The sequence below is a fragment of the Leptodactylus fuscus genome, chromosome 4 (genome assembly GCF_031893055.1).
Source record: "Leptodactylus fuscus isolate aLepFus1 chromosome 4, aLepFus1.hap2, whole genome shotgun sequence".
Taxonomy (NCBI): Eukaryota; Metazoa; Chordata; class Amphibia; order Anura; family Leptodactylidae; genus Leptodactylus; species Leptodactylus fuscus.
This window is the reverse complement of record NC_134268.1, coordinates 20,256,172-20,328,260: the sequence shown is the minus strand read 5'-3', so window position 1 is coordinate 20,328,260 and position 72,089 is coordinate 20,256,172.

Genomic DNA, 72,089 nt, shown 5'->3' with positions numbered 1-72,089 from the left:
ACACTATGGGACATAATACTGTGTGCAGGAGCCACTATGGGGCATAATACTGTTTGCAGGGGCCACTATGGGGCATAATACTGTGTGCAGGGGCCACTATGGGGCATAATACTGTATGCAGGGGCCACTATGGGGTATAATACTGTGTGCAGGGGCCACTATGGGGTATAATACTGTGTGCAGGGGACACTATGGGGTAAAATACTGTGTGCAGGGGACACTATGGGACATAATACTGTGTGCAGGGGACACTATGGGGTAAAATACTGTGTGCAGGGGCCACTATGGGACATAATACTGTGTGCAGGGGCCACTATGGGGCATAATAGTGTGTGCAGGGGCCACTATGGGGTATAATACTGTGTGCAGGGGACACTATGGGACATAATACTGTGTGCAGGGGCCACTATGGGGCATAATACTGTGTGCAGGGGCCACTATGGGACATAATACTGTGTTCAGGGGCCACTATTGGTCATAATACTGTGTGCAGGAATGCGTAGGAGGGACTCGGTCGAGATCTTCGGTGTTGGGGGGGCCCCATGTCAAAAGTTCGCCACGGGGGCCCGCCATTCCTAGTTACGCTACTGAATAGATAGATAGATAGATGATAGATAGATGATAGATAGATAGATAGATAGATGATAGATAGATAGATAGATAGATAGATGATAGATAGATAGATAGATAGATAGATAGATAGATAGATGATAGATAGATAGATAGATAGATAGATAGATAGATAGATGATAGATAGATAGATAGATAGATAGATAGATAGATAGATAGGAGATAGATAGATAGATAGATAGATAGATAGATAGGAGATAGATAGATAGATGATAGATAGATAGATAGATAGATAGATAGATAGATAGATAGATAGATAGATAGATAGGAGATAGATAGATAGATAGATAGATAGATAGATGATAGATAGATAGATAGATAGATAGATAGATAGATAGATAGGAGATAGATATTTTCCTTTAGTGGAGCTAAACAAAACAATTGGTGCAATCTGGCCATACATGAGGTTCCATCTCACTCACTGCAGTTCACAGCAGAGGGTTTCTCTCCATGTCAGCTGCAGAATATCCCCCATGTACCCTCCTAGACTGGCCATTACATAGAGGATGTGTTACTTATGTAGATTTCTTCTCTGGCGCTTATAGCAGCGTTCTATCTTGTACCAGTTCCATGCCGGTACCATCTGTATACTGTATACGGCCTCCATATGAACCGTGTTGCAGAATCGGACTTTTATGTCGCTGCACATCTGGTTCACTGTTTGACTGCCTTGTAAACATGGCGAATGAAAATCTGAAATATCTCTCCCCCTGCAGTCATCTGGCCTGAATTTCACTACCATTTGAAGTCGTATATAGCGGAGTCCTCTGTGACCCCTCCCCCCCCCCAGTCCTCGGGGTGACCATCCTCAGTATATCGAGGTATCAGAATAGAAACAGATGAGAGGAAATGTCTTTCAATTTCCTCAATTTGACTTTAGTTCACTTGTAATGTTTCCAGTTACTGTATATGTATATTAGTGACTCAGAACGGACGTGGACGTGGCCTGTAAGAAATGACTTCTTTCCCGCCACATTGTCTTGTCTATACTTGGGGGGAGGTCGCCATTTTGAAAGGGAAATTTTACATTCCCCACATGTTACAGTTCTAGAGTATACAGATGTGTCCTCTCTTTCCTTCCCGCTTGGCTCACTTTATCTCTGAGTGTCATATGTTCATTCTGTGATACTTTGTCACAAGACGTCTATCATATATACTGTATGTCTATGTGTCATCACCCAGTGGTTGTGTTAGGTATTACAACAAGAGATGGCCAAACATCCCAAGATTCATTTCAGGTTCGGACAGTGGCGTAATTAGGAATGGCGGGGCCCCGTGACGAGCTTTTGACATGCCCACGACTGGTCCCAAAGACTTCGACCAAATGCCCCTTCCCCCGCATCTCTATTATGCCCCATAGTGGCCCTTGCACACAGTATCAAGGCCCATAGTGTCCCCTGCACACAGTATTATACCCCATAGTGGCCCCTGCACACAGTATTATCCCCCATAGCGGCCCCTGCACACAGTATTAAGCCCCATAGTGGCCCCTGCACACAGTATTATCCCCCATAGTGGCCCCTGCACACAGTATTAAGCCCCATAGTGGCCCCTGCACACAGTATTATCCCCCATAGTGGCCCCTCCACACAGTATAATGTCCCATAGTGGCCCCTGCACACAGTATTATCCCCCATAGTGGCCCCTGCACACAGTATTATCCCCCATAGCGGCCCCTGCACACAGTATTAAGCCCCATAGTGGCCCCTGCACATAGGATTATCCCCCATAGTGGCCCCTGAACACAGTATTATGTCCCATAGTGGCCCCTACACACAGTATTATCCCCCATAGTGGCCCCTGCACACAGTATTATCCCCATAGTGGCCCCTGCACACAGTATTATTCCGCATAGTGGCCCCTGCACACAGTATTATGTCCCATAGTGGCCCCTGCACACAGTATTATCCCCCATAGTGGCCCCTGCACACAGTATTATCCCCCATAGTGGCCCCTGCACACAGTATTATTCCCCATAGTGGCCCCTGCACACAGTATTATACCCCCATAGTGGCCCCTGCACACAGTATTAAGCCCCATAGTGGCCCCTGCACACAGTATTATCCCCCATAATGGCCCCTGCACACAGTATTAAGCCCCATAGTGGCCCCTGCACACAGGATTATCCCCCATAGTGGCCCCTGCACACAGGATTATCCCCCATAGTGGCCCCTGCACACAGTATTATGTTCCATAGTGGCCCCTGCACACAGTATTATGTCCCATAGTGGGGCATTCCAAATCAGCTATATGTCACGATATGAGTGGATACGCAGGAGGCCAGTGGTCCAGTTTCAGTCCTTTATTGCAAATCTGACACAGGATAGACAAGCAGACAGTGAGGGCCGGCTGAGAGCGGGAAGGCGGTGCGTAACCAGGCAGAGGTCAAATGGAGGTCAGGGCAGATAGAGTCTGTCGGTGGACGGGAATCCCGGAGAGCGGACCAGGTGGACGAATAGGCACCGGGGTCTTCAGTGACAGCAGGCGCAGACCTTTCGCACTTCCGTGCGGGCAGCGGAGTCGCTAGGTGCAGCAGCTAATCTGAAGGACGTGTAGTCAGGTGACTGAGTCGGGGAGCCCAGCAGGGGTACAGCAGTAAGCAGAGATGATCCTGAGGTGGACTGCAAGACCCAGCAGGATTGGGGAACCAGCGGGATAAAGCCAGCTCCAGGAGCTTGAGGTCAGCCAGAGGAAACTCCAACGGAATACACAAGCAATGTGCAGAAGATACCACGCCCCTTAAAAGGCATGTGACCAGAGGCATGTGACCAGGAGTCCAGCCCAGCTGCAGGAAACAGGAAACTTAGTTCAGCGAAGCCCTTCCCGCCATCTTGCTTCAGGGCACCTGATTCCAGTACACACGGTACACAAGGCAGAATCCTAACAGTACTCCCACCCTAAGGACGGCCTCTGGACGGCCCAGGACCTGGCTTCCTAGGGTACCTCTGATGGAACTGAGCGATCAGACGAGGGGCGTTGATGTTGGCTGGTGGCTCCCAGGAGTTGTCTTCAGACGGGTATCCTTGCCACTTGATCAAATACTGCAGCCTGTTCCGAAATATTCTGGAATCCACGATCTTCTCTACCAGAAAGTGCTCCTGGCCCTCCACTTCGACCAGACCCAGTGGAGCAGGTGTACGTCCAGGAAAAGGATTCGGAACTACGGTCTTCAGTAAGGAAACATGGAATACCGGATGAATCTTCATGGTTTTCGGTAGCCGTAATCGACAAGCCTCCGCACCCACTAGAGCCACGACCCTGTAGGGACCCATGAATTTTTGAGCCAACTTCCTCGATGGGACCTTGAGTTTTAAGTTCTTGGTGGAAAGCCAGACCGCATCGCCCACCTTGAACGTCGGGGCCGGTCGCTGGTGTCGATCTGCTGCTCTCTTGTAACGTTCCTGGGCTGCAAACAGTGTTTGTTTCAGGACCTCCAGCTCCTGCTGCAATGTAGCCACCCTCTCCAAAACAGTGGGAACTGGACCATCCACAGTCAGTCTCGGCACGACCTTTGGATGATATCCCAAGTTCGCATAAAATGGCGACATCTTCGTGGAAGAACTCTGTGTATTGTTATAACAGAACTCTGCTAAAGGTAGTAGCTGGACCCAGTCATCTTGCAGCTGTGAAATATAACAACGTAAGTACTGCTCCAACATCTGGTTCGTCCGTTCTGTCTGTCCGTTGGTCTGCGGGTGGAAGGCAGAAGATAGTTGTACCTGAATTCCAAGAGCTGCACAGAAAGCCCGCCAGAACCTTGCAGTGAACTGGACCCCCCGATCAGAAATTATGTCGTCCGGGACTCCATGCAGGCGAAACACGTTTTCTACAACTAAATCCGCTGTCTCTTTGGCTGATGGTAGCGCTGTGCAAGGAATGAAATGTGCCGCCTTCGTCAGACGGTCCACCACCACGAGGATCGTGTTCCTCCCCTTGGAAACTGGAAGCTCCACAATGAAGTCCATAGATATAGACCCCCAAGGACGTGAAGGGACCAGCAGGGGTTGTAGCAGGCCCGTAGGTGCGGATCGTGGCACCTTGTTCCTGGCACACACTTCACAGGATTGGACATACTTCTTAACGTCCCCTAGGAGTTCCGGCCACCAGAAAAATCGCCCGACCAGCTCTTACGTCTTCTGAGTTCCCGTATGCCCGGCCAACCTGGAATCATGAAGAAATTTCAAGACCTTCAAGCGTGCCCCTTCTGGAACATACAGGCGCTGCCCCACCATCCATACGTGGTTCTTGAACCTTAATGACACGTCCGTAGATGGCTGAGCAAGGAAGGGGTCCGTCTCGTATGCCTCCTTAATGTTGTTCAACAGGTCCCGATCATGCAACACCGCCACGAAATTAGAATCTGGAACAATCATCCTCGTCGGGACCTCTGCTGTGGCTCCCTCTGCAAACATACGGGACAAGGCATCCGCCTTCCCGTTCCGCGAGCCTGGCCTGTAAGAAATCAAGAAATTAAAACAAGTCAAAAATAAGCTCCACCGCGCCTGCCGGGGAGACAAACACCTGGCGGACCGCACAAATTCTAAATTCCGGTGGTCTGTTAACACAATAATCTGCTGAGAGGTCCCTTGCAGAAGGTGCCTCCACTCCTTAAAGGCCGAAATGATAGCTAACAGTTCTTTATTTCCGATATCATAATTCTGTTCTGCCGCAGAAAGTTGCCGGGAGTAGAAAGCACAGGGATGCAACAACTCCTTCTCCCCGACCCTCTGGGACAGTATGGCTCCGACAGCTGAATCGGAGGCATCCACCTCGACTATGAAAGGGCGAGCCGGGTCAGGGTGTACCAATACTGGTGCCGATGTGAACTTGTCCTTAAGTCTGTCAAAGGCCTCCTGGGCTTGTGGAGTCCAGCTAAAAGATGCTGCTTTTCTTGTCAGTTTAGTGATAGGGGCCACAATTTCCGAAAAGTTCTTAATAAAGCATCTATAGAAATTGGCAAAGCCAATGAACCGCTGAATCTCCTTGATGGATTTGGGAACCGGCCAGTTGAGCACAGCTTGGACCTTGCTATCGTCCATGCTAATACCTTGAGGTGAAAGGATATAGCCCAGGAATTGAATTTTAGTTGTGTGGAAGTCACATTTCTCCAATTTAATATACAACTTGTTCTCCCGGAGGCGCCTCAAGACCGTCTTGACATGCTCCTGATGATCGGCAATGGAATCGGAAAAAATCAGGATATCGTCCAGGTAGATGATGACGAAACGGTCCAGTAAGTCTCGAAAAATGTCATTGGCCAAATGCTGAAATGTGGCCGGCACGTTACATAGTCCGAATGGCATCACTAAATACTCAAAGTGCCCATAGCGGGAGCGAAATGCGGTCTTCCATTCATCCCCCGGTCGGATGCGTAGCAAATTGTAAGCCCCCCGGAGGTCTAGTTTGGTAAAGATCTTGGCATGCCGGACCCTCTCTAGAAGTTCGGGAATCAGGGGTAACGGATATCGGTTACGTACCGTCACCTTATTAAGGTCTCTGTAATCAATGCACGGTCTTAAGGACCCGTCCTTTTTCTTGACAAAAAATATCGGGGCCCCAGCCGGGGATGAGGAAGGACGGATGAATCCCTTGCCCAAATTCTCCTCGATGTAGACTTTCAAGGACTCTAATTCCGGCCCCAAATGGAATAGCCGCTCCAGGTAGCAACTCAATGGGGCAGTCATACGGCCGATGTGGAGGCAGAGAGTCTGCCCTGGTCTTATCACAGACATCTGCGAAGTCCGCATACTCCGGGGGGAGAACACCAGCAGTATTTAACTCGGCAGCCGGTACCTCAGTAGCTGCTGCATTCACTAGGGGCAGCGTTGGAAAGGTCACCTGCCCTGTTCCCCAGTTAATTGAGGGATTATGCGCCTGAAGCCAGGGGAGCCCAAAAATGATGGGGAAGTGAGGAGATGTAATCAACATGAAGGACAGCGTCTCCTTATGTTCCGGTGGGATGTAGATCTGTAAAGGTTCTGTTTCTAGATCCACTGGACCCGAAGCTAGGGGGGAACCGTCTACCGTCTCCATTAATACAGGAGCCTGTCTTTTCTTGATCCCGATCTTATTCTGAGCGGCAAATGTGGAGTCCATGAAATTTCCACTGGCCCCGGAATCAATCATGGCCGATGTCTCCAACCAGTCAGATCCCTTCTTGCGTTCTCTTGTTCCCGAGCCGAGGAGGAGGCAGCATATAGGAAACAGTCTGAATAATTGCGTTTAATGGTAGATTCTGATCTGAACTGACAGACTCCTCATCTGATAACTTGTGATCATCTACCGCGGCTACCATTTTAGGAGGTCGTATGGAACAGTTCAATAACATGTGACTGGGATCACCGCAGTACAGACAAAGTTTCTCCCGCAGCCGGTGCTCTCGGCGGTCATTCCTCTCGCGATGCTGCAAGGAGTCGACCAGCATGGGTTCGGCCTCCGGCCGCTGGGAAGGCTTGCTAGTAACCTCCCTTGGGAAACCCCATGAGGATGGGTCACTACTGCGATTTAGAGACTTCCATCTCTCCAGCCGGCGCTCCGACATCCGGGCGTCAATCCGGACACAATGATTAATGAAGTCATCCAAATTGTCGGGAGCCTCGGCCCGGGCCAATTCATCTTTCATAGCTCCTGATAAGCCCTTACGGAACAACGGAAGTTGGGCATTGGCTTCCCACGTGGTATCCACCGCCCATCTCCGGAACTCCATGACATAATCGATAACCGGACGTCTACCCTGTTTGAGCACCAATAAGGTGGTTTCTGCCGTAGCCCTCCGGTGGGGGTCGTCAAACATCTGTGTCATGGCGGCTACAAACTGATCAAAGTTGTTGAGTCGATCGTCGTCTGTCTCAATAAGGGGGTTAGCCCAAGCGATGGCCTTGTGGGTTAGTAACATTATTATGCACAGCACCTTAGAGCGATCTGTGGGAAATTGTGCTTCATGAGTGCCGAAATATAAATGGCATTGATTGATGAAGCCCCTGAACTTGTCCCGATCGCCGCTAAAGCAAAACGGGGGCAACTTAGGCAAAATTGGTGTTGGAGGCGTAGTGGGGCCACTGGAAACGTGATGTTCCAACGCCTGAGTACGAGCGCTTAAGTCCTGTAAAGCAGTTCCAATCTGCTGCGCATTTTGGTTGACCTGTACCTCCAGGAGAGCCAGGCGCTTCTTGATGTCCTGGACCTCCGTAGCCAGCGTCTGCGTGAGACTGCTCACCTGTTTCAGGCGAGCGTCTAGGGACTGAAGTGTGATGACCTCCATGATGGCTTGTGTATCCTGTCACGATATGAGTGGATACGCAGGAGGCCAGTGGTCCAGTTTCAGTCCTTTATTGCAAATCTGACACAGGATAGACAAGCAGACAGTGAGGGCCGGCTGAGAGCGGGAAGGCGGTGCGTAACCAGGCAGAAGTCAAATGGATGTCAGGGCAGATAGAGTCTGTCGGTGGACGGGAATCCCGGAGAGCGGACCAGGTGGACGAATAGGCACCGGGGTCTTCAGCGACAGCAGGCACAGACCTTTCGCACTTCCGTGCGGGCAGCGGAGTCGCCAGGTGCAGCAGCTAATCTGAAGGACGTGTAGTCAGGTGACTGAGTCGGGGAGCCCAGCAGGGGTACAGCAGTAAGCAGAGATGATCCTGAGGTGGACTGCAAGACCCAGCAGGATTGGGGAACCAGCGGGATAAAGCCAGCTCCAGGAGCTTGAGGTCAGCCAGAGGAAACTCCAACGGAATACACAAGCAATGTGCAGAAGATACCACGCCCCTTAAAAGGCATGTGACCAGAGGCATGTGACCAGGAGTCCAGCCCAGCTGCAGGAAACAGGAAACTTAGTTCAGCGAAGCCCTTCCCGACATCTTGCTTCAGGGCACCTGATTCCAGTACACACGGTACACAAGGCAGAATCCTAACACTATATAAGAAACAAATCCAAGAAAAACTTTTGTCGTACTCCCAAGTGAGCCCTACAGACCCAAGCTGAGGTTTTGCACTAGGATCCTTGAGCCTCTAGTTACGCCCCCAGTGGCCAGGTATGTACATTGCTAGGTCTGTGGCATATCTGACTCAAGTATCAACTAATAGTAAATCAGTGACGGGGCCGACATCTACCATTCATCAGATATAAATGTCATTTATCAGTCACAGAAGTCATATAAGTGACCGCAGCATCAAATAAGCCGATAAAGGCAGCGAATGGCCGGGGTAACATTAACCCTTCACCATCACATGAAAGAAGAAACAACTTCCTGGATATATAAACAGAAAATGGATAAAAGGAAACACAAAGGAGAAGAACGGAGATTCCTGCTGAGTCCTGTCAATGTGCGATCCTCATAAATGAATATACTGCACACTGCTCTATATACTGCACACTGCTCTATATACTGCACATTGCTCTATATACTGCACACTGCTCTATATACTGGCACTGCTCTGTATACTGCACATTGCTCTATATACTGAACACTGCTCTGTATACTGCACACTGCTCTGTGTACTGTATATTGCTCTATATACTGCATACTGCTCTGTATACAGCACACTGCTCTGTATACTGCACACTGCTCTATATACTGCACATTACTCTAAATACTGCACACTGCTCTATATACTGCACATTGCTCTGTACACTGCACACTGCTCTATATACTGACACTGCTCTGTATTCTGCTCTGTATACTGCATACTGCTCTGTATACTGACACTGCTCTGTATACTGCACACTACTCTGTATTCTGCTCTATATACTGCACATTGCTCTGTATACTGACACTGCTCTGTATTCTGCTCTGTATACTGCATACTGTTCTGTATACTGTACACTGCTCTGTATACTGCTGACTGTGCACAGTGCAGTAACTCAGAGAGGTTCAGGATCACAAAGATTTATCAAACACCCTAGAGCCGCGGTTCTCAAGGCGTCACCCCGTGTATAGTGTATATAATAGCTGGGTCCCATAAGTTTCACTGTATGACATGTGACCCAACTTATTTAATGATTTTCTTAACATTTTAAAAGGATAACTCCCATCTTATCTTATCTTATCTTTCTTCTATATTATTACACCATACCAAGTATATCATGTATTATAGATTCACTCCACAGCTAATGCTTACAGTCTTACACTAACAGTCTCTACATCGATGTGAAATTGTTGCAATCGATCCCTTGTAAAACGTCAGGTAATTTGTGGCCATGTGCTGAGGTCACGACCTTTCATCTGACCTGTAAAAAAAATCATTTATTTCCCAATATAAGGTCAAGAGGTTTATATGTCATTGGGGTAGAATATAGGAAGTCTATACGAGGGGGAATACACAGATTCATTTGGTATGGGGGTTGCTTGTGTTGGTGCAAAAATTTCAAAATGTCAAATTTTTTGAATTTTTTTGATATATATGGGGTCTGGAACGAGCAAATCCTAACACTGCAAAACAAATAAGTGCACCAAATATCGGATCTCCCTGGCGCCCAACAGGGTCCTAGAGCCTCCGCCCAATTGTCCTGTTCCTTCTCCTTTGGCTATAATATTGTCATCACTTCCATATGTCATCCAGATTCACACTAGCGTTCGGACTTCTGTTCTTTGGGTCCACTTGGGGACCCAAAAAATGGGAACCCTATCCGCTCAAAAAGTGATTACCTGCGGAAACCCACGGACCCCATAGACTATAATGGAGTCTACCAGCTCTCCGCCTGGTTTCCTTCCATCACTGGAGAGTGCTTATCCAATTTTTCTATTGTTGAAATGTTTTTTTTTTTGCATACTCATGGTCGCCCCCTGTTGGATAGTAGACTTAGTCATATGTGGATGTGGATAGATAAATTAGTCTAATATCTTCTATAACAATATTGCCCCCTATAGACAACATTTAGGCATAAGACATCTCATAAGATATATATTATTATATTATACTTCGTCTGCGTGTTATTGGCGCCAATGATCCGCCTATATTCAGCAAATTGCTGCCGTCGATGGTTTGCCTGCTCCTGCATTTCGGGAGCTCTTAAGCTGTCCTGTTGCTATACTTGTTCCCCACATTGTGCCTGTGATTGTTCAGGCATCTCAGCAGCTTGCTGGGACACCATATAATGAGCGTGTTGTTGGCGTCGATGATCTGCCTGCTCCGGCATTTCGGCAGCTGTCAAGCTGGCCTGCCGCTGAACTCATTTGTTGCGCTGTGCCCGTGATTGTTCCAGCATCTTGGCAGCTTGCTGGGACACCATATAATGAGCGTGTTGTTGGCGTCGATGATCCCCGTCAGCTCCGCTTGAGGAGAACTCTGTGGCTTCTGGCTTCCTTCATAGCTGTCGTTGCTTTAGAATTTTGCAACAAATTAGATGTTCTTTTCCCGGCATGTTTAAAAGTAGCAAACTGCCAATTTGGGTTAAAGGTGTTTTCCCATCCAGTTTGTCAGTACTGCCTGGAGCAGATCAGAAAATATGCAGATGCCTGTACAGAATGGACTGAGGGTTAGCTGAGTGCTTACACAGAGAGATAACAGCCCTAGGATCTGAGATAAGCTGCAGCCAAGAACAGTGTAATATAGTATGTGAACATAAATTCATAACAGTCATGAAGCCATGTCATTTACCGGGATAAAAAATAGCCTATGTTTTAATCGAGGTTACAATCTATCTATGTGCCAAATTTCATTCAAACCTGTTAAGCCGTTTTTGCGTGATTGAGGAACAAACATAATATTAATTAGTAGGATTAGTAGGAATAGTAGGATAGGATAGGATAGGATAGGATAGGATAGGATAGGATAGGATAGGATAGTAGGAGGATAGGATAGGACTTTGCAATGTCTGGTTCTTTATTTGTATCAAAAATATTTAAAAAATCACATTAAAATAAAAGAAAAAGTTCCGTTCTGAATGATAAAGAATCGAGGCGTTGCGATAATCACACCTGTGCGAGTCTTCAGTGCAGGAATGAAAGAAGGAGCCAGTCACTAATGGGAAATCCATACTCTATACGTTACAGCTGAGTGACGGCCATTACTGGAGGTGACACTGAGGTCAGGCTCGGGGCTAATGGGGCGATAGTTAACCATTCGTCCTATTCCATGCATGTATCATTATGTCACCCGGTCACAGATGGTTGGAAGAAATCCACATAGGTATAATTCTTAACTAGAGATGAGCGAACACTAAAATGTTCGAGGTTCGAAATTCGATTCGAACAGCCGCTCACTGTTCGAGTGTTCGAATGGGTTTCGAACCCCATTATAGTCTATGGGGAACATAAACTCGTTAAGGGGGAAACCCAAATTCGTGTCTGGAGGGTCACCAAGTCCACTATGACACCCCAGGAAATGATACCAACACCCTGGAATGACACTGGGACAGCAGCGGAAGCATGTCTGGGGGCATAAAAGTCACTTTATTTCATGGAAATCCCTGTCAGTTTGCGATTTTCGCAAGCTAACTTTTCCCCATAGAAATGCATTGGCCAGTGCTGATTGGCCAGAGTACGGAACTCGACCAATCAGCGCTGGCTCTGCTGGAGGAGGCGGAGTCTAAGATAGCTCCACACCAGTCTCCATTCAGGTCCGACCTTAGACTCCGCCTCCTCCGGCAGAGCCAGCGCTGATTGGCCGAAGGCTGGCCAATGCATTCCTATGCGAATGCAGACTTAGCAGTGCTGAGTCAGTTTTGCTCAACTACACATCTGATGCACACTCGGCACTGCTACATCAGATGTAGCAATCTGATGTAGCAGAGCCGAGGGTGCACTAGAACCCCTGTGCAAACTCAGTTCACGCTAATAGAATGCATTGGCCAGCGCTGATTGGCCAATGCATTCTATTAGCCCGATGAAGTAGAGCTGAATGTGTGTGCTAAGCACACTCATTCAGCACTGCTTCATCACGCCAATACAATGCATTAGCCAGTGCTGATTGGCCAGAGTACGGAATTCGGCCAATCAGCGCTGGCCAATGCATTCTATTAGCCCGATGAAGTAGAGCTGAATGTGTGTGCTAAGCACACACATTCAGCACTGCTTCATCAAGCCAATACAATGCATTAGCCAGTGCTGATTGGCCAGAGTACGGAATTCGGCCAATCAGCGCTGGCTCTGCCGGAGGAGGCGGAGTCTAAGGTCGGACCTGAATGGAGACTGGTGTGGAGCGATCTTAGACTCCGCCTCCTCCAGCAGAGCCAGCGCTGATTGGTCGAGTTCCGTACTCTGGCCAATCAGCGCTGGCCAATGCATTCTATTAGCCCGATGAAGTAGAGCTGAATGTGTGTGCTTAGCACACACATTCAGCTCTACTTCATCAGGCTAATAGAATACATTGGCCAATCAGCGCTGGCCAATGCATTCTATTAGCTTGATGAAGCAGAGTGTGCACAAGGGTTCAAGCGCACCCTCGGCTCTGATGTAGCAGAGCTGAGGGTGCACAAGGGTTCAAGTGCACCCTCGGCTCTCCTACATCAGAGCCGAGGGTGCGCTTGAACCCTTGTGCAGCCTCGGCTCTGCTACATCAGAGCCGAGGGTGCGCTTGAACCCTTGTGCACACTCTGCTTCATCAAGCTAATAGAATGCATTGGCCAGCGCTGATTGGCCAGAGTACGGAATTCGGCCAATCAGCGCTGGCCAATGCATCCCTATGGGAAAAAGTTTATCTCACAAAAATCACAATTACACACCCGATAGAGCCCCAAAAAGTTATTTTTAATAACATTCCCCCCTAAATAAAGGTTATCCCTAGCTATCCCTGCCTGTACAGCTATCCCTGTCTCATAGTCACAAAGTTCACATTCTCATATGACCCGGATTTGAAATCCACTATTCGTCTAAAATGGAGGTCACCTGATTTCGGCAGCCAATGACTTTTTCCAATTTTTTTCAATGCCCCCAGTGTCGTAGTTCCTGTCCCACCTCCCCTGCGCTGTTATTGGTGCAAAAAAGGCGCCAGGGAAGGTGGGAGGGGAATCGAATTTTGGCGCACTTTACCACGTGGTGTTCGATTCGATTCGAACATGGCGAACACCCTGATATCCGATCGAACATGTGTTCGATAGAACACTGTTCGCTCATCTCTATTCTTAACTAAATGTAACCGGTTCACCACATTGTATCTGCCTTGATATATTGCATGGATTTTTATTCGCAACAGCCAGAACACCCTCGATATAACCTGATATAATATATAAGGACATAATGCTTTAGACCATCTTAACTAAATCCCGTGTCTGCAAAAACATAAAATCCCCTGCTCGTATTCATAATAAAATTCACTTATTTATGGAATTCCTCATATTTCACATTCGGAGCCCAGCAGAGAAGTTTTTTTTTTTTTAATAACTTTTTTTTTTTTTTTACCAATTCTTGCTTTAGTGGTTTGTGAATGTATGAGAGGCAGCGGCGGGATTGATCTACATGGAGAAACTAGGAGACAGTGCTATCTGTAGCTACTTTACATAAATTGTCATATGGAGACAGGAAGCCAGTACTATCTGTGCCTACATTATGTATAGAGCCAGGACTGAGAGAGAAAGGCAACACTATCTGTGTTTAGGTCAGGCATCAGCAACCTACCTATCAGCACCTATTGTAAAACTCCCAGCATGCTTCAGAGTAACATGGAAATAAGATATAAAGCACTATCTGAGCCTTTACAATTTAGGGATGGATGCAGTACTAACTGTATCTACATAACTTAAAGGGTTACTAAAAAAAAGTAGTGCTACCTTTGCCTATATCAATTACAGCAGAAAAAGGAAGACAGTACTATCTGTGCATACATCAATTAAAGGGATAGGCAGGGAGACAGTACTATCTGTGACTACATCAATTACAGGGATAGGCAGGGAAACAGTACTATCTGTGACTACATCAATTACAGGGATAGGCAGGGAGACAGCACTATCTGTGCATACATCAATTACAGGGATAGTCAGGGAGACAGTACTATCTGTGACTACATCAATTACAGGGATAGGCACGGAGACAGCACTATCTGTGACTACATCAATTACAGGGATAGGCAGGGAGACAGCCCTATCTGTGACTACATCAATTACAGAGATAGGCTGGGAGACAGCACTATCTGTGCATACATCAATTACAGGGATAGTCAGGGAGACAGTACTATCTGTGACTACATCAATTACAGGGATAGGCAGGGAGACAGCACTATCTGTGACTACATCAATGACAGGGATAGGCAGGGAGACAGCACTATCTGTGACTACAGATATGTCTTTATCTTTCCTCTTGGTTCATATTATGCTGAGATGAGTGACAAACAAACTAATTTCTCAATATTCTGTCACAAGATGTCTATCCTATGTATTTGTGTAAAGCTACCCAGTGGTTATGTTGTGATTTGCACCCCATCAAGAGCTTTGTTAGCATGTCATGACAGAGTAACCAACTTTTCTTAATGAAAAAATGTGAGTTTTTAATAATTTTGTACATCATTTACATATAGAGGCAAGGAGACAGTGCTATCTATGCCTACAACAATTAGAGAGAGAGGGAGGCAGTACTATCTGTGCCTTCATCATTGATAGAGAGGAAGGGAGTTTTTTTGTGCTTGCAAAAAGGACATATAGGGAAGCAATACTATCTGTGCCTACAATCTTTACAGGGAGATATGGAAGCAGTACTATCTGTGCCTACAATCTTTACAGGGAGATATGGAGGCAGTACTATCTGTGCCTGCAATCTTTACAGGTAGATATGGAAGCAGTACTATCTGTGCCTATATAATTAGAAGGAGAGACTGGGAGGCAGTAAGAACTGTACCTACAAAACTTAAAGTAGTGCAGTGAAGCAGTACTATCTGTGCCCACATCAATGACAGGAAAGCAGTGTTATTATTAATAGGAAGACAGCGCTTTCACTATGTACAGAGAGGTCAGAATATAATACTTTCTGTTCCTAATTTATAGCTAACAGCAGAATGACAGTACTATCTGTGCCTATATCATATATTGTGAGACTCAGAGAGACAATGTTATGTAAAAATATGTTTTATACTGTAGTATTTATATATGGACTAGCATCTGCCTGCGAATTCGTCTCCGGATTGGTGTTGGGGCTGAGCCGCGTATAGTTGGCCAAGTGCTGTTTGTATGATCCACGGTGTGAGCCCTTGCGCCGTCCCCGTGTGCGCCCCCACCCCTCCTTCTGCCCCATGGTCCCCCTACATGCCTCTGGCCAGCCCTCTTACCCCTCCCGTGCCCCAGGCCCCCCTCGCCTATGGCTCCTCCCCTTCCTGCACCCCCTGCCCCCGGGTGCAGTGTACTGAGGTGTATGTACATCCGTGCATATGCATATGGGGGGAACTGGCAACCCCCCTCCATCCCCCTCCCGCGGCACCCTCCCTACCCCCTGCGCCCCCCCCCCTGCACGCACCCCCCTATATATTAATAGGATTAGACTTGCAAGTTGACTGCATCCACTTTTCGTAGGCCTAAGTATAAAACATATGGTTTAAAAAACAAGACATAAAACAAGGTTTCTTGGAGAAGAGCATGATACAGTCTAGTTATCCACCAAGCAGATCTTCACATTCCTTAAGATGGAGGAGATATCTCTATAGCTTGACATTTGCTAGCAATTTTACACAATGTAGAGAAGTCTGGGATCCTCTGTATGACAGGTTAAAAAATTACCAGAGCCCACTATTATCATGTTAGGACGTGACCCTGAAAATCCTCCTCTACTAAGTCATTAACATCGGAGCGTCTGCAGCCCACTTATACTCTAAGAGGAGACTTTGTATCTAATAGACCTTTGCCCAGACTGTAATTCTTATTTCATTTGCTTGTTACTTACATTTTGTTCCTCGGTTAAGATTAAACAGATCTATCTAGAAGATGAAAGATACAATTCCTCAGCATGGCTTGCCTAGACTAAGGAGTAACCGTCCCTGGGAACAAGGATGAGCAAGCTACAGTAGGTGGTCTAAAATGCTGGACTAGGGATAAACATGTATAAGGTATATAGGGCACCAGTGCAAATGGTTCGCAACTGGTTAAAGAGGTATTCTAACCAAGCGATCCACAAGAAGTGGCTCTTAAGGGTTCCACAACTACATTGAGTGGCTTTCCTCTCTGGAGGATCCACCATGTTTATCTATTACAGATAGTCATTGGCAGTGGCGTAACTAAAGTCTTGTGGGCCCCAGTGTAATCTTTTGTCCGGGGCCCCCTACCTCATCCCTACAGTGAATTCTTAATAGTGATGGTTAGGAGTGCTAAGGAGTTTAATCCACCTTAGTGTGGTTAGGGGAATCTGTGGGTGTCCATGCCTTATGGGCCAGATGGAAGCTGCAATCTCAATACTGATGCCAGTGCTTATGGGTCCCCTAAGGCTCCTGGGACCCTCTGCACCTTCTCAAGTTGCTCCCCTGGGCATTGGCTTTTATATGACCTGACTGTGTCTTCTAAGGACCTGTCCAACAAATACAGATTGCCCAAAGTGGACAACCCTATTGTTAGCATAGATCACAAGTGATCAGGTGTCACCCTAAGTCTTCAGACTGATTCCCTGTAACCTGAAATAAGTTTCATTGTGTATTTGCCGTCCTTGTCATCCTCTCCAAGTTCCAATTATCATTTTCAAGTGGAATTTTCCTTTAAGAAATATGCAGATTGCTATCTAGTAAAACCTATATTCTCTCTAATCCACGGTACTGTATTCCGGGGCTATGATTATACATATATACAGAAACAATACACATTGTGCTAAAATAAGAACATTTCAAGGCTTACAAATCACGACCTGCAATCTTATTGGGCTTAGCACAGCCGGCAGGCATTGAGGATGACAGAAAGGCACTACAATCATGTTAATGCCATCCTGTCACTGACATAAAAGCAGATGTAGATGTGTGCGCTCTATTACTGTCTATTCCCAGGTAAGTGATGTTACTGCGCGATCCTATGGAACATGCCCAGCGCACAAGTACAACCGCCTCTAATCTTGTTCTGCCATCTAGTGTTGTCAGATAGTTTATTTACTATAGTAAGAATTAATATAATGGAAGATACTGTATATCATATTATATATTAGGGAACAGCATAGAGACAATTATATACGTACACACACACACACACATATATATATACACATACATAGTACATATATGCAGACAAGTTTTTTCAAAAATACTCACATACAGTGTTGCAAAAACAAGTGTTCCGGTACTTATATACTGATGACCTATCCATAGGATAGATAGAAAGAACAACAAGAACCTTATATAAATATAAACCGAGGTGCTGCAGGTTCTACCATATAGCCATACATAGAAAAGGAGGAAAACCAGCACTTACCCCAAATATCAAAAACCAGAACAATTTTATTACATGAGTTGTCTAGGAATTATAAATCTCGGGCCAAGCAAGCTGAAACCGATACACACCTGTCCCCAGTGCTCCAGTGTCCTTCACCAGTGTCTGATCCAGTGGCGATCAGGGGCTTATTCCAGTGGAAGTCCTTGTCCCACGTGACCACTGAGGCCACTCACAGGAAAGGACACAGGACATCACCAGTGATGTATGCAATTGATGTCCCGTGTTCTTTCCTGTGAACACAGATTGGCCTCAGTGGTCACATGTAGCAAGGACTACCCCCGGAACAATGCCCACTGGGCACCACTAGACCGGAGATGGAGGACACCAGAGCCCTGATTTCAGGAGAGTATGTTCTTTTATTTTACACCTTCCCAGTCTACTGCCTGAGATCTGTAATTCCTGGAGAACCCCTTTAATACCACACACAAAATGCACACGAAGGCCTAAAAACAATTAAATCCACTGAAAACTGGAGCCCAATCGAAATACAGGCTATCCCCCTGCTGTAGCCAAAGTCATATCAATATATCAGAACACATAGTTACATAGTAGATGAGGTTGGATAAAGACATGAGTCCATCAAGTCCAACCTATAACCCTACAATCCCTACAGTGTTGATCCAAGGGAAGGCAAAAAAAAAAACATGAGGCTCATGCCAATTGCCCTATTTCAGGGGAAAAAATTCCTGACCCAAATCCAGTACCTATGACATAAATTATATTGTAATGTTGCATGTTGTGATACAGTTGTACACTTAAGAATTTCAGCATGACATTTCTATACCATGGCATTCCAAAGCATTATTTGCGGATGTACCAAAGACCAAACCTCACTATTACAATCTACAGCGCATGCGCAAAGAATTTGATGCTTATGTACATGAAAGCTTCTAAGCTTCTAGATCAGGGGTAGGGAACCTTTGGCTCTCCAGCTGCTGTGAAACTACAACTCCCATCATGCTCCATTCACTTCCATGGGAGTTCCAACAACAGCAGAGCCAGTATGCATGCTGGGAGTTGTAGTTTTGCAACAGCTGGAGAGCCGTACGTTCCCTACCCCTGCTCTAGATGAAATCACTGGCAGACCACAGGACATGTGCAAATACAGTCCTATGAAAAAGTTTGGGCACCCCTATTAATCTTAATCATTTTTAGTTCTAAGTATTTTGGTGTTTATAACAGCCATTTCAGTTTGATATATCTAATAACTGATGGACACAGTAATATTTCAGGATTGAAATGAGGTTTATTGTACTAACAGAAAATGCGCAATATGCATTAAACCAAAATTTGACCGGTGCAAAAGTATGGGCACCTCAACAGAAAAGTGACATTAATATTTAGTACATCCTCCTTTTGCAAAGATAACAGCCTCTAGTCGCTTCCTGTAGCTTTTAATCAGTTCCTGGATCCTGGATAAAGGTATTTTGGACAAACAATTCAAGTTCAGTTAAGTTAGATGGTCGCCGAGCATGGACAGCCCGCTTCAAATCATCCCACAGATGTTCAATGATATTCAGGTCTGGGGACTGGGATGGCCATTCCAGAACATTGTAATTGTTCCTCTGCATGAATGCCTGAGGATTTGGAGCGGTGTTTTGGATCATTGTCTTGCTGAAATATCCATCCCCGGCGTAACTTCAACTTCGTCACTGATTCTTAAACATTATTCTCAAGAATCTGCTGATACTGAGTGGAATCCATGCGACTCTCAACTTTAACAAGATTCCCGATGCCGGCATTGGCCACACAGCCCCAAAGCATGATGGAACCTCCACCAAATTTTACAGTGGGTAGCATGTGTTTTTCTTGGAATGCTGTTTCTTTTTGGACGCCATGCATAACGCCTTTTTTTATAACCAAACATCTCTTTTTCCCCCTACGCCCAAACAGCAGCACAAGATGGGGTATTCCTGCCCCTGTGTACTGTTAGGACAGGTGGAACTTTTAATAAACTAACTAGTTACCCTCCCATAAAAGGTCCAGGAGACCTCCCCCTCCCTGTGTTTTTTTCTGTCCTGTTACCAGGACAGGTGGAGGGAGAGGTCTCCTCCTCTCCCACACATTCTTTCTTTTTGTGGAGGAAATCTCCCTTTTCTAGCCCCCCCCCCCTCCCCCCATCTGTGCTGCTGCTGTCAGGGTCTTACCGGGGGTTTGGGGCTTTCTTTGCCTTCCTCACGGCGCCTCCTCCCTTCTCCGGTCTGGCGCGGCCCCATCTCGTGCTACTGCGGGGGGGGAGATGGTGAGGCAGCGTATCTGTTCTCGGCGCTGCGGCGCCACTCGTCCGGCTGCCGGGGAGGAACTGTAGATGCAGTTCCTTGTTTCGCCGCGGGCACTACTTGCGGTGCTCCGCGGACTTCCTCTCTTCCCGCGCATGCGCGGGAATCCGGTTCGCGCATGCGCGGACCGTCGTCCCCGCTCGGCCGGACTTTGGGAGCGCTTGAGCAGCGCTCCCACCCCGCTTTGAACTGGATTTAAGGGGATAGTGTCCCCCTCCGCTCCATCCTCCTAGCCAGCTTAGGCTAGGAATAAAATGGTGCCCCCAAGCCTGGCTCTGGCCGAGGCGCTGGAAGGGGGCGGAGCTAAGGTTCGCCCCGCCCCCGTTTCTCCCTATTTCTTCCTGGTCTGCCCAGAGTAGGTTGCCTGTCTGCTTAGCTTGCAGGTTCCTACTCTCCCTGGGCAACCAGAAGGTAGAAGAAATTTCCTGACTCTACAGGTGCTCTGAAATTCCTTTCAAAAGATGTCATCCTCCTCTTCAGTGGCGGATAACCCTAAAAGGAAGGCTTCCAGTAAGCGTCGCCACCTTGCCTGCGCCAAATGCGAAGTCCCCTTACCTGATGGCTACGCCTATCAATGTTGTCGCGGGTGTCGGGGTCCCCCCTCAGAAGACACTTCTGTCCGTGACGTGGTCGGTTGGGTAAGGGAATTTGTCGAGGAGTCGATGAAAGAGATGAAATTCTCAATCTCTCAATTGGCCAAGAGACCACGGCTGGATTCACCTCCTTCTCTCCCACCGATGGAGGGTCTCCAGATCTTGGACGAGGTATCCTCGGGAGAGGACAACCTGGACCCATCTAAACCAGTATTCTCGGTGGATAGGATGCCCAAACTGCTAAGAGTGGTTCGGGCTAAGGAGTTGGAGGAGGCGGCTGAGGAGGCTCCATCTACCTCTCTCAGAGCCTTCAGGGCGGACCCAGACTTGGTAAAAAGGCTGGAGGCTGAATGGCGGTTCCCTGAACGCCCATTCATTGCGTCTAGACGCTTTAGGTCTCTTTTTCCCCTATCCGAGGCACAATCCAGCTCCTGGGGCCCTCCGCCCAAGGTTGACATAGCCGTCTCCAAACTGTCAAAGCGCACGGTAGTACCAGCGGAGGATGGCTCTAACCTCCAAGATGTGATGGATCGCAGGGCGGAGGGGTCCCTGAGGCGTGTATACGCCTCTTCCTCGGCACAGGCCTCAGTGGGCATTGCGGCTAGCGAGGTGGTCGCTAAACTGCGGTCAGACATCTCTAAGCTGGAGAGAGATATTGACTCCGGGGTCCATCGGGACGACTTGCTGTCGGCCATGACAAATATTTCCCTCATGTCTGACTATCTCTCGGAGGCGGCCTTCTACCAGGTCAAGCTGGCCGCAAGATCCATGGCATTGTCCACCGCCGCAAGGCGCCCCCTCTGGCTTAAGCCCTGGAGGGCAGATAATGCCTCCAAGTTTAATTTATGCGCCTTGCCATTCGAGCCCGGCAGGCTATTTGGCACCGAACTCGACCGGATAATGGAGGGTCTGGCCGATTCAAAGGGTAAGAACCTGCCCCAGTCCACAGGATCCAGGCAACGATCCTTTCGGGGCTACGCCCCCTCCAGAGGCATGTCTAGAGGCCAGTTCCGTAGGCGCCCCTCGGGCCCAAGAGGCGGTCGAGGTTCCTCCCGTGGTGGTGAGAAAAAATCCACCTTCTGACTGTCACGACCCCCTTGCCTGCAGGGCCAAGGTGGGGGGTCGTCTCTCCTTACATTTAACCGCCTGGCACCATCATATCCAGGATCCTTGGGTTCTCCAACTTATACGGGAAGGCTACAAAATAAACTTCCTTTCCCTTCCTCCAGACAGATGCAGGAGGACCCGCCCTCTTCAGGGCACCAAACAACTTCATCTGCAAAGATCTGTGCTGGAGTATATCGACAAGGCTGCATTGGAACCCGTCCCCCTAAACGAACAAGGGCAAGGCGTCTACTCACCCGTGTTTCTAGTGCCAAAATCAACCGGAGGGTGGCGCATGATTATCGACCTAAGGTATGTAAATCAATTTATCCGCAAGGTCCGGTTCCGGATGGAGACCATAAGGTCGGTTCTCCCTTTCCTGCAGCCAGGAGATCTATTCGTCACCTTGGATTTGAGGGACGCATACCTCCATATTCCTATCTATCCTCCACACAGAAAATATTTACGGATTGCCACTTATCTAAACGGAAGATTACATCACTTCCAGTTTACAGCTCTCCCGTTTGGTATAACCTCAGCCCCCCACACCTTTACAAAGGTAGTGGCCCTGGTCATAGCCGCCCTGCGCCTCCAGGGGATATTTATTGTCCCATATCTAGACGATTGGCTAATAAAAGCTCAGTCAAGGGAGCTCCTCGCCACGCAGTTGAGCATCACAGTGGCATTCATAAGCGAACTGGGCTGGCTAGTAAACTGGCAAAAGTCAGTAGTGGTTCCATCTACCCGGATTCAATTCCTAGGGTTCAACCTGGATTCTCTCAGTATGACGATCTCCCTGCCCTCTCCTCGAAAGGAGAAGATTGGTCGAGCGGTTCACTACCTATCCCGAACCAGGAAGGTTACAATCAGGACAGCGATGAAGGTCCTAGGTCTCATGTCCGCGACCATCGAGGCAGTTCCCTGGGCTCTATGGCATATGCGCCCGTTACAACTCGAGATCCTGAGAGTATGGAACCACAGTCCCATGGGACTTCAGAAGCCTATCCAGCTTTCCATCAGTGCCCGTCGATCACTACAATGGTGGTCCCAACTCAAAGACGGGAGGTCCACGGTCCAGACCTCCTGGACCCTGTTGACCACAGATGCCTCCCTAACAGGCTGGGGAGCGCATCTGGGGGAGACCCTAATACGGGGAACATGGAACCCGCAGGAGAGAACTCGCTCCTCCAATTGGCGAGAACTTACGGCAGTTTTTCTGGCACTACGGACTCTGACTCCCCATCTCCAAGGGAAGGCTGTCAGAGTAAGAACAGACAATTCTACAGCCGTCCAATATATCAACAAACAAGGGGGCACCAGGTCCCCCTCCTTGATGCGGGTGACCGACCTGATATTTTCATGGGCGGAGAAGAATTTGTCCCGGCTGTCAGCGGTACATATCAAAGGCCACCTCAACATCCTGGCAGATCAACTAAGCAGGGGACTAGTGACAACAGCCGAATGGTCCCTGTCCCCGGAAATTTTCCAACAGCTTACCAGAATATGGGGTCTCCCCGAGGTGGATCTGATGGCCACCCAACACAACGCCAAGGTGGGACGGTTTTGCTCCCTGTACCGGGACGGCAATCCCTTGGCGATCGATGCCCTGTCAATACCCTGGAGCTTCAAACTAGTATACGTTTTTCCTCCCATTCCAATGATTCCCAGGGTGTTGGCAAAACTCAGGCAGGACCAGACATCGGCCATTGTCATCATGCCGTTCTGGCCGAAAAGGGCATGGTTTACCCACCTCATGTTAATGAGTCGAGGGACCTACTGGAGGCTTCCGTGTGTCCAAAACCTGGTAACTCTAAACAGTCAGCTCTGCCAGGATCTGGACAGGTTCAACCTCACTGCCTGGAGGTTGACCGCACCGTACGTGGAGACAGAGGATTGTCCCAGGCTGTTTTAAGAACACTGGCCCACTCTAGAGCGGACTCAACCAATCGTAGTTACCAGAGGATCGCCCAAGTATTTAACGATTGGGGAGCCAGGAGGCAGTGCGATACAACATCTATCGAATCAGTCCTGGAGTTTTTACAAGAAGGGTTGGACAAGGGATTGTCCCCAGCCACCTTGAGAGTACATGTCTCGGCGTTATCCGCTCTATTGGGGACTAGACTGTCTCAGAATCCTCTTATAAGGCAATTCCAGAAAGGGGCCTCCAGGCTCCGACCCCCGGTTCGGCCCCCGTCTCCCCAATGGGACTTAGCTGCGGTCCTGCAAGGGCTATGTGGCCCTCCATTTGAACCTTTAGCTGAAGTGGACTTCAAGTACCTCTCTTGGAAGGTGACCTTTTTGCTGGCAATCACATCTGCCAAGCGAGTGGGTGAGCTCCAGGCCTTGGCGGCATCAGAGCCATACACAGTCTTTTTTCCAGACAGAGTCCAGCTTAGGTTTGTTCAAGGTTTTCTGCCCAAGGTTCCGTCAGTGGAAAATATAAACCAGACTATAACCTTGCCCACCTTTTTCCCCTCTCCTTCCTCGGAGTGGGAGGAGAAGATGCACAGTCTGGATCTTGTGCGAACATTGCAAATATACCTGGACCGAACAGGCCCATTCCGTAAGTCAGAAAACCTGCTCATCAATTTTTTTGGTCACAACAGAGGGGTTAAGGCGTCCAAACCTACTCTGTCAAGGTGGATCAGAGAAGCCATCTCAGTGGCCTTGCAGACACAAGGGCTGCAGGTTCCGGAATTTTTGCGAGCCCACGCTACCAGGTCGGTGGCTGCATCATGGGCAGAGAGGCAGTCCCTCTCAGTAGACCAAATCTGTGCGGCTGCATCTTGGTCTTCCCACTTGACGTTCGCCAGCCACTATAGGTTAGACTGGCATGTTTCCAAGGCAAAATCTTTTGGTTATTCTATCCTGACCTCTGCTTGTCAGGATCGCCCTCCCTAGAAGGGGTATTACTTGTTAAATCCCCATCTTGTGCTGCTGTTTGGGCGTAGGGGGAATGGAAGATTATGTAGATAATCTGTTTTCCCTTAGCCCAAACAGCAGCACAAAGCTCCCTCCCTTTCTTGTTAAAGGATAAATTATTATAGTCGGTATGGTACTTGGAGACTAACACAGGGAGGGGGAGGTCTCCTGGACCTTTTATGGGAGGGTAACTAGTTAGTTTATTAAAAGTTCCACCTGTCCTAACAGTACACAGGGGCAGGAATACCCCATCTTGTGCTGCTGTTTGGGCCAAGGGAAAACAGATTATCTACATAATCTTCCATTCTGTTTCCAAAATGAAGCTGCCTTGTCCAAATGTGCTTTTTCATACCTCAGGCAACTCTATTTGTGGCGTACGTGCAGAAACGGCTTCTTTCTCATCACTCTCCCATACAGCTTCTACAGTCCTATGAAAAAGTTTGGGCACCCCTATTAATCTTAATCATTTTTAGTTCTAAATATTTTGGTGTTTGCAACAGCCATTTCAGTTTGATATATCTAATAACTGATGGACACAGTAATATTTCAGGATTGAAATGAGGTTTATTGTACTAACAGAAAATGTGCAATATGCATTAAACCAAAATTTGACCGGTGCAATATGCATTAAACCAAAATTTGATCGGTGCAAAAGTATGGGCACCCTTATCATTTTATTGATTTGAATTCCCCTAACTACTTTTTACTGACTTACTGAAGCACAAAATTGGTTTTGTAACCTCAGTGAGCTTTGAACTTCATAGCCAGATGTATCCAATCATAAGAAAAGGTATTTAAGGTGGCCAATTGCAAGTTGATCTCCTATTTGAATCTCCTCTGAAGAGTGGCATCATGGACTACTCAAAACAACTCTCAAATGATCTGAAAACAAAGATTGTTCAACATAGTTGTTCAGGGGAAGGATACAAAAAGCTGTCTCAGAGATTTAACCTGTCAGTTTCCACTGTGAGGAACATAGTAAGGAAATGGAAGAGCACAGGGACAGTTCTTGTTAAGCCCAGAAGTGGCAGGCCAAGAAAAATATCAGAAAGACAGAGAAGAAGAATAGTGAGAACAGTCAAGGACAATCCACAGACCACCTCCAAAGAGCTGCAGCATCATCTTGCTGCAGATGGTGTCACTGTGCATCAGTCAACTATACAGCGCACTTTGCACAAATAGAAGCTGTATGGGAGAGTGATGAGAAAGAAGCCGTTTCTGCACGTACGCCACAAATAGAGTTGCCTGAGGTATGCAAAAGCACATTTGGACAAGGCAGCTTCATTTTGGAAACAAAAATTGAGTTGTTTGGTTATAAAAAAAAGGCGTTATGCATGGCGTCCAAAAAGAAACAGCATTCCAAGAAAAACACATGCTACCCACTGTAAAATTTGGTGGAGGTTCCATCATGCTTTGGGGCTGTGTGGCCAATGCCGGCATCGGGAATCTTGTTAAAGTTGAGAGTCGCATGGATTCCACTCAGTATCAGCAGATTCTTGAGAATAATGTTCAAGAATCAGTGACGAAGTTGAAGTTACGCCGGGGATGGATATTTCAGCAAGACAATGATCCAAAACACCGCTCCAAATCCTCAGGCATTCATGCAGAGGAACAATTACAATGTTCTGGAATGGCCATCCCAGTCCCCAGACCTGAATATCATTGAACATCTGTGGGATGATTTGAAGCGGGCTGTCCATGCTCGGCGACCATCTAACTTAACTGAACTTGAATTGTTTGTCCAAAATACCTTTATCCAGGATCCAGGAACTGATTAAAAGCTACAGGAAGCGACTAGAGGCTGTTATCTTTGCAAAAGGAGGATCTACTAAATATTAATGTCACTTTTCTGTTGAGGTGCCCATACTTTTGCACCGGTCAAATTTTGGTTTAATGCATATTGCACATTTTCTGTTAGTACAATAAACCTCATTTCAATCCTGAAATATTACTGTGTCCATCAGTTATTAGATATATCAAACTGAAATGGCTGTTATAAACACCAAAATATTTAGAACTAAAAATGATTAAGATTAATAGGGGTGCCCAAACTTTTTCATAGGACTGTATTTGTGCAAAGTGCGCTGTATAGTTGACCGATGCACAGTGACACCATCTGCAGCAAGATGATGCTGCAGCTCTTTGGAGGTGGTCTGTGGATTGTCCTTGACTCTTCTCACCATTCTTCTTCTCTGCCTTTCTGATATTTTTCTTGGCCTGCCACTTCTGGGCTTAACAAGAACTGTCCCTGTGGTCTTCCATTTCCTTACTATGTCCCTCACAGTGGAAACTGACAGGTTAAATCTCTGAGACAACTTTTTGTATCCTTCCCCTGAACAACTATGTTGAACAATCTTTGTTTTCAGATCATTTGAGAGTTGTTTTGAGTAGCCCATGATGCCACTCTTCAGAGGAGATTCAAATAGGAGATCAACTTGCAATTGGCCACCTTAAATACCTTTTCTTATGATTGGATACATCTGGCTATGAAGTTCAAAGCTCACTGAGGTTACAAAACCAATTTTGTGCTTCAGTAAGTCAGTAAAAAGTAGTTAGGGGAATTCAAATCAATAAAATGATAAGGGTGCCCATACTTTTGCACCGGTCAAATTTTGGTTTAATGCATATTGCACATTTTCTGTTAGTACAATAAACCTCATTTCAATCCTGAAATATTACTGTGTCCATCAGTTATTAGATATATCAAACTGAAATGGCTGTTGCAAACACCAAAATATTTAGAACTAAAAATGATTAAGATTAATAGGGGTGCCCAAACTTTTTCATAGGACTGTACATGGCGCACGTGCAAGTGTATATTTTCCCTACATACTTTTTAAGCATAATAAGCCATGTATACAATGTGCATACACATATAGTCCTATACGATTCACTAGTACCGCTGATATCAGGTGCATCCATATACTAACTAATACATATATATATATATATATATATATATATATATATATATATATACTCTAATGTATATAAAATGGCGCATGCGCTACAAACACATGGTGCATATACATCCTCATCCTTAAGTGGATACAGACAGTGGTAAAGTATAGATTATTAAAAAATAATCTATTAACCCATTCAATATGTGAAAAATATATCAAATATATAAAGTGTAATATTCATGGCCAGGAGAGAGGAGGAAATTATTTATTTTGTCGGCGCCTCCTTTTAACAGAAGGAATAGCCCAGAAATATAAACAATGTATAGAAATGTATACAATACCAATATAAACCTTCTATACAATGGAAGAACGTATGACAAGGCCCTCATCCTCAGGTACACTAAACATCCTCTCTAATATTTAGTGGTAAGTAGGGTTGAGCAATCGGGATCGGCCGGAAAATGATCGGAAATCTGATTTTGAAATCTCAAGATCGACTCAACCCTTTTCCCATAGAGAACTATTGACTAGGGTTGAGCGATCGGAATCGGGAAAGATTGGATCCCGATCGGCGATCAAGCAAATTTCACGATCGCAATTGGGATCAGCTGGAAATTGATCGGAAATGTTATGGCCTCTGACATATAATCATGTATGCAAATGAGGTGGCAAGTGTCCTGAGGTGGCCCCGAGCCTTCAAAGTGCTAAACCAAGCCCACCACCGCCCCGTTGGTCTTGGACAAACATTGTAAGATTTGTTCTAGTCTGAACCAGAAATGCTTTTATTATATTCTTGGGTCTCTTCAAAGCAAAGGGTGTGTCAGAGAAATTAAAAAACAAAAAAATCACTCTTACTAATTACCTTTCTTGGGTTCCGTGCATGTGATCTACTTTCTTAGGCCTCCCTGGCATCTTCTGGCCTCCTTGCTGATGTCAGTGTCCCGGAGAAACAATTGAGCCTGTGACTGCACCTCAAAGTTACTGCCATTAGCAATGTGGCCAGAATAGGGAGCAGACACCCAGGAAAGAAGCCTGGATACTTCTGTGGAGTCCAGAAAAGATAAGATAAGATAATCTTTTAATAGTCCCACAGTGGAGATATTTCAAAAGGAGAGGAATGGTGAATAGTTATTTTATTTTTCTGCCTCCGATTATCATCTGGGGGTCGCAAGAGATCTTGGAGTATAGTAATGATTCATGGGTGGTAAACTCCAAAAATTCCAGGTTCGTCTGAACCCAAAATTTTTGGAAAATTTGGAATAGACCAATTCACTCATCACTAATGGATTGACTTAGGAGAACTTGAGATTGAACTCAGATCTTGTGATCTTGCTCGCACATGATATAAAAGTTCTACGTATATCTGTGACCACAGTGGTGCGTTTACCCATCTGTAGGTCCACTATCCAGCATTTTATTAACTTTAGAATCCATAAAGCATCTGACAGACATGTCAAGATCATCAGGATGACCCAACCATCTAATGTTTATGCTAACGTCCCAACTATGCCCTGATGGTGGATGTTGGGCCAGATAGGGATTGGGCTGCTCAATTTCAACATGTCTGATCTATTATCCTTAGAGGTCCACAGCTTATTCTCCTTTCCCAATGGAGCTGAGCATCCACGTATATGGGACATCTCTTGGGGTGCTCGACTTGAACTCTCGGTAGACTTCCACCAGTGATCTAGGTCTACAAAAGTTCCAATGGACACAGAGAACTAGTCGGGTATAACAATTTTTACTGGTTGAAACTTAAGATACAAGGGGGAGAAAATAGATGCAAGAACAAATATTCCCTAAATCAAAATACTCATTATTAGAGATGAGCGAACAGTAAAATGTCTGAGGTTCGATATTCGTTTCAAGTAGCCCCTCAATATTTGACTACTCGAATTGAATATCTAACCCTATTATAGTCTATGGGGGGGAAAATGCTCATTTCAGGGGTAGGCAACGTTCGATCAAATTATACTTACCAAGTCCACGAGTGAGGGTCGGGCTGGATCCTCCTAGAAGTCTTCTCCGTGCAGCGTCCCCGCGGCGTCTTCCAGCTCTGAATTCACTCTGCCAGGCACTACAAGCAGACATGCGCAGTCGGCTCTGCCCAGGCCCGATGCCTGGAAGAGTGAATTCAGAGCCGGAAGACGCCGCGGGGAAGCTGCGCGGAGAAGACTTCTAAAGGTAGGAGAAGAACCAGCGTTGATTGGCCGACTGTATAGCATTCGGCCAATCAATGCTGGTTCTGCATCAAACTTTTCCATTCGAATAGCAAGTGGTACTTGATCAAGTACGAGTATTTCGAATACCGTAGTATTCGATCGAATACCTACTCGATCGAGTACTACTCGCTCATCTCTACTCATTATGGGTTCTAGAGGTGACCTCGTCTTCTTTGGATCTCCTTCTCCTAGAGGCCTCTCCAAACAAGTCTTCCTTGGTTGGCTCCACGGAAAGCTCCTCTGCCATCTTCCTTACCATCTGTGTTGTGCAACTACCAAGCTCAATATACCTTCAGTTGACTCCACCTTTAGGAACTTTGTCTTCTCCACCGCCTACGGCATGAGTAGCATCTTCTACTGAACTGGTGGCAGGCTACAACTGCACTATGAGATGATTTGACCTGAGCTAATAAAGTAAGTTTACCTGCCATTCCATGTAAAACTAGACTTATCATGGTGGTATCACACATTGGAACTGAAGGAACTCCGCTCTGCTCCATCTGTAAATATTCATATGATACCTTCATACCTCTCTCTTCGTCGTAGCCTTCACTCCATTGAGAATAAATCACGTGAAGCCACGTTTTCAGGTTTCCTTTCATGTCACATGAGAGGAATAGAAAGCGCTGAACACCAGATCTATGGAGTGCAGCAGGCAGCAACCATTGCCCTTGAGAAATAAGTGAAAGCCACTACAGAGTTAGCTCATTTCCTGAGCGTAAGAAAGAAAAAAAACTCCCTTCCCTACAACAACAGCGAAGACTAAAGGTCTTCAGTCTCAGGAGTGCTAATAAATGGCACCGGCCATCGGGCAGCACGCCAGCGTAACTGACTGTGGCCTTTGTTCTTTGCAAGGCAGTAGAGTAATTTTATTTTGCTTTGAGAGGCAGAAAGTAGTCCAAAATGAGAGATTAAATAGAGGCAAAATAATAACACACATTAGTTAAGAGGAGCCCGTACAACATTTTGTGAAATCCGAGCCGGGCCCAGCCGGGAACATGTGCATCCGCTCAGAGAAATTAGACCTACTTAAAATCCAATCACTTCCTAAGGTGTAAAAGAGAAGAGATGAGAAATGCTCAACTGTTGGACCTTCTCCTGTGGACTCCGGTCACGAGAACCTTCATAAAGCAACCAAACAATCATAAGAGAGAGTGGAGGCTTCCTTCCACATGGTCCAAGCCATTGTGTTTACGCTCATTTGTCATGTCATGACTCAACTGCTTAGGCTACTGAATGGATTTCGGTAGACAGAAGTTGACTTTGGGCCAACGACAATACTCACCGAGATGATATGGGTGGCATTGTAGGCTTAATAAACGCAAAAAGTATTTCGATGTGTCTGTGTTTAATTCTGTGGGGGTCTCCGGTGACATTTTAGAAAAACATTGGGCGTTATGTTTTACCAAACATTCCATAGAAGAAGGGAAGGACGTGGGAACATGGTGGACTGGATGAATTTGTATTAGAAGGCCAGAAGTGGATTGTTAGGCAACCACAAAGACAAATCTATCCTTTCTAGATCACTCTAAGATGTTTTGGACAAAAGCCTTTGGCCCTGTAGAAGAAATCTGGATTCTAGTAAGGTTTGGTTGTCTACATCCCTTGAGGTGCTCCTGCACGATAGTTCTCAGGATGCATTGGTTTTGCCCAACTAAAAGATAGTATTATACGGTGACCATTCAGATGAACGACTTGAGTCTTCCAGAAGGAGAACTTCTCTTACAAAGTAGTTGTCCGTATATAGAGGAGGGTCCCAAGTGATGACAGATCGGGATGGTTTATGACAGTGCCCAAGAGCCCAAGAAAGACCATTGTATGTTGTAAATATTACCCAGGCCATTGTAACTTGAGGAACCAGCGTTGAGAAGAAGGATGGACCAATTCAACTGAGTCATGGAGGAGATCCAATGTCCTATAACAACTATTTTTTTTCATCACTAGGAAACCCAAACATTACAGTGAATCACCTGGAGAATTTAAGAAAATATTGTCTAACACAACTAAATATACAATATTTTTGTCTCTGCAGGTCCTGTGCAGACTTATGTGTCTCTATGGTGACAGACAACAAACTCTGTCTCTCCGTAGTCAACCTACCGTACCGTCCATTTTTTTTCCCCAAAGCGACTAAATGTATGTGACCAAAGGACATAGATGTGTGGGCGCGGGATGTTTGTAGTCTGTAACCAAGGGAACACATCATTCTTTTCAGAGGCTGTATACACAAGTCGAAAGGATATTCTCATCAAGTCTATCTCCAAAGTTACACAGTAAAAAAAAAAAGATAGTCTGTGAAGATGCGCACTGCAATTCAATCTCTTCATACTGAGTTGACAATCCAATATATGTTTAAGACTGACATGGGTTAGGCCTGGTTCACATCTGCATTTGGTATTTGATTCAGCAAGTCCACATGGGAACCTCTGAATGGACTAACAAATGCATTAACAATTGGTGACTTATGAAAGCGCACAGACCCCCTAGATTATAACGGGGTCTGTGTGTTTTCCGCGCTCTTTTCTTTCCGCATGATTTGCGCGGAAAACACACGGACCCCATTATAGTCTATGGGCAGGGTTGAGCGATAGTGTTAGGAAAAGATTGGATGACGATCGAGAAAATTTCACTTTTTAGGTGGGATCGAGATCGGTGATTATTTCCCACAATGCTTTGCTACTGGCCAAGCATTGTGGGAAAAGCTAACAATGGTAGCCTTCACGCTGAGTATACGTTCCACTCATTCTGAGTGGAGTGTATACTCAGTGTGAAGGCTCCGCTGCGGTTCCATAGGAATAAATGGAAGCAGCCGGCACACAGCCTTAACCCACTGTGTGCCGGCTGCATCCATTCATTCTAATGGGAGACTAGCTATCATCTCTAGTAGCTACTTACCTGCAGAGATAGCTGGTCCGGTGCTCGGTGTTCTCGTTTTTCTTCGCCTCGCTGCCCCCGCCTCCCAGGTTAGTGTTTAAAGCACTAGGTAGGCGGGGTTTGTGGCTTAGGAGAGTGTGGGCGGGGAGACGTGACGTCTCCCCTCCCAGTACCCGCACACACTCTCCTAACCCACCCACACTCTCCTAACCTGGCAGGGAGGGGGCAGCGAAGGGAGAAGAGCAGCAGCGAGGCATAGAAGAAGGAAGGCACCGGGCACCGGAGCAGCCATCTCTGGAGGTAAGTGGACACCAGGGGGGACTAAGTAGTCAGAGGATTAAAAAAAAAATCCTCTGGCTACTTAGTGATTCACTACACAGCGTGGATTCTAACAATTGTTAGATTCCATGCTGTATAGTGAATAGGATTGTTTTTAAAATCCGATCTCCGATTAATAAAAGAATACCATTGACTTGCATTGGGATCGGAATTGGGATCGAGATCGGGTTCAAATGAAAAATGATCGGATAATCGGATTACAAAATCGATCCTGAAAAGTTAAGATCGGCTCAAACCTATCTATGGGGTCTGTGTGCTTTCAGTGCTCACCGCTTGTCAATGTGTTCGGTATTCTGGTCAATGGGCCCCTGGGCGGACTCCCCGAACGAAATACTGAACACAGATGTGAACCAGGCCTTACAGAGATAGAGCTGCAAATCTACAAGTTAATTTATATTTCCGAGTATGTTTGTTGTATTTTATACGATATTTATATGTATTACAGTCATATGTGTCATATGTTTATGATCGTTACCTAATATTTATTACAGTTATGATATATTGTATATTTACAAAATTCTATTTATACGGTATATGCTATAGTTCTAGATATTTATCACAGTCACATTATATTTATTAGTTATATTACGCTATATGGATGTTTATAAGGTTAGATGTATATGTAGTATAGTTATGGATATTTATTATAGTTCTATTTATTAGTTATATAATAATATGTTTAGACTGATACGGTTATATTTATAAGTATTAGTTACAGATATTTATTCTAGTTAATTATATTTATTATAGTCATATTGTGATACCTCATTGTTTACAAAGTTACATTTATATGTAGTGTAGTTATAGATATTTATCCTATTTGTATTATATCTATTAGTTATATTCTAATTAGAGATGAGCGAGTAGTATTCAATTGAGTAGGTATACTACGGTATTCGAAATACTCGTACTCGATCGAGTACCACTCGCTGTTCGAATGGAAAAGTTCGATGCAGAACCAGCATTGATTGGCCAAATGCTATACAGTCGGCCAATCCATGCTGGTTCTTTTCCTACCTTTAGAAGTCTTCTCCGTGCAGCGTCCCCGCGGCGTCTTCCGGCTCTTCATTCACTCTGCCAGGCATCGGGCCTGGGCAGAGCCGACTGCGCATTTCCGCTTGTAGTGCCTGGCAGAGTGAATTCAGAGCCAGAAGACGCCGCGGGGACGCTGCACGGAGAAGACTTCTCGGAGGATCCAGCCCGACCCTCACTCGTGGACTTGGTAAGTATAATTTGATTGAACGTTGCCTACCCCTGAAACGAGCATTTTCCCCCCATAGACTATAATGGGGTTCGATATTCGATTTGAGTAGTCGAATATTGAGGGGCTACTCGAAACGAATATCGAATATCGAACATTTTACTGTTCGCTCATCTCTAATTCTAATATATTTTTGTTTATAAAGTTTATATTTCTGTTTTATAGTTACATTCTATTCCTTACAGTTACACTGTGACACATGAATGTTTATAACGCTACATTTATTAAGGTCAGAATATTTCTATATTATTATTATTATCGATAATATTTATTTATTCCTTTTTATCACTCCGCGTTTCTTCCTGTGGATATCGCAGCAGAGACTCCTGGTGTCGGTGGCTGCAGAGCTGTAATCCTCTTGTATAAAACTACTTCCACTTGTCAGCAGCCGCCGCTCGCATGTTTATGTCAGGACAAACAGATCAAATAATCAGTTCCTGTCAATCTCCTTGCATTTTCTGCTCCTTCCAGGCCGCCCCTGTCAGACATTATCAGGCGACTCGCTGACTTGAACTGACATCATTAAACCGGTTTGCAATTATACAAACATTACCAGAAAAAAAAAATCTAAAAAGTTCAAGTTACAGTAAAGTCGTCTGAGCCGGAGGCCCCGACGTAAAGAGCCTTGTCCGTCATCTGCTGTGAGATATCAGTCACCATCAATGAAGATGATGTCACTCACCACCGCCACCCGGCCAACCCTTACAACCCATTGCCACACGACTGATGGATATCTCAATTTTACTGTATTACTAAAAAGTTACAGCAGAGCCCTGGACCCTCGTACAAATCTGCTCTGCATTATCTGCGGAGGAAAGAGCAACCTGACTTTCGTTAACCTGAATCTCAACTTTGCCCCAAAAAATTATTGGACACAATTTTTTATTTTTTTTGTCCTTTTTCTTTATAACAATCAGAGCTCGTTTCCCGATATGTCGCTCCATATTTCTTGCATGGAAATTCAAGGGGATATCAAATTTTAGGATCTATCCTTAGGATTTGATTGGTGGGGAGGCCTATATTGGTTGGCTTCATACCTTGTACAGTGGTTGGCAGCGTCGCACCTCCCATGAGGCGACCTGAAGCGACCGCTTCAGGCGGCACTATGCCCGGCCCCCGGGGAAGGGGCGGCATTTTTGCTGACCTAAGCCAGTGGACTAGCTTAGCGTCACTGTCTCGGCAGCCCAGCACGGGAAGCAAGCGGTGGATTGGGGAGGCCCTGTGGACGCAGCGCTGCTCCACTGGCCTCCCCTGATGCTCAGGCAGAGAACAGGTCCTCTCCCTGCCTGCTCTCTGCCTGCTAACGCCGCCCCGTCCGTCCCACCCCCCTTCACTCTGCCCCGCCCCCTCCACTCCGCCCTGCCCCCGCCACTCTGCCCCCTCCTCCCGGGAGGGGGGGGGGCAGCTTTCTGTCGTCCGCCTCAGGCGGCATAAAAGCTAGGTTCACCCCTGGTGGTTGGGCACCAGTAGGGGCCGGAGGGAGGAGAACGGCTATTTCTGGGCATTATATGTCATGTAATATGTACTTTGTAGCAGTTTTCCCTCTGTAGGTTTTCCCTTAGCTGGTAGGTGGAACCTAGCTAGGTTGATGTTTCCTATACACAGTACATGGAGAAAATATGAGATTCTGCTCCTGACTCTTTATCACTCAGAAGCAGCAGCACAGAGGACATTATAAAAAAGTAGTGAGCAGTAATATTGTAAGTAAGGGACTTGGGGTAACATACAAAACTTACTGTTATCTTCTGCGGACCTGACTCATCCTTCCTTACCTTCTCCTTAAACATCTATGATACGATAAGCTGATACATTGTCCTCAGAGGCCAAAATGGATTCAGCAGAGATTTCTGGGTGAATGTCAGTTCAGTAGAGGAAGGAAGGAAAAGATCCTGGTAAGTGGAGAAAGAGGCATTTTTCTCCAATGAGATATATTACAAAGTTCCTCCTATTCGGATGTACTATGAAGTCATACAAAAAAGTGAAGTGATTTAATAATAAACCATATTTAAAAGCCAGAATATTATCATTACTCTGAGATCGATGAGAGTATTTTGACTTTGGAGCAACCACTTACCATTAGGGTTTATGTCTTATGGGATGGCCCACAAACAACCAGATCTGAGGTTACTACAATGCAATTAATAGTGGATTTCCCAGGTTCTTTATAGATGGGGGGGTCCTCAGAATCATCTCCTCTGATTGGTCCAAGGATGTCCAGTTAAACACTGGTGGCATTGGTGTTGGCTTCTGTGTGGACTTACTCCTAAAATTAGCCCTCTCATTAAGAGGTCATCAAGGGTTTGGTCAAGAACCTTGGTATCTCAGACTGGCCAAAAATATCTAATTTCTACTGGTGAATGTCAACATTTTTTGCAATAAAATGGAGGCAAAAATTTTATAAACTCATAAAAATATATTCAATTTTGTTCCCATTGAATGACCAGTTAACACATGGGAACCATTAATAACCCATGAAATGGGATAGGAGGAGTCCGGGCTGTTAGCAATCATAGATGGGTTTAGAGAAAGCCTTGTAGACCAATCCAGAGAATTTGGAAAAATTGCTCCCAAGATGAAGATTTTACTTGAAAGGAGCAGAAACTGCTGTGACATGATGGATTATCTCCATTCCCAACAGATCATCGGATATTGATAGAAGTCACGTAGCTGGTAGAGGAAGGCAGCGTTTAAAGGGGATGTCCGGATTACCAGGCCAAACCTATAGGGTCATTACACTACGCCCCTTCCCTCAACTACACAAATCTTCACGTCCTGGGCTCCAGTTACAATATAGAAACGGAACACAAAGGTTGTTTGTGAACTACTCAAGAACCACAACTTAAAATCCACTGACTATTCTTATGGGATCACTTTCGCGAACGCAATGGGGGAATTTATCAACACATCTGCCCCAATGTCCCATAATTAGTAATGGGCGAACTGACTTGTAGGGCCGGGTTTGACTCATATAGTCCAAATTGGTTTTGGATTTTTTTACCGAAATGAAAAAATGGAGATTTGCCAGAAATGATCTCTTCAGACCCCAAGGTATAATAGGTGGAGATCAAAGGGGGTGAGAAAATTTTAAAAAAGTCACCTTTTGTTACCTCTTTTGGGTCTTCTCGCGGCATCTGGATAAGAACATCTACAAGGAGTTTGCATGTTCTCCCTTTGGTGGGTTTCCTCCAGGTACTCCAGTTTCCTCCCACACCAAAGACATGCTGATAGGGAATATAGAGTGTGAGCCCCATATGGGACAGTGACTGATAATATCTGGGAAGTGCTGCAGAATATGATGGCACCCTTACAAGGGCAGGACCACAAGCTAGAACCTATTTTTCCCTAATCATCTTAAAGAGGTTCTATCATTAAAATGCAATTTTTTCTGACACTGTTAGTTTATTCTAATACGTAGGAGTAGCCTTAAGAAAGTCTATTCTTCTCCTACCTTTAGATGTCTTTCCGTTTGGTATAAATCCCAGTTTTCTTCAGTATGCAAATGAGTTCTCTCGCAGCACTGGGGGCGGGCCCCAGTGCTGCCTCCATCTTCTTCAGGAACGGCCTCTCTTCACGTCTTCTTCGTTGGAAGAAACGCCACATGGCTTCAAACTTCTAGGCCTCGAACCTAAGGCAAAGCCAACTGCCATGCCCGCCGGCCCCAAGAAAATGGCCGCTTACACAGTATTTCTTGTGGCCGGCAGACATGCGCAGTCGGCTGCCCGAGGCTTAGAAGCTTGAAGCTAGGGCTGGAAGAAGACGCGAAGAGAGGGCGTTCCTGAAGAAGATGGAGGCAGTGCTGGAGAGATCTCTCGCAGCATTGGGGACGCCCCCAGTGCTGCGAGAGAACTCATTTGCATACCGACGGAAAACTGGATTATATACCGAACGGCGGCGCGGAGAAGACATCTAAAGGTAGGAGATGAATAGCCTTTCTTAAGGCTATTCTGACGTGGTACCCAGAAAAAAAATTGCTTTTTGATGATAGAATCCCTTGATGGTCTTTCGTCCTGTTCTGAAGGACTCATCGGGGGGTTTGGAGGATCAGTAACAACGATCTTATGTTCCATACAGATTGTTGAGCAGAACACAAGATCATGGTCTGTAAATCCCACCAAATTAAAAACGAATCCAAAAAAATCACAATTCTTCGGTCAATTATCTTCATCTTGTCCCTTGTAAAATATCACCGCCATCTAGCACCTAAATAATTTGTCTCAAGGAAATGGCGTCTTCTGTATTATCTGAAAGCAATTGCAAAATGAAAAGCACAATATCCTTTAAGAATAAAAAAAAAAATTCCAAAATTAATTCAAAAAATGTCAATTAAAGTCACATTGTCCCTACTGAAAGATCACCGCCATCTAGTGCCGAAATAACATATCTCCAGTATTCCCAGCTGGGAGGGATTCCAAAGAGTAACCCACATTACGTTTTTCTTCGAAAATTAATTTTCTGTCTCCGGAATGAAAGTCCCATTGTCCCTCCTGAAAGAGCGACGCCATCTAGCGCTCAAGTGATAGATCTCAAGGAAATGCGGGGGAAATGAATCGTTTATTTATGGGGGCCTCCATGTTTTAAGATGATATGGAATGTATAGACGAGTGTATATTTCTTACCGCTTTGTCCCGTTGACGCTTGCTCACATTGATCCTCCACCACGCTTCCTCTCCCAGTTGTTAACTCTTCGCGGGTCGTCTCATTGGTTAAGCCGCGTTTTCATCTCGGTGTCTCAGTTTCAGGAAACGTTTAGTCACATTAAGATGGAAATGTATTCTGATCTGTTCCTGTTGTTACATTATGGAGGGTTCTCCCCTTCACGTCTTTCCTTCTGTAAGCAAAGCACATGTGGATGGTTCAAAGTCTTGTGAACTTCCTAAGTGTCCTCTTTGGGGTCACTCATCTCGTAGACTAGAGTTCAATGAAGAAACCTCCTCCAGATGGTGAAGGAGAAGATGTGGAAGAACTGAAGGGCTTTTACTCTGAAAAGTGAGGCAACAACTTGGTAAGGCTTGGTTCTCCATTGGAGACTCCATCCTGGACATCACCAAAAATCGTCGAAAAGTCCTGCACAGAAGACTTTTTTCAGTTCTGAAACAGCAGAGACTCAGTGGACACCATTTTAGTCAATGGGGTCCATCAGTCTCCATGGGTAACCACTGTTTCGGCGGACCAACTCTCCATCATTTGGGAAACCCGATGGATTCGAACAATGGACGCCACGGCATTAGTGTGAACCTAGCGTAAGTCCCTCTATATTGTACACTGCTCTCTAAGGACTGGGAGGCAAAAGCTTAGAAACCAAAGGGGATATATAGAAAAGTGACCATGTTAGGGAGACAATAAATAACCAATTTACCAAATTGTTGCAAATATTAAAAAAACAAACATCTCTATAAAAATTTTTATTGAACTTGTCGTGAAAATACCATCCAATCTATGGGCAGCGCGTTATAGAGCAGGAGGACTGGAGCAGACTGATATAATGTAACTTATTGCCTAAAATCCCAATTCTTTTTATATTTAGGGGTCCAGTGGGCAGTCCTACTCAGTGGCTGGATAAACAGAAAGAAAGCCTGGCACTGAGTAGAACCGCCCACTGGACTACTAAGCAGAGATATCCTTGGATAAAATATAAGTAGAGTTGAGGAATCGGAAAAGATCGGATCCCGATCTGTATTGGTGGGATTGAGGTCTCACGTTAGTTCCCACAATGATTGTCCAGTGGGAACTAACGTGAGACCTCGATCCCGCCAAAACAGATCGGGATCGGAATCCAACCCTAAATATGTTATACCGGTTGAGTCGGTTCAGCTCTACCTGCCCTACGACATACGGCATCTCCTTGGTGGTAGGTTACGTTTATAATTCATTTTGTTACAGGTTTGATTCAATAGCGATCATGGCATCCAGATGGTTCAGGGGCAACATCGTTCCCATTGACACCCCTCGGATCCCCCATAAATGAGATTGCGGGGTTCAAAGGGTTTACATCGCAGCCAGGAGACCAAGCAATGGCCCCCTTGCTGCCTTTCCCTATTGCACATAGGGAGCCTATGCTCGATGTACTACAAGGGAGGGGAACTTCGAGAGATTCTGGGTCCTAGAGGACAAAAGTAAAAACTAAAATTAGAAAAAAAACACATAAATAGGGAGAACCTCCTCCCCCACTACCAAGAAATGACCATAATGAAAAGAGACTATTAATTTTTTTTTTTTTTTAATTTAAATTTTTTTTTAAATGTTAAAAACAAGACATTTCCCTTCTTTTTTTTTTTATTTACGTTTTATTAGATACTAAAATTAAAAAAAAAAAAAAATCATGGAAAAACAACAACAACCTAAAACCTAAAGCCCCATGTAGCAGTGAAAAAAAAGACACAAAAATGTTGTCGCCCTCAAAACCACATGTATGGAAAAAAATAAATGGCCGGTCGTGAACCAGGGAAAGCTGAAGCGGTCAGGGTAAGAAGTTAAAAATAAAGCATAGAAAAACAAACACCAACATTAAGAAAAAAAAAAACTAAATGTAAAAAAAGTAAACAAACATGTTAGGTGTCCCCATGTGCTTATAAGTCTGCACTCTCCGAAAATAGCATTATGTATCCAGTACAGTGTACGCCCTATAGAAAATATAAAGCAATGCACAAATTCAGGTATTTTGGTCAACTTGTGGCAGGGAAGGAACCTGATCTGAACCAGGCTCAATCCAAGGTAACCCTGTGCTATGGGCGCAGGCTTTACTATATACAGTGTTGGCCAAAAGTATTGACACCCCTGCAATTCTCTCAGATAATACTCATGTTCTTCCAGAAAATGATTGCAAGCACAAATTCTTTGGTATTATTATCTTCATTTAATTTGTCTTCAATGTAAGACCACAAAAAGAATTGTCAAAAGGCCAAATTGGATATAATTCCACAGCAAACATAAAAAAGGGGGTGGACAAAAGTATTGGCCCTGTTTGAAAAATCATGTGATGCTTCTCTAATTTGTGTAATTAACAGCACCTGTTACTTACCTGAGGCATCTAACAGGTGGTGGCAATAATGAAATCACACTTGCAGTTTAGAGTTTACAGGAAAAAAAAAAAGGCCTTCAAAGACAAGAACACGGTCCCTACAGTCAGACATGGCGGAGGTTCCTGATGGTTTGGGGTTGCTTTGCTGCCTCTGGCACTGGACTGCTTGACCGTGTGCATGGCATTATGAAGTCTGAAGACGACCAACACATTGTGCAGCATCATGTAGGGCCCAGTGTGAGAAAGCCGGGTCTCCCTCAGAGGTCAGGGCTCTTCCAGCAGGACAAGGACCCAAAACACACTTCAGGTCAGCACTAGAAAATGGTGGTGAGAGAAAGCCCTGGAGACTTGTAAAGTGGCAGCAATGAGTCCAGCCCTGAATCCCATAGAACACCTGTGGGGGAGGGGGAGAGATCTCTTGGTGGCAGTTTGGAGAAGGCCCCCTTCACATCTCAGGGGGGACCTGGAGCAGTTTGCCAAAGAAGAATGGTCTAAAATTCCAGCAGAGCCTTGTAAGAAACTCATTGCTGGTTACCGGAAGCGGTTGTGCGCAGTTATTGTGTCTAAAGGTTGTGCTACCAAGTATTAGGCTGAGGGCGCCAATACTTCTGTCCGCACCATTTTTGGAGTTTTGTGTAAAATGATCAATGATGTGACTTTTTTTCATTCTCTTTTGTGTTTTTTCATTGCAAGCAAAATAAATGAAGATATTAATACCAAAGAGTTTGTGATTGCAATCATTTTCTGCAAGAATATGAGTATTATCTGACAGAATTGCAGGGGTGCCAATACTTTTGGCCAATACTATAGTAGACATCCTTTTTAGACATCCTTTATAGAAAGGGCAGATTTCAACGCATAAATCCCCTTTAAGGCCTCCAGTTTCTCCAATACAATATCACAACATGATAACAAAGAGCTGCAGTTCACAACACAACCTCTACGTGGCCACACATATAGCACACCACTTTGTGATACAATATCGAAAAACTATATGGTTTAGAAAAAAATCTGATCGGCTTAGGACACAACTATCTGGACATGTCCAGCCAAGAGGAAAGATAAGGAAGGACTCTGTGTAGACTCTGTACATGTCCCTGTCATGTGGACGAGGCCTAATAATAACATTATTTCTGCACCCTCCATTAGAAGACTATTTTCATGTAAGTGATATATGTAAACAGCATATGAGAGGCTCTGACTCTTCAGTATATGATGATAAAATTTTTACCCTGAATATGAGCAGAGCTTCAGTACCTCAGCAACACCGCTACATAGTAGATGGAGCCTTCTTCTTCTGGTGCCATCCCATGTACAGGTTCTAGTGTTGGAAAGTGCCTAGAACAGCTGATGGACCCTCAACCTAGCGGATAACATGCTTGCCAACGCTCGCCAAATTTCTGGAGGGCTCCGGAAAGAGAGGTGACCTTGCACACTCCATGAAAAGTTGACAAGTCTCCAGGCAGAATGTTCCCGAAGCCTCCTATGTAAGCGGCCATTTTTCTTGTGGCCGCGGTCATGCGCAGACTGATCTGCCTGAGGCCCGAGGCCTAGAAGTTTGAACCCAGCTCTGTAAGAAGACACAGGGAGAGGCCGTTCCTGAAGAAGATGGAGGCGGCGCTGGAGAGTTCTCTCACAGCATTGGGGACGCCCCTAGTGCTGCGAGAGAACTCATTTGCATACTGATGAAAAACGGTATTTCTACCGAATGGGGGCGCACAGAAGACATTTGAAGGCAGGAGAGGAATAGCCTTTCTTAAGGCTATTCCTACATGTGATCGAGAAAAAATGTGATTTTAATGATAGAATCCCTTTAATAATCAGGCCATAATACGCCCTGAGGCCTCCTGGATCAGTACAGAGTGAAATGAAATATGACTTATCGATATGACCCGTCAACCAGCTGATCGGTGGGGGTGCCAGGTATCTGACCCCCATCGATCACATATAAGTCCCAGAAACCCCATTTATATTTATGGGAATTGAAGATCACCTGGTGTTGGATATCAACCATATAATAATAGTAAAAAGTAAAGTTTTCCATAAATTCTAATACATTTATTTCACAATCACTATTATGTTAAACCAACACGTAGTGTCAAAATCTATCAGACCAACATAAAAAGTCAATCCGGTTCCGTCACTCGATCTAGTAACGTAACGCACACAGCTTCCGTATCTCAAAAAGTTTCCATGCAGAGCTGTGACTAGTCATAAATCTTCCCCTTGTCCCATGCTGAGATTCTGCACAGGTATCTCGCCAGAAGACTGAACTCATCGCCGGCCGGCCCACCGGCCACCGCCAGAGACTTCTGGGAGATCCATCTGGTTAAGGAGGGATGTGGAGATGTAATGAGACACTTAGGGCTCTTGTAAGACGACCCTACTGGATTGTGCTGGTGTTTGGCCAATATCCAAGACGTTCTCCCATCAATCTTCATGCCATACAGAACAGAAGGGCTCGAGTGTGCAGCTAAGTAGTGTTAGGTGGATGGATGAGGGAAATAGCCGAAAAGTAAAGAGGTCTAAGAATTCGAGAAGGTAAATTCTGGAGGAGGCTACTAAGATATTTAAAGAGAACAAGTCAGGAGAGTATTGGATACTAAACCACCAACTTGTCCAGGGGATGGTGTACCAAATGTGCCAATAGTAGGCCAATCCACACCGGGATGTTTGGAAAGCTCCAATATGTAGCTCTAGATGTCCCTCCGACTCATGTCCATTTCTCCATTGAAGCTGGAACACTACATGTAGGCTTTATAGTACATTCTCCCAGTGTCCAGAAAGCCCAGATGTACTGCCCCAGTAAGCACTGCATTAGGGCCTTCTCTAACACCGTGGGGCAAACAGGCTTTCGATAGGCATATGTGGAACCCTATACCATTGGTCTATGTTGGTGATTTAGGGTCTCAGATTCTCCAAGTTCCCAGTAAAGACATGTTTCACTGTAGACAGTATATGTCTAGTTGTTGAGACCCATACAGTAAGTCTATTGTTCCCCTACAGTGCCCTCACAGGGGAAATGAGTATTACATGGTGTCTATTGAAAGCCATAGGTTGTACATTGCATAACTGTGCCATGTCCCTGACAGCAAAAGACTGACTTTGCGACCTTTCTAAATTGGTTAACAGGGGCCCCCACTCTATTCATTTAGCGTTTTAAGGAATTGTATTTTGTATAACAGAAAACCTGGTCATAGACATGATAAAGTGTATCAGTGCACCAATAATCTGTGTCTATGGTGACTGCTCAGTATGGTGACTGCTATAGAGAAAAACAAGGATCACAAATGTTGTAACACTATTGTTCTATTGTTCCCTCTAGGTGACACCGGAAGAGTCGTCCCTACCATCATCTCTACCATCACCCCTACCATCACCCCAACCATCATCCCTACCATCATCCCGACCATCATCTCTACCATCATTCCCTACCATCATCCCTACCATGATCTCTACCATCATCCCTACCATCATTCCTACCATCACCTCCACCATTACCCCTACCATCATCTCTATCATCACCCCTACCATCACTCCTACCATCATCTCTACCATCACCCCTACCATCACCCCAACCATCATACCTACCATCATCCCGACCATCATCTCTACCATCATCCCTACCATCATCCCTTCCATCATCTCTACCATCATTCCCTACCATCATCCCTACCATCATCTCTACCATCATCCCTTCCATCATCTCTACCATCACCCCTACCATCTTCCCTACCATCACTCCTACCATCATCTCTACCATCACCCCTACCATCACTCCTACCATCATCTCTACCATCACCCCTACCATCACTCCTACCATCACCCCTACCATCACTCCTACCATCACCCCAACCATCATCCCGACCATCATCTCTACCATCATTCCCTACCATCATCTCTACCATGATCTCTACCATCATCTCTACCATCACCCCTACCATCACTCCTACCATCATCTCTACCATCACCCCTACCATCACTCCTACCATCATCTCTACCATCACCCCTACCATCATCCCTACCATCATCTCTACCATCATTCCCTACCATCATCCCTACCATGATCTCTACCATCATCCCTACCATCATCTCTACCATCACCCCTACCATCATCCCTACCATCATCTCTACCATCACCCCTACCATCACTCCTACCATCATCTCTACCATCACCCCAACCATCATCCCGACCATCATCTCTACCATCATTCCCTACCATCATCCCTACCATGATCTCTACCATCATCCCTACCATCATCTCTACCATCATCTCTACCATCACCCCTACCATCACCCCTACCATCATCTCTACCATCATTCCCTACCATCAACCCTACCATGATCTCTACCATCATCCCTTCCATAATCCCTACCATCACTCCTACCATCATCCATACCATAATCCCTACCATCAACCCTACCATCACTTCTACCATCATCCCTACCATCATCCCTACCATCATCCCTACTCACTGTCATGGTTAGTTATTTGGCCAACCATTATCTTGTGTGTAAGATATGGGTCCATGTTATTATCTTTCAGTGGTACGTTACCTATTCACACCTGCATGACATGATGTAACTTAGAAACCAATATGGCCACTAGATATCGACAAATACGACGACCGCCATGTTTTATAATCCAGTTCTATAATAATAGACAATACATTACAATATTTGTCACTTTGCAGACAATGTCCCTTTAAAATCCCCTAAAACCTATTCGCCACCTTGTCTAATTCCAGGCACTTTATGGGTCTGTTCTCCCAATGATCATCTTCCCAGTGAAAATGATTGAAGAAAGTCTAAGAATTGCCAATAAAATAGAAATCTTAGAAGACTAAGAAATGTCTTGAATGAAGGAGACGTCATCCTTTAAGAATGCTGCACGGAAGCCAAGACAAACATCACAGACCCTTTACAGAGTCACTTATAAAACATTCAACATCTCCTGTTAGAGCCTTCGCTCTTCCAAGTCCTGGAAAACTCACTTGGAGGTGTGTGAGGATCTCAGCGAGGGCTTGTACAGGATTCACCGCGCTCACATTTACAACCTCAAATTCTACATCAAATCCCATAAAAACTGGTGGGAAACATAGAGAATTCAGATTAATAAATTTGTGTATTTTAATGGAAATATTCACAAATATTTTGTACTCGTATGAGATAGTGAAAGCCAACCTAACAATAGACTGGAGACTCATTGAGGTCTATGGAGAGTTTAGGTCTAGGGGGAGGAGATAAGCTGTCACATCATCTATGGTCAGTTGTGGATGTAATGATGGCTCGGTGGTGTTATCTTCTATTGTTATCCTGTCTGTCATGTAAACTAGGTGACAGATGCAAAGAGAATTGGTAAGTATCAGCCTAGTATTAGGTTTAACAGCCAGAATGAAAATTACAGGATGCAGTACTGTGTGTAAATAGAGATAGTGACATGGAAAATTAAAAAATAAAATCATCCCAAGTTCTTAAAAAAATATATTTCATTACAATAAAAGATAACACCTCTGTTCTAAAATCTGGAAACTGATAGCACAGGATTTTTTGTGACTCACCATTTTGGTTCTAGATCCCTATTTGATTTCAGATCCTTAAAATTATATAGGAAACCTAACAGTACATCATTTTGGGGGAGAGAAAGAGAGAGAAAAATATGGTCACCAGTAGATATTCATTGTAAAGAGTGTCTATCACCTGATCCCAACCTATCAATCCAGCCAGTGGTGAACCAAGCCTCGGTGCTGGCTGAGGCGGACGGTCAAAAGATGCCCTTCTACCCCCCTCTTGGACTGAATACTGGGATGGGGGGGTTGCTACTGGTAACATTACAGTGAATTTTACTTTGGTTACTTACAGTAGGCGCCTCTGACTCATTGCTCATGTTTCCCGTCTCTTCTCTTTGGACCGCCATGACACCTTCTTCCAGCTGTGACTTGTCTCTGTAAAGTTTGCAACACAGACATGATTGACTCCTCACTTTTCTATGCAAAAATGCTTTTATAAATGCCCCAGCAGCACCCAACCTCTATTATGCCCCACAATCTCCCCTGCAACCTCTATTATGCTGTACAGTGGCCCCTGCAGCCTCTATTATGCCCCACAGTGTCCCCTGCAACCTCTATTATGCCCCACAATCTCCCCTGCAACCTCTATTATGCTGTACAGTGTCCCCTGCAACCTCTATTATGCCCCACAGTGTCCCCTGCAACTTCTATTATGCCCCACAATCTCCCCTGCAGCCTCTATTATGCCCCACAGTGTCCCCTGCAACCTCTATTATGCCCCACAGTGTCCCCTTAAACCTCTATTATGCCCACAGTGTCCCCTGCAACCTCTATTATGCCCCGCAGTGCCCCCTGCAACCTCTATTATGCTGCACAGTGGCCCCTGAAACCTCTATTATTCCCCACAGTGGCACAAAAGACCGCTGGCCATAATAGAGTTTGGAAGGGGCCACTGTGGGGCATAGTAGAGGTTTGGCAGGCCACTGTGGGGGCAAAATAGAGGTTGCAAGGGCCAAATTGGCCACTGCAACCTGTATTATGCCCCACAGTTGCCCACCCAACCTCTTATTCCCCATAGTAGCCCACCCATGAACTATTATTATACTCTGGGGTCTTTTCAGACCCCTGAGTATAATAATCAGAGACTCAGGGGAGGTGAAGAGACATAAAAAACTTTTTAACTCACCTATATGGGATCCAATGTTACTCCTAGCAGGCTTTGGGCCTTTACAGTAATTTCCCAGACATTGAGAGCTGCTTTAACCATAGGACCAACAGAGAACTTGCACCAGGAACTATGGTAGTGGAGGCCTCCTTGGGACAGCAGGACAGTCCTGCATTTAATGTCCTCACTATATCACAGCTACAGCTTATTTGCATCCATCAGACACAGATGAGTGGGGTACAATGGTGAAGCAGGAAACCATCTGCATCCTGCTTCACCATTCAGTCACCGTCTCTGCTCCCAATGTATGAGGCGCGATGTGGTGACGTCACTTACAACATGCCTGTTGCTTTTTGAAGTTGCCGGCAGCAGAGACAGATGACAACAGGGAAAGGTATTAGGTGTTTTGGTTTTTTTGGGGGTCCATTTATGAAACCTTTGTACTAGGCCCACCAATGTGTTAACACGGCCCAGTCTTACCGTTAGCAGAATTTTCCAAGCATGTTGAAGTTGTTACATATGTCCTATAAAGAGTAACTCTCCACATTAAAGTCATATAAACCCCTATAAAGTATTGCACGCAGCAGCTGAATGTACAAAACTTCTCAGCTGGACTCGGTCTAATCCATTATCGAGCATTTATCGGTGGGATGGGAAGCTTCTTAGATTCCGGTAACGTTCTTGACAAAAACATCATTAATATCGATGCCTGAGAGCAATTACAAGACATCACAGGCCACAGTGAATCTTCTACACTCATCTCGCTCCATGGTGGTGATCTCCATCTGCTCCGCCATGTGTTATCCCAATAGGTCAATGTCAATGCTCGCTCGTAAAGCCATTTTAGGATGCTTTGTCCCTAATAAACAAGCTAATAAATGCCAACATCCAGTGCTGACTCAGGATCTGACCCCATAGAGGACTAACCTCCTTGACGTCACGATGGCGGCACATGGTTTTGATGAAATTTGAGATGGATTCTTTTTAGTTTAAAAGGACTGTCTTGTCCAGAAAAATAAAACATTTTTACGGATTCTGGGGGGTCTTCTGTTCATGTTCTAGAGCCACATGTGTGGAGAACAAATGACATCACTCACTCTGTAGGACGCGTCCTGCATTACATGGACTATCCCGTTTTTCATGGAAATTGTGCAATGCTTAATTTCTCCTGCGGAGGCACTGCAGGGAGATGAAACACTTTACACAGTTTACAGCAGGTAGACACTTTGTCATCAGCTTATTCTCATATCTAGTATGTAGAACAGAAGTGTCCTACTGGGAATGGGTTGTGGTTAGGGTTGAGCGATCGGGATCGGGAAAGATCGGATCCTGATTGGCAATCGAGCAAATTTCATGATCGGGATCGGCTAGAAAATAATCAGAAATCAGATTTTGAAATCTCAAGATTGGCTCAACCCTAAAAGTGACTTTTCCCATAGAGAAGCATTGACTAGGGTTGAGCAATCGGGATCGGGAAAGATTGGATAGCGATCGGGATCGGGAAAGATCGGATCCCGATCGGCGATCGAGCAAATTTCATGATTGGGATCGGCTAGAAAATGATTGAAATCTCAAGATCAGCTCAACCCTAAAAGTGACTTTTTAGAGAAGCATTGACTAAGTTTGAGCGATCGAGATCAGGAAAGATGGGATCCCGATCAGCGATCGAGCAAATTTCACGATCGGGATTGGCTGGAAAATGATCGGAAATCAGATTTTTAAACAATCCTAAAATCTCAAGATCGGCTCAACCCTAGTTGTGGTTCTGATATCGCCATTACGTTTATACCCCATGCAGCCCTGTATAAGCATGAAAAACACATAAAACATAGAGTAGAGATCAGTGAACTGGTTTCGTAGCAGACAGGGTTTGTTGCGAATTTTCCCAAAATTTTGGGTTCAGCCAAAACCCAGATTTTTGGGGTTTGCCACCCATAAATCAGACTCCAAAGTGTAATAATTGGTGCCTTCTGGTCTTTTATTTGACGTCAATGCCCCCCAGTTCATTCCTAAGACCTGTGATTGAGCCTCAGCGGTCACATGGAAGGCCTCAACGTCATGACTCTTGGGGGGGGACCAGTGATGTTACCAAAAGAGGTGCTGTAGACTGCAGATTGATACACTGCTCAGGGATTTTCTGTAGCAGAAATCCATAATTATGACTTCATATGAGCTATCCTTGCTACGCTATGCTGAAGAGGCCCAATAGGCCGAAACAGCGCTGTCCATAGCTGGGAATCTGTTCCTTTTGGAATAGAAATACTAATTTGGCAATAAACTCTGCATCATGATTAATTAGACTTTATAACTGAGTCATGCATGATGTTAAGGAGGCTGCCCCTAGAGGGCGGTATACAGAGTGCACTGTTCTCCTAATTACATGCTGGAGAATAGATTTGCATATTTTTTACCCAGAATCCCTAGCGGAGCAGGAATGACTTGTAAGTCTCCGTACACCTGTGTAGGCACACACTCTCCCTGATGTGTACGATTATCCCTGACCCTTCATATGAGCTGTTATACTAAACTCCACCTATAGTCAAAAGGTGGTGCTGTCCTGCTAAAAAAAAAAAAAACATAACCTGTCTTGCAATCTCGTAAAACCCTGTTTTTTTTTTTAACTCCCCAATAAACCAATGTCGCGCAGCACTAAATCAGCCCTGATATTTTTAGCTTCAAAGAGTAACACGGAGAGAATGAATGGCTCAAACCCTCCGCACGTCAAGTGTACAGGCCCATCCTCAACACCTCCGTCCTCCTATCATCCCCCTGGTCTCTGGCACAGACCACACAGAGAGATGATAGGCTCAACCTCTCAGATCACCTTCAGAAAAAAAGTAACAAAATCTGAAAACTTTTGGCTTTCGTTAACTTGATCGTTCTATTTTAGAATCTAGAATTTTGGCGCGGACTTTGGAATAATTTATAGTTCGGTAAATGAGCTTGAGCACGGGCTGATTTCTACTTCAATCCAAACAATATGTGTATCTGGAGTGAAACATAATCTCCATACGACGACGACGCGAAGAGCCGAATGTTTTAAAGGCACTGGTGGAACCTCTTGGGGAGAGGAATATGCTAAAGTGATAGACGGTGCTTAGATGACGGCAGATATGGGGCCATAAATCAGGAAAAAGCTAAGAAAATAAGCAAGTGTTATCAAGGGGCTACTTTTTCTTAAACTCATTACAACATGTACACGTGTTTGTGCGCGGACTTGTCGCGGAGTCTAGTTGGTCATTTGTGGTGATTCATGGGCCAGTTTTCGTGTTGCCATAACAAACGATATTTTACTATCAATCCTTATTTTTTTTGTTATTTTTTCTATAGTGTTCTTGTGGAAGACAATTCATTCTCTTGCAAACTTCCATATTTTTGGTTGCTTTCTCTTGTATCCGCTACTTTCTTGAGATGAACAGGTTTGTCAGTAACCAGGTATTGTGTGCCTTTATTTAATGGATATAGCCTGCAAAGCTATACAAAAAAATCGTGTCACCTTAACTGAAAAATATTTTGCAAATGAGCTCTTTAAGACGTCATACATAGAGAGGTTCACTTACTTCTGCTCCCTGCAAAAGAACTTATTAGGTATTACTTAGATTGTGAGGATAGATTTCAATTAAACGTCCAAGTCTGTGTGATGAGTTGACTAAACAAGGTCCATATAGATGTGTTGCTATACCCAATGTGGATTGAGTCATCAGACACCTATAGACTCAACAATAAAAGCACATGGAATCATCACAGTAGTCATCATTGAGTGGGAGGCGATCAACGGACAGCAAAAGAGCGTAGCAGCACAGCCTGTTCAATGAACCTTGACACCTCAATCCTTAAAGGTCTTATGAAGGAGGTTATAGACTCTCTACAAGGAATTTGCGTAGAGGAGAGCAACTATAGACAGCTGGTTGACAGTGATGGACATGACTCGTGTACTATGCAGCTACTGGTAATATGGACAACCCAGACACAACCATAGCAATGTCCAACACATTTGTGGTTGTCCTCCTCTGTCACTCTATGTCAGGCCATCAGTACCATGGCACACAGGACTCGATAGATAGATAGATAGATAGATAGATAGATAGATAGATAGATAGATAGATAGATAGGAGATAGATAGATAGATAGATAGATAGATAATAGATAGATAGATAGATAGATAGATAGATAGATAGGAGATAGATAGATAGATAGATAGATATAGATAGATAGATAGATAGATAGATAGATAGATAATAGATAGATAGACAGACAGATAGATAGATAGATAGATAGATAGATAGATAGATAGATAGGAGATAGATAGATAGATAGATAGATAGATAGATAGATAATAGATAGGAGATAGATAGATAGATAGATAGATAGATAAATAGATAGATAGATAGATAGATAGATAGGAGATAGATAGATAGATAGATAGATAGATAGATAGGAGATAGATAGATAGATTTTAAAAAAAATAGGCTCGCTGCCAGCATCTTAAATGGATGGAATCCTTTTGTATTAGCCAAAAACACCATGTGGCAGCCCACACCAAAGCCTTGCTCAAGTGCAGTTGAGAAAGGCTCCAGTGTGGGCTGATACATGGTGTTTTTGGCTCCAATAAAAGTATTCTATCCACTCAAGATGCTGGCAGCGAGCCTATTTTTTACTTTTCCATGCCTAAGAAGAGATTGGGATACTGCTCTAACCATGTTTGGTGCTGTCTGTTTTTTGTCTTTTTAGATAGATAATAGATAGATAGATAGATAGATAGATAGATAGATAGATAGATAGATAGATAGGAGATAGATAGATAGATAGATAGATAGATAGATAGGAGATAGATAGATAGATAGGAGATAGATAGATAGATAGATAGATAGATAGATAGATAGATAGATAGATAGATAGGAGATAGATAGATAGATAGATAGATAGGCGATAGATAGATAGATAGATAGATAGATAGATAGATAGGAGATAGATAGATAGATAGATAGATAGATAGATAGGCGATAGATAGATAGATAGATAGATAGATAGATAGATAGATAGGAGATATATAGATATATAGATAGATAGATAGATAGATAGATAGATAGATAGATACTGTTCTATGGGATTCAGGGCTGGACTCATTGCTGCCACTTTACAAGTCTCCAGGGCTTTCTCTCACCACCATTTTCTAGTGCTGACCTGAAGTGTGTTTTGGGTCCTTGTCCTGCTGGGAGACCCCTGACCTCTGAGGGAGACCCAGCTTTCTCACACTGGGCCCTACATGATGCTGCACAATGTGTTGGTCGTCTTCAGACTTCATAATGCCATGCACACGGTCAAGCAGTCCAGTGCCAGAGGCAGCAAAGCAACCCCAAAACATCAGGGACCTCCGCCATGTCTGACTGTAGGGGGCGTCTTCTTTTCTTTGAAGGCCTCTTTTTTCCTGTAAACTCTATGTTGAGGCCTTTTCCTACTTTTGTCTCCTCTGACCAGAGAACATTCTTCCAGAACGTTTTTGGCTTTCTCAGGTAAGTTTTGGCAAACTCCAGCCTGGCTTTATGTCTCTGGGTAAGAAGTGGGGTCTTCCTGGGTCTCCTACCATACAGTCCCTTCTCATTCAGACGCTGACGCTGGATAGTACGGGGTGACACTGTTGTACCCTCGGACTGCAGGGCAGCTTGGACTTGTTTGGATGTTAGTCGAGGTTCTTTATCCACCATCCGCACAATCTTGCATTGAAATCTCTTGTTAATGTTTCTTTCCGTCCACATCTAGGGAGGTTAGCCACAGTGTCATGGGCTTTACACTTCTTGATGACACTGCGCACGGTAGACACAGGAACATTCAGGTCTTTGGAGATGGACTTGTAGCCTTGAGATTGCTCATGCTTCCTCACAATTTTGCTTTTCAAGTCCTCAGACAGTTCTTTGGTCTTCTTTCTTTTCTCCATGCTCAATGTGGTCACACAAGGACACAGGACAGAGGTGGAGACAACTTTAATCCATTTCAACTGGCTGCAAGTGTGATTTAGTTATTGCCACCACCTGTTAGGTGCCTCAGGTAAGTAACAGCTGCTGTTAATTACACAAATTAGAGAAGCATCACATGATTTTTCAAACAGTGCCAATACTTTTGTCCACCCCCTTTTTATGTTTGCTGTGGAATTATATCCAATTTGGCTTTTTGACAATTCTTTTTGTGGTTTTCCATTGAAGACAAATTAAATGAAGATAATACCAAAGAATTTGTGATTGCAATCATTTTCTGGAAGAAACTGAGTATTATCTGACAGAATTGCAGGGGTGCCAATACTTTTGGCCAACACTGTAGATAGATAGATAGATAGATAGATAGATAGATAGATAGGAGATATATGGATAGATAGATAGATAGATAGATAGATAGGAGATAGATGGATGGATAGATAGATAGATAGATAGATAGGAGATAGATAGATAGATAGATAGATAGATAGATAGATAGATAGATAGATAGGAGATAGATAGATAGGAGATAGATAGATAGATAGATAGATAGATAGATAGATAGATAGGAGATAGATAGATAGATAGATAGATAGATAGATAGATAGATAGATAGGAGATAGATATGACAGTGCCAGTTTGAGATCTCACCAAGAGTAATATTTGCTGCTGAGAAGTTGGAGGAATTTCCATCTGTTTTCACTGTTCTATCAAACATGAATAAACGTGAGCCGTGTTTTATTGAGTGAAGTGTCTATCAGCGGTGATTCAGTCAGTGGGAGGTTTCGCCTGTTCATGGCTCTTTTTTATAGATAAATAGGACCATAACCTTTTTATGCGCACATTTAATATTCCTTCCTGAGCTGCTGTGTTCCAGCGCTACATAAAAAAAATCATTATTACACAAGCGGCCTCCTGATCCCCCATGCAAAGATCCTCCATGCCAAAAATGACATGAAATCCAGATGTCAGTGGTATCGGGAAGATTACAAGGCGCCTGTGCAATGCCAGCCTGGACTAAAGGGCAAAGTGAGATGTTCTAGAGGGGCAATGCAATATCTGGTGCATACAGTAGGTGCTAGAAGCTGCCGCTGTCATCTTAACCACTTCATGACCGGGCCATTTTATCTGAGTGGACACATTTTTGGGATTTTTTTGCATCTGCTGATTCAAAGGCTAAAATTTTTTCTCAGTTAAGGTTATTCAGAAAAAAATTTTGTCTTTTTTTCTTCAGGGGTGGGTGTGTGTGTGAAATATAGGGCTTAATTTTTATTTTTGTATTTTTTTAATTTTTTAGTATGCAGGGTAATGGAAAGGGAAATTTTTGTGAGGGACACATAACTGTACATTACAGTTAGGTAAAGTGGAGGGGGCATTATACTATGTGGGGGAAGTAAAGGGGGCATTATAATATATGGGGGACAGTAAAGGGGGCATTATACTATGTGGGGGACAGAAAAGGGGGCATTATACTATGTGGGGGACAGTAAAGGGGGCATTATAATATATGGGGGACAGTAAAGGGGGCATTATACTATGTGGGGGACAGAAAAGGGGGCATTATACTATGTGGGGGACAGTAAAGGGGGCAGTATGCTATGTGGTGGACAGAAAAGGGGGCATTATACTATGTGGGGGACAGTAAAGGGGGCATTATACTATGTGGGGGACAGTAAAGGGGGCATTATACTATGTGGGGGACAGTAAAGGGGGCAGTATACTATGCGGGGGACAGTAAAGGGAGCATTATACTATGTGGGGGACAGTACAGGGGGCATTATACTATGTGGGGGACAGTAAAGGGGGCAGTATGCTATGTGGGGGACAGAAAAGGGGGCATTATACTATGTGGGGAACAGTAAAGGGGGCATTATACTATGTGGGGGACAGAAAAGGGGGCATTATACTATGTGGGGGACAGTAAAGGGGGCATTATACTATGTGGGGGACAGTAAAGGGGGCAGTATGCTATGTGGGGGACAGTAAAAGAAACAATATGCTGTGTGGGGGAAGCCCAGTCTAAAGTTTCCAATGGGACCCCGTCATTCCTGGCTATACCTCTGCAGCATCCCATTGCAGTTTCCGGCACCTGATGATCACATGACTGTTGGATCGGAGGAAGGTACAAGATGGCTCAATGAGCGCTGTCTATACAGCAATCGGGAGGGCAGGAGTGGCAATAAAACCTCCTTCTGTGTAATCCACAGCTTCCAGATACTGGAGGTCCGTTTCTTAAGAACACTTCTCTCTGTGTATTCTCCCTGTCTCTGTGATGCTTTGCTCTGCCTAGTCAGCTGTTTCCAAACCAGGACCCCTCAGGAGATAGCAGCGGTCCCATAAAAGGTGGCCTCCAACCAAATGGTTTGGTCGTTCAGTGTGTCCATGATCCACCGCCTGCCCACATGACATATTGACACCTACCCAAGGGAGAAGAGAGAAATTCTGTCCAGAGTCCGATTCCAGCAGCGCCAAATGGGACACATGGAAGCAAACTATGAGAAAGGGATTGTGTTATGCTGGGAAACATTATGAAATGCTTTAAAGAGGTCTGAAAATCCCAATGACACCTGACCGGCGCTGTCATCCTGAACATTTTGGTGCTTTCTTTATCCAAATCTGTTCAGCTATTCCAAAGCTATAAGCCCTGTTAGTGTTGACATAGATTAGTGTCTATTAGCCAAATGGGCGTTAACACTGTGGTTTCTTTGGGGGGGTTCTGTATGTGATGTATTGGTGTAATAGGAGAACCTCTATAACAGATGAGCAGTGAGATGTCAGAGTCTGTTTGCTAGTGATGCCGCCATCTACTGACTGCACTAGTTATGTCTCCGGTCACTTCCTATTGCTCGGTGTAGAAGTTCACTAGGCAATCAGTGTAATAGTGGACACAGACATCAGAGAATATTATGTAAGTACAGTATATAGGCTCCTAGCTCTCCATGGAGTGCCCCTTTAAGAGGCTTATGCAATGGAACAGTATTCCCTTATGCTATGTCGGCCCCTATTGTATACACTGAATGGTCGCTTTATTAGAGACATCCATATAGTAACTTGTTACTTGACATTCTTTGACTTTCAGAACCATATAGGGTCTTGGCAAGATTCGAACCCAGGACTCCAGGGCTGTAAGGCTACAATGCTTACTAATGAGCCACCATGTTACCCCACCAGGGTTATATTTTTACAATGATTTGATGTTTCCACCTAATACGGATTCACAATTAAATGTAAAAGGGGCCGGTGTCTCTAATAAAGTGGCCATAAGGTGTATCTGTCATAGTGACCATCCCACGTCTGCACATTGATGGGAATTATTTCTGTGGTAGATAAATATAAATATTCATCTGGTTATTGTCAAGAATAGATTTTACAGAAATAAATAATCCATATGGCAGCGAGAAATGTGATAATGAAGCCGGAGCAGATTGTGTCATCACTACATGGCGAGATCCTATTAATAACCGCATGCTGGTCATTCCTCTAGTCATACCGTAAGTAATGAAAGGGTCAATATTATTAATTGGAGATTATCAGTAATTATGTTATTTCACTATGTAATATATTATTATATTATTATTTTATCACTTATTATTACTATATTATATTATACTACTATGCTATGTTATATTACACCGTTATATTACTATATTATATTATATTACACTATGTTATATTACATTACACTATATTATATTACACTACATTATATTACACTATATTATATTACACTATGTTATATTACTATACTATATTATATTGCACTGTTATATTACACTATGTTATATTACATTATACTATATTATATTACACTATATTATATTACACTATATTATATTACACTATGTTATATTAGATTACACTATATTATATTACACTATATTATATTATATTACACTATATTATATTACACTATGTTATATTACACTATGTTATATTACTATACTATACTAGCATCTGCCCCCGACTTCGTCTGCAGGTTGGTGTTGGCGCTGAGCCGCTTATATTTAGCCAATTGCTGTTGTGGATGATCCGCCTGCTCCCGCGTCTCGGCTCTGCTCCATCGCTGCATATGCGTAGCATACTCAGTTGTATGTACATCTCTGCATATGGAGAGTGTACTCAGCTGTGCTACAACGCTGCCTAAGCTCTGCTACATCTGGCCATTTGGATTAGAGGAGTGTTCTTATGTCGGTGTGTGAGCAGCTTCTGTGTTGAAAACAGCTGAACGGATGTTGCAGAAATTTGCCACAATTCGATCAGCCTACTCCCGCGTCTCAGCTCTGCTACATCGATGCATATGCATAAGATACCCAGCTGTATGTACATGTTTACATATGGAGAGCCTATAGAGGTGTGCTACAGCGCTGCCTAAACTCTGCTACATCGGGCAATTGTGATTACAGGGGTTTTGTTATGTGACTGTGTGAGCAGCTTCTGTGTTACAAAGGGCTGAACGGATGTTGCTGAGATGTGCCAAAGTTCTCCCCCTCCCCCATCAGAGGCAGAACAACACATTCCCTGTAGTACTCACTGAAACTCTACACCCGATATATTCATCTTGCCCTCACACAGCCTGCATGTTCTGTAGTCTCCTGATCTTCTATGAGACTCCATTTTCTTCAGCTTTCACACTGTCCAGCTTCATCCTATATAGCCCCGTCCACAAAATAGCATGTAGCTCCGCCCACTGCCTAGCATGATTCTATCTGAGAATGACTCAAGGACCTGTGATGACGTCATCACAGGTCCTTCAGTGTAGTGTGAGCCTGAATTCCTTTACTGCGGTCGTGTAGTAATGTCATTTACCGGGATAAAAAGTAGCCTATGTTTTAATCGGGGTTCCTATCTATGTATGTGGCAAATTTCATGCAAATCAGTTCAGCCTCACAAACTTTCACATTTATAATTATAATATTAGTAGGATTAGTAGGATATTTCATTATATTGTATGTTATACTATATTATATTATGTTATTACTATATTATCCCGTATTATATTATTATATTTCATTACGCTATATTATATATTTTATATATATTATATATTACATTAGATATTATACATTGTATATAACTTTTGTTTATTCTGCCGGTAATATTAATGGATTTTGGCTTTTTTCTGTACCGTCTTGCCTGATATCCACGTTCTGACCTTCTTTGTGCTTTCCCTTGTTAGCCTATTGCCAGCTGGCTTCTGTATACTGCTTGTAGCTGGAGTCCGAGTGCGCTGACTCCTGTATAACACAGGGAAGCTGAGGCTGAGGGGTCACTTCTAACATCTCAACATTATAAAGAGAAGGACACTCAGCTTTCACATGACACCAGGATGAGCGTTCTACCTGGATTCTTTTCAGATAAGACACCAGCTGAAAACTCAAGATTTAGAGATTTATATGTAGCTCTAGTTTCCAACTAGAGATATCTCTGGATATAATACAGATAGAACTGCCAACTTGGTGACTGAGAATCTCATCTTTCATATGACACCAGATCCAGCCATTGCTCTAAGTTTTATAATGCCGATATATAACTGTTTGAAGATCAGCATTCCTTCAGACAATAGGGTCACTCTTGTCCACAGCCAGAACGGGATATTGTGGGTCAGTCCCATTCACTTGAATAGAATTAAAGGGATTTTCTGTTCCTCCATAGATTTTTCATACTGATGACCTATGTACAGACATGGGGAAGAGGTTAAAGGGGTGTACTGATAATGGCCCCTATAGTGTCCCCATTGTATCATAACGGCCCCACAGATCTTTCCTGCACCCCTAGATCCCAAGACACTGCTAAGTGATATGAGCGCCTCTATAAGCACTAACCTAAGCGCTCATTGCGATTCTAAGCATGGCACCTACGACCTTGCGTGAGAATATGTCCAGAACGGAGGATGTGCCTATAATGCAGTATGTAATACAGTCCAATGGTTCTTAGCCATGGTGTGCACTGGGGACTGTGGGGTTGCACAATACTGTAAATCTATAGGGTCTGATATTACACCAATTCGCTTCAGCTGTAATACCAGTCATAGTCAATGGTATATAGTGGCGCTGTTTCGGGAAAATCATGGGAAACACCTTTAATCCTGCTCTGGAGCCATGAAAATACATAATAATGTAAGTACCATACACATATAAGATGCCCTACAAATCTGCTCATATAGGGGGTCGAATACTGATGGTTTCCTTTTATTATATACTGCAGGTAGGGAAACCATCAGCTCACTGCAAGATTTGCTCTCTCACTAAATGAAACATATGGCGTGGATACACATGGTACAATAAATATAAGAGGCAGACCTTGTGGGGGCCCCATTCGCTCTTATTATTGGGGAGAGGGGTAACAGGATAAGAGGAATGACTCAGGTATGAAGATGTGCTGACATCTTTGAATAAATAACTTTCTTCCTTTAGGTCTCGCTACATTTGGTCCAAATGCGTACAAAGATTAGTCAACGCTGCTGCAAGGGGTCCCGAAACAGCAGCCGCTTCCAAAAGAGAGACTCCTGGAAATGATTAGCGGGAGCGGTAATAAAGGAGGGCTTTCACTCACTACATCTCATACAGGGACGTGCATTGTGCTTGTCCAGATAGACACCTTCACGTACTGTGTTATCCCTATTGTTTAGTATAATCAAGTAATGACTTGTAGGACGTCACCACTGTATCCTGCACAGAGTTGCTCTTAAAGGGGATGTCCACTTTTGTGAAGTCACTTTTATTAGAAGGGTCTGGTGACACTAACCTATCTATCTGCACAGGGCCGGCTCCAGGTTTTTATGGGCCCTTGGGCGACAGAGCCTCCGTGGGCCCCCTTGTAAAGGAGGTGGGGGAGTCGAGACACTGTGCGTTGCAGATGAAGCGAGTGACGTCATGCAGGAGTGTGGCGTCACCAACGCCATACCTCCCAATCTTTTAAAGAGTAGAAAGAGGGGCAAAATGTGCAGCGCACTCTGCGCGCCGCTTCAAATTTAGCTCCACCCACTTTTATGTTGATTCCACCCATTCTCATTCATTATGTGCTCCCACACAGTATAATCCTCCTACAGTCACCTGTAAATTATATGCCCCCCCTCCATCTCTCCCCCAGTTTCATATACACCCTTCCACTGCCCCCAGTTTCATGTCCCCCCTCCATCTCTGTCCCCAGTTTCATCACGTTCTCCCCCTTCATCTGCCCACAGTTTCATGTCCCCCATCTCTGCCCCAGTGTCATGCCGTTCCCCCCCCTCCCCCCCCCCTTCATTTGCCCCTTCAGTTTCATTGGGCCCCCTCCATCTCTGTCCCCAGTTCCATGCCGTTCTCTCCCCACCCCCTTCATGTTCTCCAGTGTCATGCTGTTCCCCCCCTCTCCTTCATTTGCCCCCCAGTTTCATGGGCCCCCTTCATTATGTTTCATCTTAATATGTAATACAAAACAAACACTTACACTCACCTTCCATCACTCACCTTCCCTCGTTCCCCCGACGCTCCTCTCTCTCTCCCTCCAATCACATACGCGATGCAGGAGCTGTGAGATCAGCTCCTGCTTAGCTCCGGCCCGGCTTGCGTGTGTAGGCGTGATGCGATGACGTCATCGCGCCTACACACGCAAGCCGGGCCGGAGCTTTAAAGCAGGAGCTGATCTCGCAGCTCCTGCATCGCGTATGTATTCCAGCTCATCGGCGGACGGACGCCGATGAGCTGAAATTGTGACAGGCAAGTGCCGGGGGGCCCCAGAGGCTCTGTGGGCCCCGGCACTTGCCCGACTATGCCGTGCGCTGACACCGGCCCTGTATCTGCAGGGCTGGGGTGATATGCTGGTTCTGGTGACACTAACCTATCTATCTGCAGGGCTGGGGTGATATGCAGTCCAGTGCCATAGGCAGCAAAGCAACCCCAAAACATCAGGGACCTCCACCATGTCTGACTGTAGGGGGCGTCTTCTTTTCTTTGAAGGCCTCTTTTTTTCCTGTAAACTCTATGTTGAGGCCTTTTCCTACTTTTGTCTCATCTGACCAGAGAACATTCTTCCAAAACGGTTTTGGCTTTCTCAGGTAAGTTTTGGCAAACTCCAGCCTGGCTTTATGTCTCTGGGTAAGAAGTGGGGTCTTCCTGGGTCTCCTACCATACAGTCCCTTCTCATTCAGACGCTGACGCTGGATAGTACGGGGTGACACTGTTGTACCCTCGGACTGCAGGGCAGCTTGAACTTGTTTGGATGTTAGTCGAGGTTCTTTATCCGCCATCCGCACAATCTTGCATTGAAATCTCTCGGCAATTTTTCTTTTCCGTCCACATCTAGGGAGGTTAGCCACAGTGCCATGGGCTTTACACTTCTTGATGACACTGCACACAGTAGACACAGGAACATTCAGGTCTTTGGAGATGGACTTGTAGCCTTGAGATTGCTCATGCTTCCTCACAATTTTGCTTCTCAAGTCCTCAGACAGTTCTTTGGTCTTCTTTCTTTTCTCCATGCTCAATGTGGTCACACAAGGACACAGGACAGAGGTGGAGTCAACTTTAATCCATTTCAACTGGCTGCAAGTGTGACTTAGTTATTGCCACCACCTGTTAGGTGCTTCAGGTAAGTAACAGCTGTTAATTACACAAATTAGAGAAGCATCACATGATTTTTGAAACAGCGCCAATACTTTTGTCCACCCCCTTTTTATGTTTAGTGTGGAATTATATCCTATTTGGCTTTTTGACAATTCTTTTTGTGGTTTTCCATTGAAGAAAAATTAAATGAAGATAATAATACCAAAGAATTTGTGCTTGCAATCATTTTCTGGAAGAAATTGAGTATTATCTGACAGAATTGCAGGGGTGCCAATACCTTTGGCCAAGACTGTATGTTTTATAGATAGGTTCCTAGGAGCCCTGACAGTGTTCTACACTATGTTTTATAGATAGGTTCCTAGGAGCCCTGACAGTGTCATACACTATGTTTTATAGATAGGTTCCTAGGAGCCCTGACAGTGTTCTACACTATGTTTTATAGATAGGTTCCTAGGAGCCCTGACAGTGTTATACACTATGTTTTATAGATAGGTTCCTAGGAGCCCTGACAGTGCCATACACTATGTTTTATAGATAGGTTCCTAGGAGCCCTGACAGTGTTCTACACTATGTTTTATAGATAGGTTCCTAGGAGCCCTGACAGTGTCCTACACTATGTTTTATAGATAGGTTCCTAGGAGCCCTGACAGTGTCATACACTATGTTTTATAGATAGGTTCCTAGGAGCCCTGACAGTGTCATACACTATGTTTTATAGATAGGTTCCTAGGAGCCCTGACAGTGTCATACACTATGTTTTATAGATAGGTTCCTAGGAGCCCTGACAGTGTTCTACACTATGTTTTACAGATAGGTTCCTAGGAGTCCTGACAGTGTCATACACTATGTTTTATAGATAGGTTCCTAGGAGTCCTGACAGTGTCCTACACTATGTTTTATAGATAGGTTCCTAGGAGCCCTGACAGTGTTCTACACTATGCTTTATAGATAGGTTCCTAGGAGCCCTGACAGTGTCATACACTATGTTTTATAGATGGTTCCTAGGAGCCCTGACAGTGTTCTACACTATGTTTTATAGATAGGTTCCTAGGAGCCCTGACAGTGTCATACACTATGTTTTATAGATAGGTTCCTAGGAGTCCTGACAGTGTTATACACTATGTTTTATAGATAGGTTCCTAGGAGCCCTGACAGTGTCATACACTATGTTTTATAGATAGGTTCCTAGGAGCCCTGACAGTGTCATACACTATGTTTTATAGATAGGTTCCTAGGAGCCCTGACAGTGTTATACACTATGTATTATAGATAGGTTCCTAGGAGTCCTGACAGTGTTATACACTATGTATTATAGATAGGTTCCTAGGAGTCCTGACAGTGTCCTACACTATGTTTATAGATAGGTTCCTAGGAGCCCTGACAGTGTTATACACTATGTTTTATAGATAGGTTCCTAGGAGCCCTGACTGTGTTATACACTATGTTTTATAGATAGGTTCCTAGGAGCCCTGACAGTGTTATACACTATGTATTATAGATAGGTTCCTAGGAGTCCTGACAGTGTCCTACACTATGTTTATAGATAGGTTCCTAGGAGCCTTGACTGTGTTATACACTATGTTTTATAGATAGGTTCCTAGGAGCCCTGACTGTGTTATACACTATGTTTTATAGATAGGTTCCTAGGAGCCCTGACAGTGTTATACACTATGTTTTATAGATAGGTTCCTAGGAGCCTTGACTGTGTTATACACTATGTTTATAGATAGGTTCCTAGGAGCCCTGACAGTGTTCTACACTATGTTTTAAGCCAGTTTAATGTGTGATTTGTACCAGACTTTTTTGGCCAGAAATGAATCTGGTACCTGAGCCACCAGAACCCAAAACAAATCTTGAGAGGTTTTCCCATCTCTAGTATGAAGTCCAGGACCCCAGGCACAAGTAGCACACATATGGTCTCGGGTTGTCTTCTTCTGCCAGATTGTTACACATGCTATTGAGATATTTCTCAAGACAATGGAGACTACACAGAATCCATTTTCAGTATTTCTATTAAATTTCTTTATGGCATATGCAAAAAAAATATACAGAATTTGCCAAGCCTTGTCACAAAAACTTGAAGCTGGTGACTTTGTGAAGCTGAAACACATTTTCTTCTAGCAAGGACAGCGCGCTCGCACATGGCATTGACCCTACTGGGCTCGGTGCCAGGCCTCTTCACCTGAGAACTATTAACACAACTGGCAATTCTCCAGCTCACCCCGGCATCTGCTAAGTCAATGACAAGCATGATAATCTGTTAAAGATTTCGGTTTTGGGGTCTTCACAGCTATTGAAGTTTTGATTCAGAAAGTAAAAGTTCGGAGGGGAGCAAAAACTTCTTAAAGATATGTTCAATAATTCATCTTTAAAGTAAAGTATGTTTCTCTACAAGGAGCATATACTACGTGCAGACGATAACAGTATGTTAGGGAAGTGCCAGCCCCCCATGATAATGACTCCGCCCAGTAGGAGCAGCTGATACTTATGGCCACTAGGGGGACCTCATTGCATTACTGATTTAATAGGAGCTGTAAAAATCCATATGTAGCAAGTTCCCCCTAGTGGTGGATTAAGAGGGCCGGGATAACCTGGAGGCCACACAGGGGCAAAAAACTGATGGACATCCATGAGGAATTGTGTGTTGTATATTGAATTCACACATATATATGGCACTACTGCACAGGACGTGTCCAGAAGCAGCTTTGCTCTTTCAATTAATAGGTGCAGCCCCATCTACAGTATAGCGGCAGTGGCAGGTACTGCAACTCTGTGACTAATACACAGATAAGAGAAGAGCAGGTTCTGGCAACATACTGGGCACTAGATTCTAGGAAATGGCTTGATCAGCTGTTCAGCGCTGGATTCAGGTGTTTGACCCCAACAATCTGAAACTGATAACCTATAGAGAAGGCCCCATGTACCCGGCCGAGTGTGCTGCTGATGTGGGGCTGAGTTTGCAGTGGAATGCACTGGGGGAGACATCTAAGTGTATACTATGATGCATTCACAGCTATGGGGGGATCCCAATCCATTCAGTTGTAGGACCTCTTCTATAACCTTTCGTCCATAGATGTGAATGCATCAAGGAATGCACTTGGATGTCGCTACGACTGCATTCTGCTGCCGACTTGGCCCCACATCGAAAGCACATTCAGTCTTGTTCATGAGGCCTTAGTCATCAGTATAAAAAACCACTCGGGGCTAGAAAACCTCTTTAAGTGAATGGGACTGAGCTGCAGTACCAGGTACAGTCCCATCTGTCTTTTAAGAGACGTAAAACAAGTGGAATGCAAACATGTCAACTCACCCAGTACTCCCTGGAGTCAACTCATCCGGTCACCGAGCAAGTCACGCGGCTGCCAACTCATTAGTAATCCCTGCTCTGTGAGGTCACTGCAGTGTAATGAATATTAATAACCAGGGAAATCCAACATCAATATAAAGTATAGCTGAATTCATCTTTATTCATTAGGAATCTGCGACATCTGAACCCACAAACCTAAGCAAGTGAGGAGGTCGTGTGTAGAGATTATCCCTGTACTGTGACATCACTGTGTGTATTATCCTGTACTGTGACATCACTGTGTGTATTATCCTGTACTGTGACATCACTGTGTGTATTATCCCTGTACTGTGACATCACTGTGTGTATTATCTCTGTACTGTGACATCACTGTGTGTATTATCTCTGTACTGTGACATCACTGTGTGTATTATCCCTGTACTGTGACATCACTGTGTGTATTATCCTGTACTGTGACATCACTGTGTATATTATCCCTGTACTGTGACATCACTGTGTGTATTATCTCTGTACTGTGACATCACTGTGTGTATTATCCTGTACTGTGACATCACTGTGTGTATTATCCTGTACTGTGACATCACTGTGTGTATTATCCTGTACTGTGACATCACTGTGTGTATTATCCCTGTACTGTGACATCACTGTGTGTATTATCTCTGTACTGTGACATCACTGTGTGTATTATCTCTGTACTGTGACATCACTGTGTGTATTATCCCTGTACTGTGACATCACTGTGTGTATTATCTCTGTACTGTGACATCACTGTGTGTATTATCCTGTACTGTGACATCACTGTGTGTATTATCTCTGTACTGTGACATCACTGTGTGTATTATCCTGTACTGTGACATCACTGTGTGTATTATCTCTGTACTGTGACATCACTGTGTGTATTATCTCTGTACTGTGACATCACTGTGTGTATTATCCTGTACTGTGACATCACTGTGTGTATTATCTCTGTACTGTGACATCACTGTGTGTATTATCCATGTACATTAGGGAGAACACAAGTTTCTTTCCTTTCTGCTTCAGGTGTCCTTGGTGGGTCCCTGTTTACTTCTTATTTTTGCGATGGGGCTCCATGATGACTTTTTACATCCCTGCTGTAAATCATCGTCCGGTTCTCTCGGTCAGTACAGTATTACTTATAATAAGTCCGCTGATGTCACACTCCATACTCTCTTGACATTCATGGGGTGGAAACATATGAATTTCATCTTCAGCTAGAAGTCATGCAAAACACTAGAAATTATCAGTTCATAATTAGTCATAATTACACTTTCCAAATCATTAAACTAATGAGAATAATTTGTAGTATTAGAGAGAGTTCATCTCTGCAGCCATGTGGTATCCTATAACAGCACAATGACAGTGACCTCGTACAAGGATCGCTGCATAATCCCTACTAGGCATCAAAGGGGTCAATGGGAAAAAACATTGCTGACCAATACCCATGACCCATGGACCCCCACCGATCAGCAAACTGGATCTGAGCTACAGTATCAGACAAAGCGCAAAAAGAGGACAGCAGTGTTCATGGTAATGCTCATGTGTACTCCAAAGGATCAGATCACTAGACATATCCCATCAATGATCTATAGACAGGACATCAATTGTTTTTCCTAGAAGACGCCTCCAAAAAACCAAATTGCCTGTAAATAAGTCAATGCAATAGAAATTAGCAGCCTGCTAGATTGTTACATTGTTCCAAAATTTTCCTCAAAAATTCTAGGATCGGCCAAACACAAAAGTTTTTGAGGTCCATCACCCACGAGACTTGAGGATCGTTTTTAAATTCCGATTTTCGATCATTTTGCAGCCGATCACGATCACGATCTTGAAATTTGCTCGATCGACGATCAGGATCCGAACTTTGCGTTGCTCCTTACATTGTATTGTTAGTATGTATTTCCTTATCTTGCACGTCCTGTTACCCCGATCATGTTATCATGAAACATCTGCTCCGAACGCACAGACATCTGTTTCTACAAATTGTTTCCTGGTATCGAGTCCATTGTACATTTCTTCAAGCGCCTGAGCCAAGATTTTACTGAAAAAATCAAAAGTGTTGTATACTTATAATTAGTCTCAGTCGCGAGATACTTGGGGCCGTTTCCACAATACATACGTATGTCTGAAGATGTTGTGGGTTCCGGCCTGTCAGCGTCATGTTCCTTTCATGTGAACGAGAATTTAGTACAAATAGCTGTTCAGGGAAAGTATTTTTTTGGTGTTTTTTGGCCAAGAGTTCGATTTTTTTTCTGTTACATTCATACAAACTGCTGTTCTAACGCCAAAACACTGATTTTGATAAAAATCTCAGTTTCTTAAAGGGATTCTACCATTTAAACACTTTTTTTTCTCGTTCACATCTCGAAATAGCCTTAAGAAAGGCTATTCTTCTCCTACCTTTATATGTCGTCTCCGGCCCACCGTTCGGTGAAAAATACAGTTTTTGCTTGTATGCAAATTAGTTCTCTCGCAGCACTGAGGGCGGGCCTCAGCGCTCAAACAGCACTGGGGGCGTCCCCAATGCTGCGAGCGAACTCTCTCCAGTGACGCCTCCATCTTCTTCAGCAACCGCCTCTTCACTCATCTTCTGGCTGGGGTCACACTTCGACGCATGCGCAGTCTACTCTGCCATCGGGGCGCAGGCAGATCCGAGTGCTCAGGCCGGTGGCTATTTTTTGGAGGGTGTTTACGCACGCATACGAGTGTAAGCTCCTGTAGTTCCATGGAGTACAGAGCGTACAGCGCATGCACGCATAAGCGGCCTCCAAAAAATGGCCGCTGGCCTGAGCACTTGGCTTGTGGCCCGATGGTAGAGCCGACTGCACAGGTGTCGAAGTATGAACCCAGCCGAAAGAAGACGAGTGAAGAGGCGGTTGCTGAAGAAGATGGAGGTGGCACTGAAGAGTCCTCTGGCAGCATTGGGGACGCCCCCAGTGCTGTTTGAGTGCTGAGCCCACCCCCAGTACTCATTTGCATATCGATCAAAACCGGGATTTTAATGGACCGGCAGACCTGAGACGACTTCTAAAGGTAGGAGACGAATAGCCTTCCTCAAAGGCTATTCCAACGGCTGAACTAGAAAAAAATGATTGTTAATGGTAGAATCCCTTTAAGGGTTTGTTTTGCTTACCCAATAAATAGTGATGTACTCTGGTAATCTGAAAAATCTCCGTCTGTTTTGCTGTTGAGGCCGCAGTTAACCACATCATTGCCAAGTGTAGAGGTCCTGCCCTGTCCTAAGCTCACAATGTACCCAGGATCATCATTTTTTGGATACATTAGTAGGACATTTTATTCTATTCTGAAGCTTTGTAATATTCTGTATTTGGAAAATATTGGCATCTCCATTCCCTTCCAGAAGCTTGTCCTTCTCCGTTTCCTGTTCTCCGTTCAGAATCCTTCACAGTCTCCAAAAAATCCATTCAGTGTAAAAAGTAAACAGTAGAGTGAGGAGGAGAGAGGCGCAGGGATGGGTGCTTGAGATTTGTTTCATTTCGGGTGGCTCAGGTCTCTGATTTGCTTCAGGTTGAACAAGTTCGGAAGTGAAATTATTATACTTTTGGGGTCTCCTCAGACCTGAATTACCTAAATGCATGCCATGGTGGCCATTTTAGTTAATCCGAGGCAAATCTCAGTTTGTTCGGTTTCATACCCAAGGAGTTCACCCATCTCGGGAGAGGAGGGGGATGCAGCTGCAGCTGTTCCCTTATTTTTCCATTGTGATGGTTTATGATTACATACAGAAAGACACTTCCTGTCTTATCAGCTGCTCGGACAGTTACGCTAACCCTTCCGTAACTCTGTTTTTTCAGATTGGCTTCTGTGTACAAGCACAAGCTCTGCACCATATCAGTGCATGAAGAGCTGATTCCCACACCTGTATTTTGCCTCTACTATATTGTAATTATTACATTTTTTGTAGCATCATTTTTATTTACAAAATTTGGTTCTACTGCAACTGGTACATAGTTTATATATAGTTTATAGTTTCCTTTAAATGGGTTGTATCACTGTGATCCAGGAGCAAAAGATTTGGTATGACCCAGGAAGTAAATGCTGGAGAGGGTCACCCAGAGGCTTTACTAGTTCTTGAGGGAGTGAAGTGAGAAATGAGGCTGAGCGAGAACCCTTACTGGCCTACAGACTGCAATATATATATATATATATATATATATATATATATATATATATATATATATATATATATATATTATTTTTTTATTTTTATTTTTTTTAAATAGGCCAGGAAGAAAAAAAATCATACTTGCCTGTCCCCGATACTCCAGTGTCCTCTCAACAAGGACGAAGGCTGCATAGCCGAAACGCGCGTCAGGTACTGGGGAGTGAGTGCCTGTCCTGATTTGTATACCTCCTATTGGCAACATGGGTAAGCCACAGTGCTATTAAACCTGTATATAGTGGTATAGGATATATGTGAACCTATGTTGTTATAGTCACCAATGTGTGTGTATCAATGCTATTACTTTAATGGATAGGAGACATATATTGGACCACATGGTAACTTTAAACTTCTAGCACTTTCTTTGAGCTGTTGTGGCAATGTGTATAACTTAGTGGCCACTCATGATATATACCTCAGCGGCTATTGATACTATTGCTATGTGTATATAATGTCCACACACGGTGTATAAATGGACTCCAGTGCTGAGCTCCTTTCTGGCATTAGCTTAATCCATGTGTATTCCATTGTATGTAAATGCTTAAAGGGACCACGTACCATCTGCTGAACTTCACTTTACCCAGTCAGTTTGTATTTGTAGATTCTCCTTTCAATGTCCATCTTTTATATATGTGTATGATGTAATAAATAAAATTATGACGAGTTTATTAACCAAGACTGGATGTGTAATATATTTCTTTTATACTAAGTGTCATACTCACAATTGTTTTTCTTGTGCATATTCTATGTGTATGGTGAGGACACAGATTTCCTTAGGGCTTGGTATAGTTTAAAGGAGCCCATGCATTTACGCATATACTTTAGGTTGCTTATTTTTGGTTGGTTGTCTATCTTTGTCCTCTCAACAAGGTCCAGTCCTTCTGATGGGCTTTCTTCTCAAAGTGAAACTCTTCACCAGCTGTGACGTCCTGGATCCCTTCCACTGAAGCCATTGATTGGCCTCAGCAGTCACGTCACATCACCACAGACAGACTGGTCAACCTAAACTCCAGAGTGGGTATAGTCAAGGTTTTTTCAAGTTCTGGTGACAGTAACCTATCTATCTGCAGGGCTGGGGTGATATACTGGTTCTGGTGACAGTAACCTATCTATCTGCAGGGCTGGGGTGATATGCTGGGTCTGGTGACAGTAACCTATCTGCAGGTTTCTGCTGACAGACTCCCTTTAGCAGGTTGAATTGTGCTTACTGTATGAGGAGTATATAAAGTGAGATGACTCGGGTCGCTGTATTAATTGTCCCCAGTCCCGTGTGTGTTTCCTATTAGACTATGGGGCAGTGATACTTATTACTTATTACTGTTTTTAATAACAATTCTTTACAATGACTTCTGAGGGATTTGTCATGACTCTACTCCATAAGCTGCAGTTTTTTAACGATCGGCATTTTCAAAAGGAACATCTGCCCCAAATATAATAGAACGCAGGCATTAAAGCGGATGTGTCACCTCCCCGACATGTCAGGAGCAGTAAATTATTAGATTCTTCATGTAACAACAATTCTGGAGACTCTTTTCTCATCGCTCTGTGTTGTGCTGCTACAGGAAACATATGAATAAATTGACAATTCAATGTTACTGTATCACCTGTCAAAGGGGTGTGTCCTTATATGGCCTTATTGGTCAATTTCCAACTGTGTAGAGACATCCCCAAGTGGTATCACCCAGTTTTCAATTCGTTCATAAATTTTCAGGTGGGACAACATAGGAAGAATACAATGTAGAGTTATAAGAAATGATTCAAGATGGGGAAAACCTTACAAGATTCGTTTCAGTGAATATTGAATGCTCAAAACTGGTATAATGTTATATGATAAGATGGCGCCTGTATCCAGGATGGGCGCAAGAAATACAAATGCTTGGCTTGCTGGCAGAATACAGCTCTCCAAGGTCACCACGCAGGACCAGG